General features: G+C 42.0%; 3 protein-coding genes, 1 long non-coding RNA gene and 2 other non-coding genes across 9 annotated transcripts; 5 read left to right on the top strand and 1 right to left on the bottom strand.

Annotated features, from left to right (window-relative positions):
- Positions 1–34,022: 34,022 nt before the first annotated feature.
- Ccr8 (C-C motif chemokine receptor 8) lies at positions 34,023–36,632 on the top strand. Its single transcript, XM_047532244.1, has 2 exons — positions 34,023–34,097; positions 35,264–36,632. Exons 1-2 carry the CDS (start codon positions 34,081–34,083, stop codon positions 36,342–36,344), a joined length of 1,098 nt encoding a protein of 365 aa, XP_047388200.1. The 5' UTR covers positions 34,023–34,080; the 3' UTR covers positions 36,345–36,632.
- Positions 36,633–45,797: 9,165 nt separating this feature from the next.
- Slc25a38 (solute carrier family 25 member 38) lies at positions 45,798–59,419 on the top strand. 4 transcript variants are annotated; one of them, XM_047532121.1, is made up of 8 exons: positions 45,798–46,192; positions 50,076–50,218; positions 52,300–52,421; positions 53,013–53,097; positions 55,500–55,679; positions 55,944–56,112; positions 57,672–57,838; positions 58,798–59,419. In XM_047532121.1, the coding sequence occupies exons 2-8, from the start codon at positions 50,129–50,131 to the stop codon at positions 58,918–58,920; spliced, it is 936 nt and encodes a 311-aa protein (XP_047388077.1). In that variant the 5' UTR covers positions 45,798–46,192; positions 50,076–50,128; the 3' UTR covers positions 58,921–59,419. The 4 variants fall into 4 exon arrangements, with proteins under 4 accessions (XP_047388077.1, XP_047388079.1, XP_047388080.1 ...); XM_047532123.1 differs by lacking the exon at positions 50,076–50,218; XM_047532122.1 differs by lacking the exons at positions 45,798–46,192; positions 50,076–50,218 and adding an exon at positions 50,294–50,766.
- On the bottom strand, positions 58,730–62,750 carry LOC124969259 (uncharacterized). Its single transcript, XR_007105945.1, has 4 exons — positions 62,536–62,750; positions 61,855–61,944; positions 59,139–59,308; positions 58,730–59,000 (listed from the first exon to the last, which is right to left on the bottom strand). It is a non-coding gene; the product is annotated as an uncharacterized LOC124969259 (long non-coding RNA).
- Positions 62,751–62,904: 154 nt separating this feature from the next.
- Rpsa (ribosomal protein SA) lies at positions 62,905–67,582 on the top strand. The gene is made up of 7 exons (XM_047531401.1): positions 62,905–62,952; positions 64,009–64,174; positions 65,046–65,164; positions 65,999–66,244; positions 66,814–66,942; positions 67,058–67,223; positions 67,419–67,582. Exons 2-7 carry the CDS (start codon positions 64,042–64,044, stop codon positions 67,511–67,513), a joined length of 888 nt encoding a protein of 295 aa, XP_047387357.1. The 5' UTR covers positions 62,905–62,952; positions 64,009–64,041; the 3' UTR covers positions 67,514–67,582.
- Positions 64,728–64,877, top strand: LOC124969651 (small nucleolar RNA SNORA62/SNORA6 family). The gene has a single exon (XR_007106019.1). It is a non-coding gene; the product is annotated as a small nucleolar RNA SNORA62/SNORA6 family (small nucleolar RNA).
- On the top strand, positions 66,305–66,453 carry LOC124969652 (small nucleolar RNA SNORA62/SNORA6 family). Its single transcript, XR_007106020.1, has one exon. It is a non-coding gene; the product is annotated as a small nucleolar RNA SNORA62/SNORA6 family (small nucleolar RNA).
- Positions 67,583–70,740: the final 3,158 nt, after the last annotated feature.

The raw sequence follows: 70,740 nt of genomic DNA, 5'->3' as shown, positions 1-70,740 counted from the left end.
AACCATCAAAGGTGAGGTGGTCAATGAATTGATTTTACATAATATGTGAGATTTTGGAGAGGTTCACTTTTTGCCTGTGAAAGTCCAGTTGCTCCAACACTACTTATTGAAAAGTTTATCTTTCCTAAATGGATCACCTTTGCATATATATATATATATTTTTTTGGTACTGGAGATCGAACCCAGGGGTGCTTAACCACTGAACCATGTCCCCAGCCCTTTTTAATATTTTATTTAGAGACAGGGTCTCGCTGAGTTGCTGAGACTGGCTTTGAACCCTTAATCCTGCTTCAGCCTCCCGAGCCACTGAGATTACAGGCATGTGCCACCACACTTGGGTCCTTTGCATCTTTTTAATAAGGCAACTGGACATATTTATCTAGCTCTGTCTTTCAGTTTTCCAGTCTATCTAGTCTAGATCTAGCATACTAGATCAATGTGCCTATTCCACTATTAATTAATTATTAATGTGCACTATTAATGGTGCATAATTTTGGTTACTATAAATCTACAGCAAGACATCAAATCAAATGAGTTGTTATTCCATTTTATTTAAAAATATTTTAGCTGCTCTATTTTTTCATCATTCCATATAAAGTTTAGAATAACAGAATTGTACAAACTTTATAAAAAGAATTGGAAAGTGTTCCTTCCTATATCCTGAAAGTGATATGGAGTTGGTATTGATTTTTAAAAAAAACATTTGGTAGAAGTCTCCAGTGAAACCATTAGGACCTGAGATTTCTTAAATGAGACTTTTTAAATTATAAATTTAATCTGCATAATAGTTGTAGGTCTATTTTATATTGGGTGAGTTATGGTAGTTTGTATCTTTTGAGGAACTCATTTATCTAAGTTGTCAAATTTTTGTTTGTAAAATGTTTTAGAGGATTGCTTTATTATCCTTTGATGGCTTCAGTGCATGTAGTGTTATCTTTGTGGTAATTTATCATCTCCCTTTTTTTGGTTAGCTTCAACTTCATTCATTTTTTCAAAGAACCAACTTTCCCCCTTGATAGTGTCTCTTGTCTTTGTTTTCAGTTTCACTGATTTCTGCTCTTATCATTGTTGTTTCCTTTCTCCTGCTTGCTTTCGATTTATTTTGCTATTCTCTTTCTGGGTTCTTACAATGGGAACTCACATGATTTACCTGAGACTTTCCCTCTTTTCTAATGTAAACATTGAGTTCTTTATCCTGTCAGCACTGCTTTAGTTGCATCTCACAAATTTTGGTAGTTTGTACTTTCATTCTTATTAAATTGAATATTTTTAAAAAATATTTTTTTTTAGATGTTGATAGATCTTTATTTTATTCATTTATTTGTATGTGGTGCTGAGAATGGAACCCAGTGCCTCACACATGCTAGGCAAACGCTCTACCACTGAGCTACAACCCCAGTCCCTAAATTGAATGTGCTCTTAACATTTTTTCCAGTAAGGGAGAAACAAATAAGCTTAATTCTGCCCTTCACAGTTCTTAATTTGAATTGAAGGAGGACCCAGTCATTGTTCTAACTCCATTTTTGTCTCTCTAACCTGTTCTCTCTCTGAGTCTTTCCCAGGTCATCTCCAATTGTAGGAACAGCGATTCCTACAGGCTCATACACTATGGTGGGAACTGAGGCTGCTTCCATAAGCAGGAGCGATTATATCAAGTTGGAAATGAAATTATCCCCCATGCCCTGAAGAGTTAACAGTTTTCTGGGCACCAGCAGGATCCCTCGGAACCAGATCTGAAATACTGATCCGCCAGACCAGTTTGACCAAGACTGTTTGATTACACATGCTTCTTTTCCCCTGCCCTAATTCTTTCCCTATATAATCCAGAAGCTCTTGCCAGTACCCAGAAGACAGGGTTTAGGGTGCTGGTTCCCTATTTCTTCCCATTGTGGCCACATTGGATAAATTCATTTCTTGCTTCACCACTATTTGTCTCTTTGCGCTCTCAAGGTGCTAGGTGGCTAAATCTGATCTTTTGAGACTCCCAGAGTCAGGACTTGGGATTAGGACTCTACTAACAGAATGGGACCCAGTCACAAAAGGTAGATTTGCAAAAGAAAAGCAAGTCACAGTTTAATAACACAGATATCTTACGTATGACACGGGTGATTCCCAAGGGAAAGAAGTAAATATCAAAGAAGTGGTTTTGAGTTTATGCTTAAAAACCATCTTCGACTGGAATTAAGAAAGGTGATTTGAGGCCAGAATTAGAGAGATAGTCAAGAAAACCATAGTAAATAAGCCTTAGGTTCATTATGAAGATTTAAATTGGTGCCTTCTCCATTGGTAAGAATCTTTAGTGATTTAGACTAATGTTGCTGTTTCTGATACAAAGGAGACACACTTACAAATGACTATTTCCTTTATAGATATGAAAGTCTCTTACAAAAGGGTAACTTCTACTCCTGTCTTCAAGAGCGTCTCCTGTGCCTACAGTTTTCCAAATAATCAGCTCAAAATAGTCCTGACGCTAAGGAGGCAGATTTGGGTTGAGATATTCTGGTATACAATTATATTTTGGATTAGCACGTCCCAAACCCCATCATTCCATTGAGACTTCCTTCTTGAGCCATGGATTATTGAGAAGTATGTTTTAAAATTTCTAAGTGCTTGGTGATTTTTCTATTTTCTTTCTGTGATTCATTTCTAGTTAGATTCCACTGTGATTAGAGAACAAACTCTATATGATCTAAATTCTTTTAAATTTGTTGAGGTTTGTTTTATGAGCTAGGGCATAGTCTCTCTTAGTAATTGATCTTTACACACTTAATAAGAATGCATATTCTCTTGTTGGTGGGTGGAGTGTGTTGTCAGTGTCAATCAGATCCTGCTAGTTGATGGTGTTGTTGAGTTCCTCTATGTCCCAATTTACTACTTTGTTGTTTTATCAATTTTTCAGGGAGGGATGCTCACGTTTCCAACTATAGATGTTAATGTGTCTATTTTTCTTTTAATTCTTTGAAGTTTTGCTTCACATATTTTACAATTCTGGTGACACACGCATTCATGATTGCTATATCTTCTTGGTATATTGAACTTTTATCATTATGTAATGTCCCCCTCTGTCTCTGCTGATCTGTGCTGAAGTCACCTATATTAGAGATGTGCACTGCTCCACGTAGCTCACATATATATTTTTATCCATCCTTTTTAATTTCCTTTTCAAGCTACTTAAATCATTATATCTGAAATTAGCTTCTTGTAAACAGCATATAGTTGGGTCATGTTTTCTAGTTTTTCAGTGGGTATGTTTAGAACATTTACTTCTAACTGATATGTGGAGGTTCAAGAGTCTGTTTTTATTAAAAAATTATTTCTGGTTTTGATTTATTTTGTTTCTTTTATGTTGTTTCTCTGTTTTCTTTTTCCTATCTTTCTATGGGTTACTTGAGCATTTTCAGGAATCTATTTTGACTTATCTGCAAAGTTTTTGAGTGTTTCTCTCTGAATAGCTTTTTAAATGTTTGTTCTAGGCAGTTCTTTATATATCTATAACCTCACTGCCAACTGGTGTCAACATTTTTACAGTTCAAGTGAAGTTTAGAAATTTTATCTCCCTTTACTCTCCCATATATAAAATAATTGCCTTAAGTCATTCCTTATTGAACGGTATTATAATCTTGCTTCAAACATCAAATAACTTAGAAAATGCAAGAGAAGTTAAATTAATTTACCCATACTTTTACTCTTTTTCTTCCTTCCTTTCTGCTGTCTCAAATGTCCTTTTTTATCATGCCCTTTAAAGAATTTCCTTTAGTCATTGTTTTAGGATAGGTTTACTGGTGACAAATTCTCCTAGTTTCGCCTCATCTAGAAATGTCTTAAGGGGCTGAGGGTGTATTTCAGTGGTAGAGAACACACTTACCATGCATGAAAGCCTGGGTTCAATACCCAGCACACGTGTGATGCACATATGTGCACACACACACACACACACACACACACAACGGTAAAAAGTGGGCAGGGGATACAGATCAGTTGGTAGAGTGCTTGCCTTGCATGCACAAGGCCCTGGGTTCAACCCCCAGCATCAAAAAAAAAAAAAAAAAAAAAAAAAAAAAGTAAAAAGGTTTTGAGTTTAATACTTGAAAAATGCTATGCTGCTTCTTTCTGGTCTTTGCTATTTCTGATGAGAAATCTGCTGTCATTTGAATTGTTTTTCCAATTCAAATAGGCCAAGCATCATTTCTCTCTTACTGCATTCAAGATTTTGTCTTTGTCTTTGGTTTTTAGAAATTTGACTCTGACGGCATCATTTGGTTTGAATTTCTCTTGGTTGTTTCCTGTTTGGAATTCTCTTGGCTTCTTGAATCTGTATGTTGGTAACTTTTGTCTATTTGAGAAGTCTTCAGTCATGATTCTTTAAATACCTTTCATCCCTCACTCTGACATCCGTATTCTTCCCTTTCCTTCGAAGACTTTGAAGACACAAATGTTAAATATTCTGTTATGGTCCTATAGGTGACAGAGCCTCTGCTTTTCTTCTGTTTTTCATTTCTGTTTTCTCTCTGTTGTTCATTTGAGCAGTTTCTTTTCTTCCGCCCTCAAGTTCACTCCTTATTTCCTGGATCTCAATTCTTCTGTTGATCTCATGCATTAGTTTTTAAATTTTTATTATTTTATTTTTCAGTTTTAAAAGTTCTATTTGGCTCTTCTCTATATCCTGTTTTTTTGATGAGACTTTATATTTTTTATTTGCTTCAAGTAATTGCTCATTGAAATATATTTATGATGGTTGCTTTAAAATCAGAAAATTCTAATGCACTGGTGTTAGGTTTTATTAATTGTCTTTTTAATCTAAATTGAAATTTTCCTGGTCCTTGTTAATGATGAGTGATTTTCCACGAAGCCTAGTATATTGTGTTATAAGAACTTGGATCCTATTTAAGTCTTTTGCTTCAGTGGCTTCCTCTGAGAGTGCTCCATCCAGGGATGGGGGCTGCCATCTTGTTACGGCTGGATTCGGGTAGGAGCCCAGGTTTCCCACTTTGCGCCATTGACATTGAAGGGGAAAGGGGCTCCTTGTTATTTCTAAGTCAGGGGTGGGAGTTCTGGCTCCCCTCCAGGCCTCCACTGATACCACCTGGCTTGGAGGGGCAAAAGTGCCTAATTACTGTCCCCCTTGTGGCCTCCTCTCATTACTGATAGACAGTGAAGGTTCTGACTGTCCACAGAGCCTTCTGATGCCACCCTGTGTGTGTATGTGGAGGGCCCGTGTCCAAAGAAGATCCGGTGCCTCATGTCTGTCCCACATGTTTGGAAGGCTAGGCCCTGCGTGTGATCTTTGTTAGCCATAATGTTTTCTATGATGATTGGCCAGAAGAGAGAGGTTATTTTCTAAGCCTTTTCAGTCTCGCTGCCCTGTGTTTTCTCTGGCCAACGATTGGAGATAGCGGGCTTTGCGGGGAAGAAGCTTTTTTTCATTTGCTTTTCTTAGAGTTTCTGGGTGTGGCTTCTTCTCCACTGCTCTGTCATTCCTAGGTTCCTGGGACCCACCCTGTCTGCTCTCTTCAGTCCACCTGTCCATTAGTTTTCCCTGTGGTTAGTGGGAGGCGGAGGGAAAGGTACAGTGGTTCCATCTGCCCGGGAATGGAAGTCTAAGTGCATTTATTATTTTAAAATATTTTTTAGTTGTAGATGAACCTTTATTTTATTTATTTATTTATATGTGGTGCTGAGGATCGAACCCAGAGTGTCGCTCATGCCAGGCAAGTGCTCTACTACTGAGCCACAACCCCAGCCCTAAATGCATTTATTTACTGAAAATTTTTTTAAAAAATTTCTTTGTTGTGATTAATTGTGTTAGGCCAGATGTTAGGGGCAGTTTTGGTTCCTCGATAACTCCCAGAAAAACGCTCCGCAGACACAGGTCCCACACGAGGAACTTTATTTTATGCGGACAATTCACATCCGCTCGGGGGAAAGGGAAGAAGGAAAAGAAGAAGATGGCGCAGGGTTTCTCCTCAGTTATCGGAATTTCGTGGGCTGGGAGGAACCAATCGCGGAGGAGAATTATTACAGACTGACTGATGGACCAATGACATATTAGAACGTAATGTGGGAGGCAGGAAGATTACGGCAACGTAAGCCGGAAATTCCTGTAACAGGAGAGGCGGGCGTATAACGCAGATTGACAGGTGGTTGGGAGGCCGGATTCCTTACAAATTGCACATGACAGTAGAATGCATTTATACATTTTGATGGCTCATACATAAATGGAGTGTCATCTCTCATTTTTCTGATTATACATATTGCAGGATCACATTGGTCATGCAGTCATACATGCACATGAGGTAGTAATGTCTGTTTCACTCCACTGTCATTCCTTCCCCCATACCCCTTCCCCTCCCTTCACTCCCCTCTACCGTTAAGCAGATCACTTTGCTTAACTCTTTTATAGTAATAGGGAAAATATTCTAAAGAAGAAGGATGGTCAACAAGCAGCAAGCGCTTTTCCTGTGCCTGACAGCCTGACGTGGGAATAAGCTCATTTTGCAGGTGAGGCACATGCTTATCTGGCCTCAAGTTCTCATAAATAGTAAATGACAGAACTGGGATTTAAACTCAGTTTGAGAGCATCCCCAACCACCATTTTTTTTTTTTTTTTGTACCAGAGATTGGACTCGGGGGCCCTTAACCACTGAGCCACATCCCCAGCCCTTTTTTATACTTTATTAGAGACAGGGTCTCACTGAGTTGCTTAGGGCCTCCCTGAGTTGCTGAGCTGACTTTGAACTCGAGATCCTCCTGCCTCAGCCTCCAGAGTCACTGGGATGACAGTCGTGTGCCACAATGTCCAACTCCAAACCATTATTCTTAATTCCCATTTGTTTTTACTGTCTCCCTTCAGTGGCTTATTTCTGGTGAAAACCTGTGTACTCTCAGCTTCACCCTCGACCCTCTGGATGTCACAGAGAAGTAGTGTAGGATACAAGATGGAGGGAACACACTGTAACCACCCTGCCTGATGACAAGTCCTGCCCACGGTAAGCCACGTGACTTTAGGCTTAGTTACTAAACCTCCTTCTTTCTCACTTAGAAAATGCAAATAATCCTGAGACTTGACTACGTTGCTATTTGTGGAGCACCTAGCGCCATGCCTGCTCCTGTAAGTACTAATGAAATCCTTGCTATTGAGCTTTCTGCACCATCACACAAGTGGTTCTTCCTGGAAATGTCCTTCCCCGATTCCAACACTATTCAAGATATTTTCCACATGCACCTTGTGGCTTCAAGTACCCCTGACCCACGGTCACTTTCCACTGGCGATTCTGCACTACTTTGATAATGTGAATGTGAGGCTAGGTATCTCACAGGTGCTCAGTAGTTGATTGCAGTTTTGAGCCATTAGGCAAGAGGATAATTGTCATAAGAGCCCTATGAGGTAAATCCATAATGAGTCCTATTTCACATATGAGGAATGTGAGGGAGAGGGAGGGTGAGTGACTTTCCTCAGGTCACATGGCTAAAAACAGGTACAGTTTTCAATCAGGCAGTCTGGGCTCAGTGTGTGTCCCCTGGATCTCTGCTGTATGTTGCCTCTAGGGGATGGACCTGAGAGTGGACCATGTTGGGTGATAGTGGGGTGGTGGACTGCTAAGGAATAAGTGACTGGGAAGAGTGAGGGGACCATCTCAGTAGCTCAAGGGAGGTACAGGTGGATTCTGGGTATATTCTGAAGGTAGAGGCAACAGAATGTGCTAATGAATTAGATCTGCAATAGGAGGGAATGAAAGGTATTGATACTGAAAGCTCTGTCCTTGTCCCCAGTGCCAACCCAATAATGAGGACGAAGTTTTTGAGAAAAAGGAAAAAGAAATCTTCTTGCTTTGCTAGCAAATAAGGAACACAGGGGGACTTTTGCCTCAGAGACTGACTTTAACTGCCAGCAGGAAACAGTGAGGTTTTTATTTGTTTTGTTTTTTTGGTGGTGCTGGGGATTGAACCCAGAGCCTTGTGCATGCGAGGCAAGCACTCTACCAACTGAGCTATATCCCCAGACCAATAGTGGGCTTTTAAAGTATATATATGGGCATGTTCCAACTGTTCCCTCTCAAGACTCATCATTTGTAGCCTTGAGAGATGGACATTTCTCAAAATCTCTAGTGTCAACCCCAAAGTCTAGATTCCTTCATGTCTTTGACCTGTGAATCAAAGCATGGATAACTCAGGTTAGGACAGGAAGAAGGTTAATCTTGCTTTCCCTGTGGTTAGGGAGGGGGAGACAGAGAAAAGAAAAGAATAAAAATATCAGTTTTAAAATAAGCTGCAGGGGCAGAGAAATAAGTGTTCTATTCAAGCATTCAAAGCATGAAGTGGACACCTCTGTTGCAGTATTATGGATGAATTATGGTTTTGGCCTGAGCAACTGGGGGGTGCAGATGTCACTTACAGAAAGGCAAATCGCAGGGGTGGACTAGATTTTCAGAATGTGAGTCATGAGTTTTATTTGGGATGCATTACAGTTTAGATAATTCAAATGGAACAGGCAGCTGCATGTGTAAGTCACGTTGAAGAGAGAAATAGGGGCTGGTCTAGAAGATAAAATTGTGGACATCACCCACTTGTTTGTGGTATTTTTGTTTTTGTTTTTTGGTACTGGAGATCAAACCTAGGGACACTTTACCACTGAGCTACATTCCCAGCCCTTTTTTATTTTTATTTTAAAATAGGATCTCCTTAAGTTGCTGAGACTGGCCTCGAATTTGGGATCCTCCTGCCTCGGCCTCCCTAGTTGCTGGTATTACAAGTGTGTACCACTGTGTCCTGCTGGTTTGTGGTATTAGAGCCATGGGGATGAAGGACTGTGGCCATTGAGGTCAACAGAGAGAGGAGAAGAGGTCTAAAAGCCAAGTCTCTCCACTGCAGACTAAAGTTGAATAAGGGATAGCAGTGTGTGCAACTGCTTCTTCTTCTTCTTCTTCTTCTTCTTCTTCTTCTTTTTAACTTTCATTGATTTATTTTTTCATCTTTTTTTGACAGTGATAAATATTTAAAAATTTTTTCATATATGTATATAGGGTACTAATGTCTGTCTCATTCTACCGTCCTTCCCATCCCAACTTGCTCCACCCCTCCCCTCACTTCCCTCTGTACAATCCAAAGTTCCTTCATTCTTCCCTACCCACCCTCAACTATGGATCAGTATCCACTTATCAGAGAAAATATTTGACCTTTGGTTTTTTGGGTTTGGCTTATTTCACTTAGCATGATATTCTCCAGTTCTATCCATTTACCTGCCAATGCCATAATTTTGGTTTTCTTTAAGGCTGAGTAATATTCCATTGTGTATTTGTACCACATTTTCTTTATCCATTTATCTGCTACTGCTTCTTTGATGGATTTGATCTTTACAGTGAAATCCAGTGTAAGGCCAGCAGCTGAGGATGAGGACCAAGGACTGACTGTGGAGTCCTTGTCTTGATGCCGAGGTCACTCAACTAGGGCATAGACTGAATCACCAGATGATGCAGATAAGTTGCACTAGGTTTGTTGTCAGAAGATGATGGGCAGGAAGGTTTTGTGCTGTAGCCATGAGCTGCTCTGTGGGTGCAGATGTGGACCAAGTGACAGGTGGGTTGAGAAGAGTTGAGGCTAGCTGGGGTGACTGTGGAGAAGAGAGAGGGGGCAGGAAGTGGGAGACTTCCCAGAAACAGTGTCTCCTTCCTGCTCTTCACGGACCTTCTTCTGCTTCATCAGTGGTTGAGTTTTCGTTAGTGCCTTCCCCAGTCTCTTTGCTCCATCTCTCTACCCTGCCCACCCATCCACCCCTCTGGGCCTCAAACTTCCTCCTCCCTTTCCACTTCTGCCTCCTCATCTGTCAGTTTCTCATCCTGCCCACCAGACAGCTCAGAAAAGCTGGGGCTAGCACTTCAAAAGGCACAGTCATAGAGGCATTCTGTTTGACGAGGATTTCTACACATGCCAAGGCCTGAGCTGATTTTCTTAGAACACAGGCATTGAAGTCTAAGGTCAAAGCATCGAGTCCTCCATCAATGACCATGCCCAAAGCCTTCCTATTTGTTAGGTCCGTTGTGAGAGGCGAAGGCAGTCTCTGAGACCTTCCTTCCACTGCCTTCTGCTGCAAGGACCTCACTGACCAGCAGAAGAGAGACACTGACCCAGGCAAAGAAAATCATAGAAGATGTGAGATGCACCTCCCCTCTCCACCCAGCTTCTTGGGATGGAGCTGGGGGATGGCCACCTGTTGAAATTGTACCTCTCTGGAATTATTTTGACTGGAATTATTTTAACTCAAAGTGTTACCAAAAGCTCTGTCCTCGTCCCCAATGCCAATAATGAGGACACAGTCTCAAGAAAAAGGAAAAAGAAGTTTTATTGCTTCACTAACAAAGAACAAACACAGGGGACTCCTGTCCCAGAGGCTGTGATTCTGTCCATTAGGGATAGCAGAGGGCTTTTAAAGAGGTGAGTCAAAGCTACAGTCCAGGGGTTGTAATTCATCTGTGGCTCTGGGAGGTAGCCATGCTTTTAGATCTTCTGGCGCCATCCCTAAAATCTGAATGACTTCATTCCTGTGGTGTGTATTTGCTCAAGGATAGATAAATAGAATGGGAAGAAGGGTAATCTTGTTTTCCCCAAGGTTAGGGAGGGGAGAGGGAGAAGAGGAGAGGGGAAATGTCAGTTTTAAAATAAGCCACAGTAAACAGCAAGGGTTATGTCCACAGTATGAAGTGGACCCCTGTTACAAAAGGTAGAGTCCTTTCCTGTACTGCCTGCATCCAATGGCTAGTCGGTACCTGGGTATGGAGGCCTGGTTTCCTTCCTCTACTTGGGACATTTTGGAAGGTTCACCCCAGTGCAGAGCTCCCTGGGGTGAGCTGAAGCTTTCATTGAGACTCTATCTCAATTCAACCTCTCTGTGTCCCCAGTCCTTGCTTCCTACCCTTGTTTTATAGGTGTTGACCTCAGAAACATTTTTTTTCAGTACTGGGGATTGAACCCAGGGGCACTCTAGCACTAAGCTACATCCCCAGTCCTTTTCTTTTTGATTTTGAACCAAAGTCTCACTCAATTGCCCAGGCTGGCCTCAAACTTGCAATCCTCCTCCCTCAGCATCTCGAGTAGCTGTTTACAGGTGTGCACCACTACCTGGGTCTGCGAAAGCACTCCGTAACAATCAACTGTCCACACTCTAATATCCATCTTGGACTCTGATTCCTGGAGAGTCCAGGTCACAACAGGTGTTGTCGGGGTCAGTCAGGAAAGCAGATTCTCAGATAGGATTTTAGTTCCTTGAGCAATTTGATTTCTTGGCATAGCACTAAACCCACACTAGTTCTCCAAAATAATCCTTTCACTGTGTTCTTCGTTTGCTACAAAATTATAATTGCACAGTATTGCCTTCTGGGTCTCAAGTTCAAATCCCTTATCAAATTTAAGTTGTTCCCACGCCTTCTTGTCTATTGCTCCAGTTTTCATTCCAACACTCTGCTTGGGGGGTAAGCATGAGGACCCACAGGTTGTGCCTGCTTCCTTCACGCAGGGATCTTGTATTCTGAGCTGGCAGACGGAAGTCAGAATTTGGAGTTACCAAAACAGTGGAAATTAGGGGCAGGAGTGTCAGAAAGGAAGGAGCTAGAAGGACAAGCACCACAAGTGCTTGCCTTGCATGCATGAGGCACTGGGTTCGATCCTCAGCACCATGTCAATAAATAAATAAATAAAGGTATTGTGTCCATCTACAACTAAAAATTTAAAGGAAAAAGATTATGTGAAAACTCTCCTTGCACTCTTGACCTACCTCTTAGAGTGGGATTATTTCTTTAACCTAGGGGAAGATCACATACTATATACTTCTTCACAGGAGGACCCAGAACAGGAAGATCTGTAGAGATATCAAGTAAATTAGTGGTTGCATAGGACCCAACAGGAAGAGGATGGGAGTATGGCTAAGAGATCCTGGATTTCAGTTTGAGGTGACGAAAATGTTCTAAAATGGACTGTGGTGAAGGGTGCCCCCATCTGTGACTATACTGCATGCATTGAATTGCCCACTTTAAAGAGTCAGCTGTCTGTGGATTACATCTCCATAGAACTGTGGTGGCGGCCCTCGCCTGTAATCCCAGGGGCTCCAGAGGTGGGAGCAGGAGGATCACAAGTTCAAGGCCAGTCTCGGCAGTTTAACGAGGCTCTAAGCAACTTGGTGAGACCCTGTCTCAAAATAAAAAATAAAAACGGCTGGGAATGTGGCCCAGTGGTTGAGCACCCCCGGATTCAATCCCTGGTACCAAATAATAATAATAATAACCACAACAACAATAACAAAATAAAATCTGAAGGAAGATAGGGGTGGCCCTAGGGTGGCAGGGGCTCCAAAGCCAGCAGGACTCCCCTGTCTGTTGGGTTTGCTCTTACTGCTCAGGAGCCTCAGCAGCCATGTACCTTATTTCCAGGGAAAAGTCAGTCTTTGGAGAGAGCAGAAGCCTAAATGCAAGATTTGCTAAACATCCAGTCTTGTGAATACTGGCCCCTACCTGCCTCCATGGAGACCAGATGAGGCTCAATAGTGATGAGAGACTGGAAGGGTCTTGATTGTGTTGCAAAGAAGCAAAGCCTGTGTCAAGGACCAGGATGTTCCAGAGCAGCCTCTGCTAGGCACGCCTGGGCCTGATCCCCTCTGGGGACCCTCTGAGGTGGGGGCAGGACTGGGGGAAGGCAAGCGAGGCACTCAGGGGCCACATTGAAGGAGTGCTTGCTCTCAGGCCCCATCCTGCTCTCACACCGTGTAACTGTGAGCACTTCGTTAAATTTGGATAAGAGCATTGCCTTATCGTCCTGGAGAGACTGTGTCATGCTCCTTTCCCAGTTCTCCCACCAAACAACAAGGAAGCTAGGCATTCAGACCCTGGCCCCTGGCCCCACTGATTGACGTGGCTCCTAGTACTGCTGGCCCTCAGGCAGAGGAGCAGTAACCCAGTATCAGTGAGCCCTGCAGGGAACTCAGAGGTGTGCTGAGGCCATAGGGACCTGGGCTTCAACAACATCTGCAATGGAGAGCGAGCGCTGATTTAGATAGAGTAGAGGGCCGGCTGTGGTGTGCCGTCTCCTCCCGGGTCCTCTGCCTGCTGCAATTGAGGAAAGCTTCAAAAGAGCCACTTAGACAACTTGGAATCTGGGGTTGGGGATGCTGGGAGTAGCAGCCTCTTCCTGCCCAAGAATCTCTCACAGTGTGGTGCCTCTGTGGCAGAGCAAAGGGGTGAGGCTACCTGGGAGAGGCTGGCCCTCAGAGAAATGGCTGGAAAGTGGGCACGAGCTTCTCTGTGGGCCAGAGGGGAGCCAGATTGTCCTGAAATCACATCCAAGGAGAGAGATACTGGAGGGGCTGGGTGGTCCCAGCAGGGGAGTTGAAGGGGAGAGAAGCTGGGAACTGAGGGGAGTCCTAAACAGCCAGCGTAGAAGACATCACAGAGGCCAGTGGTGGGTTTTGGAAGCACTGACAGAAGGGTTCCATGGGAAAGTCAGCCCTGGGCACTGCATCCCCACTGGGCACTGCTGCCGGATCCCTACACAAGCAGCCCCCTCAGGCCTCCCTGCTCCCTACCTCCCTCTGCCTCGTGTTCCAAACCTGGAAGAGCAAGAAGCAAGACAGTGAGTTGGGAGAAGAAATGGAAGAACAAAGGGGTCCCCACTGCTGTTTTCCCAGCCCTAGGAAGACTGGAGGAGGAAGAATTGCCAACATGGATAAGAGATCAAAATCGATATTACTTTATACTCTGTTTATGTATGATATATCAAAATGCATTCTATTGTCATGCATAACTAATTAGAACAAATAAAAAGTCATGATAGTACATAAGACTGGACTTTGAAAATGCCTTCCATAAAGACTATAAATAAAACAGCTGAGAGTGACTCAGAGCCGTACGGGGTCTGCCTGAGAAGTCAAGAATAATCAACTCAGTCCGCTATGCAGGCCTGAAGGGACAGTGGCAAGACAAAGTCACTTTCTACTAGAGCCCTTCTGACTTCATTCAATCAATAACCAGATGGTCTCCATTCTAGCTTTACCCAAATGTCCCAAAGTGGTACTCTTTAAATATTTTACATGTATTTCTGAAATTTGTTCAGAATTTAGAAGAGAGGAGGAGGTGTGATGAATTGGCACCCTCAAATCTGATAATGATGGGGTTCATCACCTGTGTGCTGATGCTATTTTCAAAGCAAAAGGAATTGTTGCAAGCTGAGCAGTTGCCCCGAGTGTACCTGCTGCACCCTCACCCACTCAGACAGGCCTGAGAGGTTGAGATACAATCAGAGCAGCCAAGACAGGAAGCTCTAAGACTCAGAATTTTTTTTTTTGATACGGGGGAATAAAACCAGGGGTGATCTTCCACTGAGCCACATCCCCAGCTCTTTTGAGTTGCCCAGCTGGTCTCAAATTTGTGATTTTCTGGCCTCAGCCTCCCAAGTGGTTGGGATTTACCAGCCTGCATCACTGCACCCAGTTAAGACCCAGAATATTACCAGCAAGGTTGAAATTGATATTTGACAAGGGCACAGCCGTGCTGCTGTCCTGACCATCTATGGCCAGCATCAACTAGTTATTAAGTATCTTGATCATCTCTGAGAAAAGCTAGATTCCATAAACATGTTGATATCTTGCTGGTGGGTAGCAAAGGATTTTCCTTTTAACTCAAGGGACTTCTGAAATGCAGAGTGTGATTCACCAGGTCTGGGGTCAGGATTAGGAATTTGTAATAAGCTCCAAGGTGATAACAATGCTCTGATCCATGGATGGTATTTACCATAGCAAAAATTCAGAAAAGAACAGTGGCTCTCAATCTTAGCTATACACTAGAATCATTTGGAGGTACTTGCAAAATACTCAGAGATTCAGATTTCATTGATCTGGATCAGGGACCTAACGCTGATATTTTTAAAAACTCCTCCATGATTCTATAAACTACTATGGTTGAGAAGCACTGATTTAAAATATATAAAAATCATAATTGTTATTGATAGCAAGATAAATGTGGTTAAGGAGTTACTACTTGCATGAACAAAGCAATCTAATTCTCTGTGCATGCGCTGAAAAAAAAAATGAGTGGCTTAGTACCACTTCCCATCTGCACCCCTGTACCACATGCCATGGTACCAGATGCCTACTGATAAGTATCCTTCACCCTTACCACCGTCCAGTTTCAGATACTGCTATACTAATGCAAAGGGTAGAGCTGGCCCTAGTGAATACATTTTGGTTACTTTGAACTGTCTCTGTAGAAGGAAGGGTTTGGGTGGAAATGGTATGCACAACAGACAGTTACATGCCTGTTACGGAGAGTATGTGTGAACAGACTCCCATGAATCCTCCCTGGATCCCCATAGGTTAAGTTATAGTTAAAGTTACAGTTATAGTTCTAGTTATAAAGTTTCTTCCTCTGATACAAGACAAAAAAAGCAATACTTGCAGACCAATCACTTTGAAAAGTTCTTTTTTAAAAAATATTTTTTAGTTGAAGATGGATACGATACCTTTATTTTATTTATTTATTTTTATGTGGTGCTGATCAAACCCAGTGCTCACACGTGCCAGGCAATTGCTCTACCTGAGCCACAACCCCAGCCCTGAAAAGACCTTTTTTTATTAGTGCATATGCATTATTCAGAGTGACGGGTTTCATTGTGACATATTCATACATACATGGAACATACTTTGATCATATCCACCTCTCTGCCCTTATTCCCCCTTCTACTTGAATAGTCTCCCTTTTACTTTAATGTTGTGGCTTTCCCACCCCCCTAGATCCCACATATGAAAGAGAAGGTCCAATATTTGTCTGAGTCTGGCTTGTTTCCTTTAATGTGTTACCTCAAGTTCCATTCATTTTCCTGCAAATGATGTGATTTCTTTCTTCCTTATGACTGAATAATATTCCATGATGTATATTTACAGCATATTCTTATCCACCCATCTGTGGATGGACACCTAGGCTGATTCCACATTTGGTTATAGTGAACCACGCCATCATTAACATGGACATGCAGATATCTCTACTGTACTCTGACTTTAATTCTTTTGATGAAAGATTCTTGAGTGTTTTTTAATATTAGTTCCCTAGGGGTTGATGTAACAAATTGCTACAATCTGGGTGACTTAAAACAATAGAAATTTATTCTCTCACAATTCTGGAGGCCAAAAGTTCAAAACCAAGACATCGGCAGGGTCATGTTCTCTCCAAAGGCTCTGGGGGACAATTTGTCCCTTTACTCTCTCTTAGCTTCTGGAGTTGTTGGTAATCCTTGACTTGGAGAAACATCACTCCAATCTCTTGCCTCCTCATCCCATGGTTTCTAGCTTGTATGCCTGCATCTCTGGGTCTCTTAAGGACATGAGTCATATTGAATGTAGAGCTTAACCTATTCTAGTATGACTAATTACATCTGCAAGGACCCTGCTTTCAAATAAAGCAGAAAGAAGATGTCAGGAAGAAGATGAATTTGGGGGAAGTACTCTTCTACCCAGAACTCTTTTTCTTTCCTAGAGATGGAAGGATTCCTAAAGCCACCATGGGTGCATGTTAGAAATACATTGCCCAACTACCTTGCAAAATGATCCTTAAATGGGAGGTCTCAAGCCCAGTCCGTTCCTTTCCAGTAGCTTCTCAGGCATCACAGTGTGATAGAAATGGAGCCTAGTGGAGCTAATGTCCCACCAAGTACCACTGAGCAGTATGACTTTGGTTAAGTTGCTTAGACTCTTTGGGGTTGCTTGACCTACGAAATGGGGTAATAGAGGAGGTAACCAAACATCAGTAGGACACTTTTTTTTGGATAATGTACCATCTAAGAACTGTTACAGTTGTTATTTGGTTATTAGAAGTATTATCCTCACGAGGCTGTGAGGGTACATTAGTTAACATATAGTTGTGCCTGATACATTTAGGTGGTGAACAAATATTGGTTCTTTTAACATGACTCCCCAACCTGGTACTGGCAATTTCTTATACTCCAGCCCACGTTACATCCTTTTCTACTTAATCAGAGTCACCCAGGTTATCTGCCCATGAAATGTGGGAGTTGGCTCTGCCAGGAACTTCCACCATGACTTGGGCAAGTCACTTAAACTCTTTCCATCTGGTGGCCCACTCTGCTGCCTACTTAAGCATGAGCAGAATCTAGCTGGGCATGGTGGTACATGCCTGTGATCCCAGCTGCCGAGGAGACTGAGGCAGGAAGATCACAAGTTCAAGATCAGTCTAGGTAACTTGGTGAGGCCCTGCCTCAAAATAAAATGTAAAGAATTATAATTTTAAAAGGCTGGGGGTATAGCTTAGTGGCACAGCACTTGCCTAGCATGTGGGAGGCCTTGGGTCCAATCTCCAGAACAGAGCAAAAAATAAAATAAAAAGAATGAGCAGAATCTGAGAGCCACCTGCCTGCCAAGGTGGAAAGTGAAGGTCCAGACCAGGAGGATGGGAAGGATCTCCATGCTGGCTGTGGAGCATCCCTGTTTTGAATTCCAGACCTAAGTGGCTCACCTGCTCCACCCCACCATCTGCCCCTGTGTGCCCCTGCCCCCAACTTTGCTGAACTGCATTCAAAACTCCATGTGGACCTGCCAAGGGTTAGTTGGTTTGCCTTTTTAAAAAATGTAAACATTTTATATTTAAAACTTTTTAAAGTTTAAATTTATGTTTAAAGAAAACAAACAGAAGAGCCCTGGGTTTGGACTCTCCCTCTCTCTGTGGTGTGCCTTTGTCTGCATGTGTGTGTTTCCTTGCTCTTTTGTAGGACTTCCTGTCTCTGCAGATTCTTCCCCACCTCATTAGCTCTGGAAGTCATCTTGCAAATCTGTCAGCTACCACAGAACATCCTTGTTTTGTCCTCTTCTCTTTCTCCTCCCAGGGACCTCTCTATTGATGGTTGGTGTATCCTCCTGATACAGGTGAGGTTTCTTGTGGCCTCAGCGGCCGAATTTTCTGAGTCTTTAGGTATCAAGCTGTGGAAATAGGGATCCTACTCTCAGTTTACTTGGTGAGACTCAGAACAACCCATCTCCACAATAATGATCTGTTACATTTTTTTAGGTGCAACAAATTTTCCCAAGCACATTGTTACTCAGATTTTCACTACTGTGACCCAGATACCTGATGTAAACAACTTGGAGAAGGAAAGGTTTATTTTGGCTCATGATTTCAGAGGTTCAGTCCATGGTCAGTTGGTTCCAAAGCAGAAGCATTGTGGCAGAAAGGCATGACAGAAGAAAGCTGACCAGCTCATGGCAGCTGAGAAGCAAAAAGAGAGGGAGAGGGAGAGGGAGAAGGGGAGGGGGAGGGGGAGGGGGAGGGGGAGGGGGAGGGAGAAAGGGACCAGGGAGAAGATGAAATCTTCCAGGGTATACCCTCAGTGACTTACTTCCTCCAACTAGGTATCACCTCCCAGTACTCCATTCAGTCTCAGTCCATTCTAGTAGTCTATTCAATTATCAATCCATTAAGTGGATTAATCCACTGAAGAGATCAGAGACCTCATAGTCCAACCATTGCCTGAAAGTTCCTCTCTGAACCTTGCTGCCTTGGGGAGCACGCTCTCAATTTAAGACTTTGAGGGACATTGCAGATCTAAACCATAACACACATTCACACACATTATTTCATTAAGTCACAACTTGCTCATGGAGGCTCTATCCCCATTTTACCTGAAGATCCCCAACAATACTGGTATCACCTGGGAGCTGGTAAGACGTGCAAAATCTTGAGCCCAGACCTGCTTACTTGGATCTGCAGCTTAACGACATGCTTAAGTTGCTTTGTGTGTGCATTAAAGTTTGAGAAACATGTAACTAAAAAACTAAAAATGGCTCAGTGACTTTCCCAGTGTTCTAGAGCAACACAATGACTCAGTCAAGATAATTATCGGAAGACAATGCTTCACACCTTGCCCCAAACACAAGCATGTCTTAAGGCCAGCTCCTAGGTCACCTCCACCTTTTCACCCTGAAGCCCCAGACAGAATCATGCACCCCTTCTCTTGCTGCAGAAGGCCCGGGTGTGTTCCTGTCACAGAATGCATTTAGCCTTGTAACAAAATGAAGAAATTCAAATTACCAACTGTCTTCATGGGGTTGTCACTGGATTTGTCAGGAAGAACTATGTCACTTGGGGTGGGCTTATGTGAGTGGTGGGGGGACAAAGGAAATAAACTGCTGTGCAAAAGGAGGAATTTGCGTTGATTCAGAGAATTTCTGTCTTTGCAAAGATGAAGAGAAAAGAATACAGGAGACTAGCAGAATTTTGCAGAAAGCAGTGCCAGTTCTAAGTTTTGGTGAAGCAAGTTGCTTTCTGTTTTGCTTTGGTATAAACTATGGAATGGGCTGTGTTTTGCACAAAGTAGAGACTTGGAGTGACACATTGAAGCTGGCAACTGACCTATACCATAGAGGCAAGAGGCCTCAGAAGATTCTGTGTCTGTATAGCTTCTGTAATTTGGGTCATGGTGTTATATAGTTTTTCTTGGAATCTCCAGGATTTATTCCAGTACTCCCAAAATGATTTTTGTAGGAAAGGAAGAAGGGAAGGAGGGAAGAAGAAAAGAAGTCCATTCAATTATTCTAGTTTAATCGTCTCTCTTTTCTGCTTCTGTTTTTTTGTTAAAAATTTTTATCATAAGCTATATTAAATTTCCCAACATGGAAGTATAAATGTACAGTTTGCAAATAACAATAAAATGAACAGTAGTATACCCACCATCCAAATGAAGAGGAAGAATATTGAAGTTACCTCCTAAGTCTTTCATATCACCCTTCTCAGCCATACCCACCTTCCCACTCAGAGGTAAGTTGACTAGACTGTTGTAGGAATGCTTCCTCTTCTTTTCCTTCTAATTTTATGTGTAAATCACTTTGTCTGTTTTGAACTTTATATAAACAGAGTGATAGTGGATGTCTTATGTTGCATCTTGTTTCATCAGATCAACATTGTCTTTGTGATATTCATGACATTGCTGAGTATAGTTGAGATACCTTCACCTTCTCTATTGTATATTCCATTGTACAAGGACATCCCAGTTGGTTTAACCATGACATTGCTGATGAATGTCAGAATTGTTGAGGAAACCTTGCTATTATCAACAGTGCTACTGTGACCAATCTCAAACATGTCTTCTGGTGCACTGGGTGAGTTTCCATTCATGGAATTGCTGAGTCACAAAGAATACCCACACTCAACTCCATTAAGTAAGCCCAGCTCTTCCAGAATGATTGAACTGCCTTAGACTTCCACCAGCATTCTAGAAGAGTTCCCATAGCTCTGAAATCCTCTCTGATGCTTGGTATTATTTGATGTAAATTTTTGAAAGTCTGGTGGGTGTGAAAGAATATCTTATTATGCCTTAATTTTAATTTCCTCAATAACTAATATGGTTAAGTGTCCTTTTTTATGTTTATTGGCTATGTGGACTTTCTTGTGAGGATTCCTTTTTTTGGCCTGTTTTAAAATAGACTTGGGACTGTTTCTTATAAATTTTAGAATGTCTTTGCATGTTTGAGATAAAAGTGCTGAAGTTGCAAATATCGTCTCTTGATTTTTTTACTTTTCTCTTTTCTTCTTTTTGATACCTTTCAATGAGAAGTTTTTAAGTTGAATGTTTTTGGATTACCAATGCTTTCCTTAAAGATTAGTGCTTTTGTGGCTTAAGAATCTCCCCTTACCTTAGGGTATAAGAAGTTCTCCTGTATTATCTTCTTTAATTTTCTTATGACATTTTCCTCTCATTATTGTATCTTAAATCCACGTGGATAGATTCTAGGAGCCTATTATGAATAGTGCTGCTAGGAATACTCTAGCCATGTCCTTTGTGAAATATACTCATTTGTTTTGGGCATAAACCTCAGAGGAGAATTGATAAGCCATAGGATATGCAGATGTTCTACATTAATAGATAATGCCAAACTGTTTTCTAAAGTTGTTGTACCAATTTCCACTCCTTCAAGCAGGCTTGGAGCATTTTGCTTGTTTTATATGCATGTTGAATTCAGTTTTCCTGCATCTCAGATGATCATGTGAGCAGCCATTTTCCCCATTAATCTTTTCATGTGGTGAATGAATTACAGATTTTTTTTTTTTTTTTTTTTTTTTTTTTAGTGAAAGCCAAAGTGGACCAAAAGAACCGAAGTACTGTAAAGGACAGTATTGAAATAATTGATGGTATTGTAAAATGAACTTATTTGGTTGTATTGTCATAGGAGAGTGGGGGAACGGAAACTCCAAACCTCCATTCTTAAGTTCTGATGAAAGAAAATTGAAAGTCAGACACTAAAAACCATGCAAGAGGGATGGAGTTGTGGCTCAGTGGTAGAGCACTTGCCTAGGGACGTGTGAGGTACTAGGTTTGCACCTCAGTACCACATAAAAATAAATGAATAGAATAAAGGTATTGTGTTCATCTACAACTAAAAAAAATTTAAAAACATGCAAGAGAACATTATTATAGGAGTAAAGTGAAAGTAAGGTAAAGGTAAAGTAGGGTTCAAGCAGAGAGCACTCTCTAGGGAGAGAGGGTCATCTCTGACCAGAGAATGACAGAGAAAACAATGATACTTCTAAATTTATTACCATTTCATGTTTGCCTTGAAAGCTGGGGACCACCTTCTACACTCTTTGCCAATATAGGGCCATGGAGTTTTTGACCCTAGTTGGTCCTTTTCAGAACTGTCATGGTGGCCATCCTATTTAGGGGGGCTTCACCTACAAGTCAGTCTCATGTTAATGTGGGTGCTGGGGTCATTGGTTGGTCAGAAGTTACCGTATTGCTCCTGTGCTACCAAAGAAACCTTCCTTCCAAGACACAGGGAGGCACAGATGACCATCACTCCCAGTTCTATTCTGACCTCAGTGAACCCTGTCAAGGGTTAGTCCCATTAATCCTTCTTTCCTGATGCATTTCCCCAATTAGCCCTCCTCCCCATTAGTTTTTTTTTTTTTTTTTGATTCTGTTTGCTTACTCTCAAGGCCTGTATGAATGTTTTTCCACAGTTTATCAACTATAAGTTATTTACTCATCTGCCTTGGCAATGACCTAAAGCAAACTTTGAGTGACTTGAAGTAAACCTGCCACCTTGACATGCATATCACTGTTCATGCTATCTACTACCTAACAGTGTTATTGTTTTGATTATTGTGTTGAATTGGTTCTTGATTTTGATAGTGATACCCTGGTTTCTTAAGAGAACATCCTGGTTTTTAGGGTACTCTTAGTCAAGTGTTTAGGAGTGGAGGAACATGATGCCTGTAATTTTTCTCTGATGACTCAGACAAAAAAGGCACTATGTATATGTCACATGTACAGAGAGAAAATGGTGAAGCAAATATGTTAAAATGTTAACATTCAGTGAATTCGGAAGAAGAATCTATCAGAGCACTTTGTATAGTCTTGTAATTTTTCTTTTATGGATATTATCCCAAATTGATTAGTACACAAAGAAGACTTGCATCTCTAGCAGATGGGACATCATAGAGGTAAAATAATAAGGGTCACCTTGGTGAGCAGGAATATAAAGTGTAAGTATTAACACATGCTTGGTTCCTGACCTCTTGAGAGGAAGCTGCTGATCTTAACAACCCCTTGAGGTGGAGATCATCACCCTTTATTTTAATTCCTGCCTGTATCCACCCATGTGTGGCAGAGACAGAATTACTGTATACATACCACCTTGATCTGATTATTTTTAATCCTAAAAATTTCTCTGGATTTCTGTGTGGTTTCAAAAATGGTAGTTTTCATTTTATTAGTCATTATTCCTTCTGGGACTCTTGTGATGAAAAGTGCCCTGATTTTTAAATTCCTTAAGGGTGAAATCATGTAATTCCATCCTTTTATCCCTCCTAATGATGATAGTAGTGCTACAAATAGCTACACTTAACAAGTGTCTGTAGCCATGGAGAGAGGATTTTAGTGAAAGTTAAATTCTGGTCCAATAAAGGACCATCAACATGCTAAGAGATCTAATCAGTTTTTCTTGCATACAATGTGGTATAAATATCTTCAAAATGCAACTCAGAATACAAACATCAGGCCATTTACCACATATTTCTCCATGTTCATGCCTTCAAAAAAATATTGTGGTTGTACCTTAGATGGTGTGCAGACAATTTTCCTGACCACTCTCAAGGAGGAAACAAACATGTGGTAGTATAAAAATCTGGGTTTTGCAACTTTTTTTGGCAGGGAGGGGTAATGTATGTGGGGAATTCAATGATATCAGTGGTAAGAACTTTTCCAATAAATTGGTTTTGCTGTTAATAACATGTGAGCCTGTATGGAACTCAGCCTCTGTCTACCACTTTTTGTTAAGCAAATGCTTTCTTACCTTGCAAATCATCGGTGGACTTAGAGCTGAAAAACAGTGTTACCTAAATAACAATCAGAGAGATTCTCCAAAGACTAATGGTCTTTATTCAGGACGAGCAATGGGAATGTACATGCCCTGGTAAACCCTTAGTATATCCAGAGAGAACTGTTGAAAGGCAAAAATGGCGAAGAATTACATAAGATGTTTTGAAACAATAATCCTTGGCCACGAGGGTTAATCATAAGGGTGGCAGAAGTCCACGTTTGAACAGTGACTAGGTGTCAGGTTGTGGTCGCCTTTGTGTAAGGTGTGGTTCCGGCAGGCAGTTTTTGTTTTGGTGACTAACTGTTAGGCAGTTGTGCCTGAGAAGACTTCCCTCATGAACTCCCAGCTTTATTTATTAGTTGATTTTTAGTTTTGACACAATCGACTCCATTTTGGTTCTGACAACTTTCATAGTAGAAACCCCGTAAACCTTTCCCCTAATATTATCCACAACTCTTCGTAATATTGTCAGATGACAATTTTTTAAATTCATTTTTATTGTAAACAAATGGGATATATCTTGTTTCTCTGTTTGTACATGAAGTAGGGGCATACCATTTATGTAATCATACATTTACCTAGGGTAATAGTTTTTGATTCATTCTGTTTTTTTTTTCCTCCCCCTAACCCCTCCCACCCCTCTTATCCCTCTATAGAGTCCCTCCTTCCTCCATTCTTGCCCCCCTCCCACCCCTATATGTGTCATCATCCGCTTAACAGTGAGATCATTCGTCCTTTGGTTTTTTGAGATTGGCTTATTTCACTTAGCATGATATTCTCCAACTGCATCCATTTGCCTGCAAATGCCATAAGTTTATTATTCTTTATGGCTGAGTAATATTCCATGGTATATATATATACACCACAGTTTCTTTATCCATTCATCAGTTGAGGGGTATCTAGGTTGGTTCCACAATCTGGCTATTGTGAAATGAGCAGCTATGAACATTGTTGTGGCTGTATCTCTGTAGTATGCTGATTTTAAATCCTTTGGGTATAGGCCGAGGAGTGGGATAGCTGGGTCAAATGGTGGTTCCATTCCAAGTTTTCTAAGGAATCTCCACATTGCTTTCCAGACTGGCTGCACTAATTTGCATCCCCACCAGCAATGTATGAGTGTACCTTTTTCCCCACATCCTCTCCAACACCTATTGTTGCTTGAATTCTTGACAAACGCCATTCTAATTGGGGTGAGATGGAATCTTAGGGTAGTTTTGATTTGCATTTCTCTTATTACTAAAGATGTTGAACATTTTTTCATATGTTTGTTGATTGCTTGTAGATCTTCTTCTGTGAAGTGTCTGTTCATATCCTTAGACCATTTGTTGATTGGGTTATTTGTATTCTTGGTGTAGAGTTTTTTGAGTTCTTTATATATTCTGGAAATTAGTGCTCTATCTGAAGTATGATTGGCAAAGATTTTCTCCCACTCTGTAGGCTCTCTCTTCACATTACTGGTAGTTTCCTTTGCTGAGAGAAAGCTATTTAGTTTGAATCTATCCTAGTTATTGATTCTTGCTTTTATTTCTTGTGCTATGGGAGTCCTATTAAGGAAGTCTGATCCTAAGCCAACAAGTTGAAGATTTGGAACTACTTTTTCTTCTACAAGATGCAGGGTCTCTGGTCTGATTTCAAGGTCCTTAATCCTTTGTGAGTTGATTTTTGTGCAGGGTGAGAAATAGGGGTTTAGTTTCATTCTGTTGCATATGGATTTCCACTTTTCCCAGCACCATTTGTTGAAGAGGCTATCTTTTCTCCATTGCATATTTTTGGCCCCTTTGTCTAGTATGAAAATTGTATTTATTTGGGTTTGTGTCCATGTCCTCTATTCTGTACCATTGATCTACCTATTTTGGTACCAATACCATGCCATTTTTGTTACTATTGCTTTGTAGTATAGTTGAAGGTCTGGTATTGTGATACCCCCTGCTTCACTCTTCCTGCTAAGAATTGCTTTAGCTATTCTAGGTTTCTTATTCTTCCAGATGAATTTCATGATTGCTTGCTCTATTTCTGTAAGGTACATCATTGGGATTTTAATTGGAATTGCATTGAATCTGTATAGCACTTTTGGTAGTATGGCCATTTTGACAATACTAATTCTGCCTATCCAAGAACATGGGAGATCTTTCCATCTTCAAAGGTTTTCTTTAATTTCTTTCTTTAGTGTTCTGTAGTTCTCATTGTAGAGTCTTTCACCTCTTTTGTTAGATTGATTCCCAAGTATTTTATTTTTTTCGAAGCTATTGTGAATGGGGTAGTTTTCCTAACTTCTCTTTCTGAAGATTCATCACTTATGTATAAAAATGCACTGGATTTATGAGCATTAATCTTATATCCTGCTACTTTACTGAATTCACTTATGAGTTCTAAAAGTTTTCTGGTGGAATTTTCTGGTTCCTCTAAATATATAATCATGTCATCAGCAAATAGGGATAGTTTGAGTTCTTCTTTTCCTGTTCATATCCCTTTAATTTCTTTGGTCTGTCTAATTGCTCTGGCTAGAGTTTCAAGGACAATGTTGAATAGAAGTGGTGAAAGAGGGCATCCCTGCCTTGTTCCAGTTTTTAGGGGGAATGTTTTCAGTTTTTCACCATTTAGAATGATGTTAGCCATGGGCTTAGCATAGATGGCCTTTACAATGTTAAGGAATATTCCCACTATCCCTATTTTTTCCAGTGTTTTGAGCATGAAGGGATGCTGTATTTTATCATGCTTTTTCTGCATCTAACGAAATAATCATGTGATTCTTGACTTTAAGTCTATTTATATAGTGAATTACATTTATTGATTTCCAGATGTTGAACCAACCTTGCATCCCTGGGATAAAACCCACTTGATCGTGGTGTACTATCTTTTAAATATATTTTTGTATGCGATTTGCTAAGATTTTGTTGAGAATTTTTGCATCAATGTTCATTAAGGATATTGGTCTGAAATTTTCTTTCCTTGATGTGTCTCTGTCTGGTTTAGGTATCAGGGTGATATTGGCTTCATAGAATGAGTTTGGGAGGGTTCCCTCCTCTTCTATTTTATGGAATACTTTGAGAAGTATTGGAATGAGCTCTTCTTTAAAGGTTTTGTAGAACTTGGCTGAGAACCCATCTGGTTCTGGACTTTTCTTTGTTGGTAGGCTTTTGATGACTTCTTCTATTTCATTACTTGAAATTGATCTATTTAAATTATGTATGTCCCCCTTGTTCAGTTTAGGTAATTCATATGTCTCTAGAAACCTGCTAATGTCTTCGAGATTTTCAATTTTGTTGGAGTATAGATTTTCAAAATAGCTTCTATTTATGTTTTGTATTTCAGTTGTGTCTGTTGTGATATTTCCTTGTTCATTTCAAATGTTAGTAATTTGAGTTTTCTCTCTTCTTCTCTTTGTTAGTGTGGCTATCAATTTTGTTTATTTTTTCAAAGAATCAACTATTTATTTTGTCAATTTTTTCAATTGTTTCTTTTGTTTCAATTTCGTTGATTTCAGCTCTGAGTTTAACTATTTCCTGTCTTCTACTACTTTTGGTGTTGCTCTGCTCTTCTTTTTCTAGGGCTTTGAGCCGTAGTGTTAGATCATTTATTTGTTGATTTTTTTCTTCTTTTATTGAATGTGCTCCATGAAATAAACTTTCCTCTAAGAACTGCTTTCATATTGTCCCAGAGATTTTGATATGTTGTTTCTTTGTTCTCATTTACCTCTAAGAATTTTTTAATTTCCTTCCTGATATCTTCTGTTATCCATTCATCAAATAATAGCATATTGTTTAATCTCCAGGTGTTGGAGTAGTTTCTGTTTTTAACTCTTTCATTATTTCTAACTTCAATCCATTATGATCTGATAGAATACAAAGTATTATCTCTGTCTTCTTGTATTTGCTAACATTAGCTTTGTGGCATAATATATGGTCTATTTTAGAGAAGGATCCATGTGCTGCTGAGAAGAAAGTGTATTTGCTCTTTGTTGGATGGTATATTCTATAAATGTCTGTTAAGTCTAAATTATTGATTGTGTTATTGAGATCTATGGTTTCTTTGTTCAATTTTTGTTTGGAGGATCTGTCCAGTGGTGAGAGAGGTGAGTTAAAATCACCTAGTATTATTGTGTTGTGGTCTATTTGATTTCTGGCATTGAGAAAAATTTGTTTGACGTATATGGATGAGCCACAGTTTGGGGCATAGATATTTATGATTGTTATGTCTTGCTGATTGATACTTCCCTTAAGCAGTATGAAATGTCCTTCTTTATCCCTTTTGACTAATTTTGGCTTGAAGTCCACATTATCTGATATGAGGATGACACGGCTTTTTTGCTGTGTCCATGTGCATGGTATGTTTTTCCCCATCCTTTCACTTTTAGTCTGTGGGTATCTCTTTCTATGAGATGAGCCTCTTGCAGGCAGCAAATTGTTGTATCTTTCTTTTTAATCCAATCTGAGAGTCTATGTCTTTTGATTGATGAGTTCAGGCCATTAACATTCAGGGTTATTATTGAGATATGATTTGTATTCCCGGTCATTTGGCTCTTTTTTTTTTTTTTGGACACAACTTGATTTCTTCTTTATTTGGCTATTCCTTTAGGGTAGTTCCTCCCTTTGCTGATTTACATCATTTTTTTCATCTCTTCCTCATGGAATATTTTGCTGAGAATGTTCTGTAATGCTGGCTTTCTTTTTGTAAATTCTTTTAGCTTTTGTTTATCATGGAAGGATTTTATTTTGTCGTCAAATCTGAAGGTAAGTTTTGCTGGGTATAAGATTCTTGGTTGGCATCCATTTTCTTTCAGAGCTTGAAAAATGTTGTTCTAGGCCCTTCTAGCTTTTAGGGTCTGGATTGGAAAATCTGCTGATATCCGTATTGGTTTCCCCCTGAATGTAATTTGATTTTTTTCTCTCGCGTCCTTTAAAATTCTGTTTTTATTTTGTATTTTAGGTATTTTCATTATAATGTGCCTTGGTGTGGGTCTATTGTAATTTTGTGTATTTGGAGTCCTATAAGCCTCTTGAACTTGATTTTTCATTTCATTCTTCAGATTTGGGAAATTTTCTGATGTTATTTCATTGAATAGATTGTTCATTCTTTTTGTTTGTTTCTCTAAGCGTTCCTCAATCCCGATAATTCTTAAATTTGGTCTTTCCTGATATCCCAGAGTTCTTGTAGATTCTGTTCATGATTTCTTACTGTCTTCTCTGTTTGTTCAATTTTGTTTTCAAGATTAAATATTTTGTCTTCGATATTTGAGGTTCTGTCTTCCAAGTGTTCTAGCCTATTGGTTATGCTTTCTATGGAGTTTTTAATTTGGTTTATTGTTTCCTTTGTTTCAAGGATTTCTGTTTGTTTGTTTTTTTTCAATATCTCTAACTCTTTATTGAAATGATCTTTTGCTTCCTGTATTTGCTCTTTTAACTGTCGATTGGTGCGATCATTCAGTGCCTGCATTTGCCCTTTCATCTCATCCTTCAATGCCTGCAATTTCTCTTTCATCTCCTCGTTTGCTTCCCTGATCGTTTTGATTATGTACATTTTGAACTCCCTTTCTGACATTTCTTCTGCCATGCTGTCATTGGATTTTATTACTATACCATCTAGGTTTGTTTGGGACATTTTCTTCCCTTGTTTTCTCATATTGTTCAGGTATCTACTCCTCTAATAGTGAAACTCTAGGATATTGCAGATTTCCTCTATTGACTAATATTGTCTCTGTAGATTTCCAATAACTCACCTCTTAGCCTTCAGTATCCTGAAGTCTTGGAGGAACTTGATAATGTAGTGCTCCACTAAGAAGCTGGCCTTCAAGGGGTGGTGGCCTTCAGGTGGGGTATATTCCCCGGTGGCTCTGAGTTGGTCCCGAGTCTCTCAATACCTCCTCTTCTTGGCTCCTGGGTCTTGTCAAAGGTCCTCTAATCTCCTGTTGGTGTCTCAGGAAGGAAGTTGTCCTTCCAATGATGATGGCCACGCCCTCAGGAGTAATTCAAAATGCCTGAACCAGCCTATAAAGAAGCCTCTGGCTAGCTCCATGATGGCAACAAACCTCGGGGTGGTGGTCGGGCGGGGTTGTTCAGTGGTGGCGTCTGTCTTTGGCCTGGTGTTGGGCAGGTGGCAGGTGGGTTGGGTGCCCGCCTGCTACCTCCACGATGCAAGCGGCCTGACTCGCCCGCCACCTCGCTCTGACCTAGGTGCAGGGGTCAGGTAGGGTCGCTCAGTTATGATGCCTGTCCTTGGCCTGCTGGGTGGGCAGGATAGCTGCCTGTCACCTACCTCCGCAATTTAGGCGGCCTGGCTCACCCGCCTGCTTGCTCCCCGACTCCAGATGAGAATTTTTAATGCAGAGCAATGAGCAAAGCACCCTGGGCTGTGCCACAGAAGACCCACATTTGGGCTCTGGCTCTATCTCTACCACCAAGTTACTATGGGATTTCGATAAGTCACTTTACCTTTCTGAACTTAAATATTCCCACTTGGAAAAAGAGTCAGAATATAGGAGGTTGAATAATGGCCCTCAAAGATATCAAGTCCTAATTGCTGGAGTTTATCCATATTATTTTATTTGAGAAAAGGGCCTTTGCAGGTGTAATTAAATCAATAATCTTGAGATGAAGAGATGATTGTGGATTATCTGCATGGATCCAAAATTCAATCACAAATGTCTTTATAAATCAGAGGCAGAGGGAAATTGGACACACACACCCTTAAGAGAAGGAAATGAAAAGACAGAGGTAGAGATTGAAGTGATGTGACCACCAGCCAAGATTGCTGGGGCAGTACCAATAACTGGAAGAGACAAGGATTTTCCCTTAGAGTTCCCAGGGAAAGGAAGTTCTGCTGGCTTATAGTCATCTGGTCTCCAGAATTGTGAGAGAATAAATTTCTGTTGGTTTAAGCCACTGAGTTTGTGGTCATTTGTTACAGCAGCCTCCGAATGTTTATGCGTGGTCAATTCACAATAGCCAAGCCATGGAACCAAACTAGGTGCCTAATAACAGATGAATGGATAAAGAAAATGTGGTATGTATACACGATGGAATATTACTCGACCATAAAGAAGAATTAAATTATGGCATTTGCTGGTAAATGAATGGAACTGGAGGCTCTCATGCTAAGTGAAATAAGCCAATCCCCCCAAAACACAAAGGCAGAATGTTCTCTTTGATATGTGGATGCTAACCCACGACAAGGGAGCACGACAAGAATAGCAGTTCATTTGGACTAGACAAAGGGGAATGAAAAGATGGGAGGGAGAACGAGTATAGGAAAGACAGTAGAATGAATCAGACGTATCTTTGCTATCCGCATATGTGAATGCACGACAATGTACAACCATAATAATGGGATCCTAATTGGAACAAGTTATACTTATTCTATGTATGTATAATATTTCAAAATATATTCTACTGTCATGTAAAAAATTAAAAAAAAAAATATATATATATAGACAAAAGAATGTTCATACGCAGAGTGAGGGAAGATGTGTGTTCAGTCCACCCACCCAACCCTCTGTGTAGTCCTTAACCCTGGGCTGTGTAGTCCTTCTCCACAGAGCTTCACCTGACTGCTACATCTTCATCTTGTCTCATTTTTCCTTCAACCATTTAAGTAATCTGAGTCCACCAAGCCCTGTGCCAGGTGTGGAGGAGCAGCAGATAGAAGGATCATAACTTACAAGAAAGATTTTTCTGGAGCACAACCGGGCCCCAGAATTGCCTCCTTTAAGTGGGTTCTTCTACACATGTCAAGTGCCTTAGTAAAACTCAGCCTTCACCAAGTGCCCAGCTCTGCTGAGTTCAGGAAATGTGGTGCATGGAAATCATCCCACTGCTGCTGGGCTCCCCACATCCTGCACTCAGACATCTTATACCTTCTGTCTTGGGGGCTGGGCTGTCAGTCTGGCCCCACCTGATACCTTCTGTCCTGGGGGCTGGGCTGTCAGTCTGGCCCCACCTGATACCTTCTGTCCTGGGGGCTGGGCTGTCAGTCTGGCCCCACCTGGAAGTGGGCTTGGGGGAATCTCCACCCCAGGCCCCCGGGCCTTGTTTAGCTGGGTGTGGGGAGGGAGGAGCAGCTGCCCCTGCTGATGAGGGAGGTGTCATCATTTCCACCATGGCGGCTTGGGTCAGCCACACCAGAGAACCCTGAGTTCACTGTCAGCTCACCATTGATCTTTGCTTATCACCTATAGCATTTTCATAAAAGGGCTAGGGTTTTCCCCAAACTTCGTCAGAACCCGGATGAGGTTGGTGGGGGGAGGTTAGCTGATACATGTTCAGTCACAGGCAGAGGTTTCTAAGAGATGAAGTTGTTAGGGTGTCGTCTGTAGGTGGGAACAGGCTATCTCCCTCCCTCCCATTTCCATAAAAATTTCCCTCACACATCCAGGAGAAAAGAAGCAGTAGAAGGAGAAATCACGATTCCTCTTTCCCTTCCCTTGCTGCCTCTCATCAGAGGAGGATAAACGTCCGTGCTTGGCAGGTTGGGAAGAGTTTATCCCTTTTCCTCCACTGGGGCCATGTGAACCACAGGGATGGGCCCACCTCTCCTGCCCTCCTGGGATAACCTGGGCCTTACAGCAATGGCCTTTGGGCCTGAGACCTGTGTGATAAGGTGGCTAAGTGGTTTTTATCTTTCGGATAGGTCCTTGCCCTCGATAACCTGGCCACACAACATCCCCTGTGCTGGTGAATCTCACCCCAGTGGGCTGATCCCAAAGAGCAGAAATAAACTATATATGTGTCAGCACAAGTTCTATCCCTAAAAAGCCCATTGCTGTCATTGTGTGGAAGAAGGCACAATGGATTAAGACAGGTGAGGCAACAGTTCTGGCCAAAATACAGAAAAAATGTGATATTTTTGCTTTGTTTTTCCTCTAACGTACGCTTCCGATGACTGTGCAGTTTCCATAGAACTAAGCAGTCTGCTCTTCTTTACGCTGTTAAACACCTTCCAAGTAGTTTCTATCAGAAATGATATGGTATTGTAGTTTTGTTAGAAGCCTTTCTCCCCTTCTGCATTTTGGATTATTATCTTAGGTTAGAGTTCCAGAAGTTGGCCGCAGGTCTCCCTGGACACATTCTTCTCAGACTCCCCAGTGCGCCTTTAGCTGCCTTCCAATGCTCCTTTGCAAGACGGCCACACTGCAGGGTGGCAGAGGCTCCTTGGTTGCCTCAGGTGTTTTCTTTTTATCTCCTGTGTTTGGAGGAGGGTCCAGCAGCCAATGTAACTCTTTTTTTTTTTTTTTTTTTTTTTTTGCTACTAGGAGTTGAACCCGGGGGCAGTTTACCACTGAGCTGCATCCCCAAGCTGTTTTTAATTTATATTTTGAGACAGGACCTTGCTGAGTTGCTAAGGTACCTGGCTTCCTCCTGCCTCAGCTTCTGGAGTCACTGGGACTATTGGTGTACACTACCGTGTGCCTGGACCATGTCCAACTGAGATGACCTGCCCTGCCAGCTGTGCAGACCCTTCGGCTATGAGACCCCCCAAGCCCTTGCCCTCATTCCCCTCTCTATAAAGCCTTAAAGTCATTGTCAATCTCTCAAAGACAGTTCTAAGAACATGGGTTCCCTTTTCTTTCTGGTGTAGCTACACTGATAAAAGCTCCTTTCCTCTTTTTTTTTTTTTTTTTTTTTGTACCAGGGATTGAACCCAGGAGTGCTTAACCACTGAGCCACACTCCCAGCACGTTTTTATATTTTTATTTAGAGACAGCGTCTCAATGAGTGGCTTAGGGCCTCGCTAAATTTCTGAGGCTGGCTTTGAATTTGCAATCCTCCTGCCTGGGCAAAAGGCTGGAGGGGCAAAGGGCTGGGCACCTCCAGAGTCAGGCCTCTGGCAACATTTTCAGTTATTTTTCGACTTCCATGAGTTCTGTCTTAACACCTCTTTTTTAGGCAAATTTTCTCCCAGATCATGATGTCCTGAGGGATGGTGATGACCTCTGTGTGCTCCTACTCCAGGTTTGTGGTGAAAAGCTAGATAGGGTCAATTTAAGAGTGTGGATAGGAGGAGCAGGCACATAGCTCACTGGTAGAGCACTTGCCTAGCTACCATGAAGCCCTGGGTTCCATCCTAGCTCTGAAAAAAAAAAAAAAAATTAGAAAAGGAAAGAACTACTGTTGCCTAAAGGCATGTCATTGACTCCACCCTTCAGACGGACATTATTTTTTTTTCCTCCCAAGCACTCCAGAAAGAAACTACATTTTCCATACAAACAACCTAAGCATAGATGACCAATGAGCTATGAACCCAGCTGCATTCCCAAATCGAAGAGCAGCGATGCTTACAATCTTCGTTGTTCCTACATTCTAGCTCCCCCAAACTTTGCAAGTCTAAAAGATTCCTAATCTGGCAAGACCTTTTCTATCAGTTTTTAATCAAAACAAGGCTGCATAGCAACCAATGACGAAACCTCAGTGATGCTTAAAAAGAATTAATAATTGTTACTACTAATAACAAGTGTGTCTTAATTGCTCATGCAACCCGGGTGGCCGGCAAGGCAGCCCCGGTTGATCTTTTTTTTTAATATCTATTTTCTGTTGCCAGGAGCACAACAGCATAGACTGGATAAGTTATAAAGGAGAGTCTTCCTCCTCATAAAAGCCCTTCAGCTCACTTGCACCCCATTGGCCAAAGAAAGTCACATAAATGACAGAGACAGAGGGTACTGCAAAGTCATATAGAAAAATGTGTAGACAGAGGAGGACTGAGAAGAAATAAGCACCACAGAAACCTCCAGAATGAAGACTCTATTAAGGTATGTGTTGATGGTCCTCCTTGGGAAAGGAAGGGATGAGTGGGCAGGGACACTTTTATGTCCTTAGGGAGAGACAGAGAGAAGGCTAGTATTTTAGAGATGAGTTTTGCATGTCTTCAGAGACCACAAACCACATGTGTTTTAGCGACTGCCTGTGGCTCTAGCTGAGAGGGGCAAGCCAGTAGCAAGCCATGCTATTTTCTCCACAGGATATAGGAGGGAATCAAATCTCATACATGAGTGAAAAGTAGATAAGAAAAGACACCTCCAATCTTTAAACATCTGAGGGGAATCAGTCTTAATATATAGAATATATTTTATTTTAATCATCACATTGGGCTCCTCCTATCATTAAGTATCTGGGGGGAATCGGTCTTAATATATAGAATATACTTTATTTTAATCATCACATGGGGGCTTAAGGTGTCTTCTATGCCTTTCAGTGGAGATGTGTATGCGCGTGTGTGTGTGCATATGTGTGTTTGTGTGTGTGTGTGTGTGTGTGTGTGTGTGTGTGTCTGTGTGCTGGGAATTGAATCCAGGGTTAGTGCATGCTAAGTATGCATTCTACTACTGAAATACATATTATTTTTTATACAACTGAATTGCAGTTTTCATTAGGTCTACTTCTAGTGAATCTAGTCATTTTCATTTTTAGTACAATCGGGGTCTTTTTTTTTTCCTACCTCATTTTAAACTTAGCTATTTCTGGTGCTTAGGAAAGCAATTAAAAGAAATGAACTGAACTTATGAATATCAGGTAGATGTATCTCTAACCACGTAAAATACAAAATGAGAAACATTCTGTCACTGATGTAAGTGAAAAGTGAACACAGAACAATATTACACATATGCATGAAAAGAACGGGGTGGGGGAGAAGGAAAGAGAGAGACAGAGGGAAAGAGAGAGAGAGGAGAGAAGAAAATAAAGAAGGAAAGCAAGAAAGAATTAGTGGAGAGGGAGGAAGAGGAAAGGGAGGGACTGGGCCTTTATCACCTTATTTAACTTTAATTACCTTCTAAAAGTACGATCTCCAAACATCGTCACTTTGGGGGAGAGGGCTTCAACATATGCATTTGAGAGTGGACACATATACCAAATTTGTTTAAATAAAAATAAGGAAGGAGTGACTTTTGCAGTACCCTCTATGTGTCTCTTTGGCCAGGTCCCCTGCCTTGATGGATTATACCCTTGAGCCCAACCTGACGTCAATGACCGACTACTACTACCCAGACACCTTCTCCAGCCCCTGTGATGGGGAACTTATCCAGAGAGACAGCAAGTTGCTTCTTGCCATCATTTACTGCCTCCTGTTTGTATTTGGCCTTCTGGGAAACAGCCTGGTCATCCTGGTCCTTGTGGTCTGCAAGAAGCTGAGGAGCATCACGGACATATACCTCCTGAACTTGGCCCTGTCTGACCTGCTCTTTGTCTTCTCCTTCCCCTTTCAGACCCACTATCAGCTGGACCAGTGGGTGTTTGGGACTTTCATGTGCAAGGTGTTCTCTGGTTTTTATTACCTTGGCTTCTTCAGCAGCATGTTCTTCATCACGCTCATGAGCATGGACAGGTACCTGGCTGTCGTCCATGCTGTGTATGCCATAAAGGTGAGGACGGTCAGAACAGGCACGGTCCTGAGCCTGGCAGTGTGGCTGATCACCGTGATAGCCACTGCCCCATTGCTAGTATTTTACCAGGTAGCCTCTGAAGACGGTGTTCTCCAGTGTTACTCATTTTACAGTCAACAGACATTGAAGTGGAAGATCTTCACCCACTTCGAAATAAACATCTTAGGCCTGTTGATCCCATTCACCATCCTCCTGTTCTGCTATGCCAGGATCCTGCACCAGCTGAAGACTTGCCAAAACCACAACAAGACCAAGGCCATCAAGTTGGTGCTTATCGTGGTGGTTGCGTCTTTACTCTTCTGGGTCCCCTTCAACGTGGTCCTCTTCCTCACATCCCTGCACGACATGCACGTCTTAGATGGATGTGTCATGAGCCAGAGGCTGATTTACGCCACCCATGTCACAGAAACCATTTCCTTCACTCACTGCTGTGTGAACCCTGTTATCTATGCATTTCTGGGTGAGAAGTTCAAGAAATACCTCTCGGAAATATTTCAGAAAAGCTGCAGCCACATCTTCCCCTCCCTGGGAAGACAGATGCCCAGGGAGGGGTGGGAAAAGCCATCATCTTCCCACCCTTCTGCCTCCCGCTCCTCCAGCATAGACTACATCTTGTAAGGGGGTGAGGGGGGTCTCACAGCGGCCTCTGCCTCCATTGCCGCTTCTCTTTAAAGAGATAAAATTGACTTCTCTGGGGGCTGTGAGGCCACATGTAGGGAAACTCTCAGGAACTTTGGTTTAAGATACAAGACATATTTTACATATTTAATCTATTCCTACTATTGCAAGTTAATCTCAACTTTCAAAAACATTGGTACTATTCTGGGAATATTCCATATGTTCCACTATTGAGCATAATGCTAATGGTAGGGTATTTTTAAAAAAACACATTCAACTTTGGATAGTGTAGAGGAAAAAGGGGTGGGAGGGGGTGGGAATGGAAAAACAGTAGAATGAAACAGACAGTATTACCCTATATATATGTATGATTACATGAATGGTGTGAATCTACATTGTGTACAACCATAGAAATGAAAAGTTGTACCCCATTTGTATACAATGAATCAAAATGTGTCTGTAAAAATAAAAAATATTTTAATTAAAAAAAAACACATTCTTAGTTAGTTGCAGTGGTGCACCCTGTAATCCTTAGGAGGCTGAGGCAGGAGGATCACAAGTCCGAGGCCAGCCTCAGCAACTTAGCAAGAACTTTTGTCTCAAGAAACAAAACAAAACAACCCCCTGCACAAAACCAAACCATAATCTTAATAGACTGAAGAACTTCTGTTCTTGCTTTTTTTTTTTTTTTTTTTTTTTTGTGGTGTGGGGGATTTGAACCCAGGGCCTTGTGCTTGCGAGGCAAACACTGTACCAACTGAGCTATATCCCCAGCCCCTGTTCTTGCTTTTTAATACCTTTATTATGCATAGATTTAAATGTTATCAAATTCCTTTTTCTTATCTATTGAAGTAACCATATAGTTTTCCATCGTTGCTAATTTGCTTTACTACACTGATTTTCTTATCTTAAATCAACTTATATTTCTCCTGAAAAATTAAATATGATCCTTTGGTCTTGGGATTCTTGTATCTGTGTTCATGAGAGATATTGTCCTATAATTTTCCTTTCTTTTCATGACCTGGTCAGATTTAGCCTCTTAAAATGTATTGGGAAGTACTCTCCTTTCCTCTAGTTTCTGAAATACTTTGTGTATAAATTTGATATAATTTCCTCCTTGAATGTTCAGTAGACATCATCAATGAACTTATCTGGGGTTCCTCTCCAGGAAAATTTCAAATTATGCACACAAGTTCTTTGACAGAGGTTCTGCAGTTTCCCTTCCCCTCCTCCACTTCTTTCTTATCACCAACCCTTTCCATTTTTAAATTTTGAAGGAGGGTCTCACCAAGGTTCCCAGGCTGGACGTGAACCTGTGATCCTCCTGACTCCGTCTCCCGAGTTGCTGAGATTACAGGCATGCCTGGCTAGCTCATTCAGATTTTCTATTTCTGCATGTCTCAGTTTTGAAAAGTTGTGATTTCATTTTATTTAACAAGTCTACTAGCATTAAATTGCTCATAATATCTTCTCATTGTCTTTTTAACACATTAGGAGCTAAGTAACATCCCTTTTCAGCCCTGATAGGGACTATTGGTGTTCTCTCTCTCTCTTTTCTAGATCAGTCTTTGGGGCTTATCAGTTGTACTAATCTTTTCAAAGAACCAGCTTTGGCTTTGTTGGTTTCCTGCCCTCACCTGTTCATTGATTTCTGCTCTTATCTTCATCTTTTCTGCTTTCTTTGAGCTTAATTTACTGTCTTACATTAGCTTCTTGAAATAAAATCTTCCATTGTTAATTGCCAACCTTTGTTCATATATTTAAATCTACAAGCTGGGCTTGGTTGGTGGTGCACACCTGTAATCCCAGTGACTTGGGAGGCTTGAGTTCAAAGCCAGCCTCAGCAACTTATCAAGGCCCTAAGCAACTCAGCAAGAACCTGTCTTTAAATAAAATTTAAAAAGAGCTGGGGATGTGGCTCAGTGGTAAAGCACCCCTGGGTTCAGTTCCCAGTACCAAAAAAAAAAAAAAAACACACACACACACAAGAAAAAAAACTACAAAATTCCCTTAAAGCACTGCCCTGGGTATATGGTGTACATTTTATTATAATAGATCTTTATTATTTTTTCAGTTTAAATTATTTTCTGTTTTCCATTGTGTTGTCCTGCTTAGAATCATGAATTACCTAGAAATTAATTTTAAATTTTGAAACATTTGAAGACTTTACATACATGTATATTTTCAGTTATTTGAAATTTGTTGAGAATTGTTTTATGATGCAGAATTTGGTTTGTTGTGATAAGTGTTCTATTACACTTAAAAAGAATGGCCATAAGGGGGAAAGAAAGGGGGTCTTGAACTGAAATTGATTTCTATGCATGTATGAGTTTGTTGGGATGAACCCAACTACTGTGTATAAATATAAAGCTCTGGAAAAAAAAAAAAAAAGAGAGAGAGAGAGAAAGAGAAAGAATGGCTGTATTCTGCAGTTGCTGCCCGTGGCTGGTTAATCAGATTGTTCAAGACTTCTACACTCTTGCTGACTTTTTCTTTTGCTTACTCAGTCAGTCACTAAGAGAAGTACGTTAAAATCTCTAACTGTGATTGTGGATTGTCTATTTTTTTTTTTTTCATTTTGATTTTTGCTTATTTTTTCAGTGTATATTTTAAAGCCATGTTATTAGGTACATACAAATATAGGATTGCTATGCCTTTTTATTGAATTGGTTCTTTTATTGTTATGCAATATCTCTTTTCTCCAGTTATACTTCTTGTCTTAAAGTCTACTATATTCAGCATAGAAACACTTGCTTTCTTTTTATAAGTGTGTGGGTTACTTAAGCCCAATTACTTTCCTGTGGCTAAAGGGCCTCTTTTGTAAGTATAATTTAGTTGAGTTTTTTTTTCCACAAGTAGAGAGGGTTGGATTACCACAGGAAATAAACAAAATCTAAAAATTGTTAGACCCAGAGGTATACACATGTAATCTCAGTTACTTGGTAGACTGAAGAAGGAGGATTGGAAAATTGAGGCCAACCTGGGTAACTTAGTGAGACTCTATCTGCTGGGTTCAACTCTCAGAACTGGAGAGAGAAAAGAAGAAGGAGAAGAAGGAAAAGAAGGAAAAGGAGGAGAAGGAGAAAGAAAAGAAGAAAGGGAGGAGGAGGAGGGAAGAGAGAAAAGAGAAAGAGAAAGAAAAGAAAAAAAATCTAAATATCATATTTAGGTAAATTATTCTAAGGAATCCCACTAGATCCCAGCCTTGTACAAAAGACAGACTCCCTGATACTTTTTTAAATCTTTTATTTTCTAGTTTAACAATGAAACTTCAATTACAAAGGATACATTCTGCAAGGTTAGTGACATACATGGGATGGTTTTGGTTAGTCATTTTCTGTTACTATAACAAAATACCTAAGATAATCAACTTTAAAAGAGGAAATGTTTATTTTGGTTTACAGTTTTGGAGGTTCCAGTTCACTGTCATTTGATTCTATTGTTCTTGGGCCTGTGGCAAGGCAGCATACCACAGCAGGAGCACATGGCAAAGGAAACTGCTCATCTCACGGCATCTGGGAGGCAAGAAGAGCAAGAAAGGGGAGGGGACTGGGGACATAATATCCCCTTCAAGACACATCCCCAGTGACCACTTCCTTTCACTAGGCCCAACCTCTTAAAAATTCCTCATACTGAGATAAGCACCAAGCTGAGATCAGGCCTTTAACCGATGGACTCTTGAGGGACAATTCAGATACACTTTGGAGTACAGTAGCATCATGAGCATAATTCCCAAGGTGGAAAGTTTCATTTAAAATTCTAGCCAGGAGCAGTGGCGCACACCTGTGATCTCAGTGACCTAGGAGGGTGGGACAGGAGGATTGCAAGTTGAGACCAGTTTGGGCAACTTAGTGAGACCCCATCTCAAAAAGTAAAATAAAATAAAATAAAAATAATAAAAGGCCTGGGGATGCAGTTTGGTGGTAAAAATCCTCTGGGGTTCAATCTCCAGCACTAAACTAAGCTAAACTCAACTAAATTAAACTAAACTAATTCTAACCGGAGGGAGAAATCCATTAGTTGTTACCTTATGATTTGGGGCTGTTGTAATGAGAGAGTGGCATTAAAAATTATTTGATCAGGGAGAAAGAGATGAGTATTGTTAACCCAAAGAGGCTGCCAATCTGGAATCTCAAGGGTAGACTATCTCCAAAGTCTGGGTTCTTCCTATCCTGCCTCCCACATGGGCCAGAAAATCCACTGTCCTCCTCACACAGGTTCCATGCTTCTCAGCCTGACCACCCTACTGCCAGCCTAGAACAGGCCATGCTGCAGGACCAGGATTAAGAGGACAGTGCCTTCACCCGCTGTAATCAGGATCTTTTGGACGCAGGACACTTGCTCCCTCTAGTGGTCTATTTGAGCTGAGCTCTGAATGGACAAAGAATGATAGGACGGAAAAGAATGAGAGGAACGGGGATATAGCATATAAAAAACAGGGGCAGCTGGAAAACTACTAATCTAGAAATTCTGCTTTGAGATTCTTGGAAAAATGCAGGTATTTTTGTATTTGGACGTTATATACTAGAGATTTCACTTAAGATTGCTAATGAAGGCCCATAAACGTGCTAATTCCCCTTAGATTTCATACTGTATAGACAGTCCTCATTTGAACAAGCCCCAAACCTGTGGGGGTTAGAGAGGGGATACGCTTGTTCACCTTAAAGAAAGAACTCACATCTGCTCATTCCTTGATCCGCTCAAATCAGTGCATTTCTCGGTTGCTTGATAGAAACAGCAGCACCCTGATTTCATGGGTAGCTTACTCCTCAGTGATCCTCAAACCACTGATCTCTTCCCCTTCCTGGAAGCATCTCTTTCCCTTAAAGGGATCCTGAGGGAAGGGGGCTTTCCTGAGGTCCTCATCTGGTCAGGTGCCTTCTGACCTGGAGATCTGGACCATCCTGAGGGTCAGGCACCATCCTGAGGTCCCTCTTACTGACCTGGACCTTTTCTCTAGTCCAAATGACAAAGATGCCCCTCTTTCTCAGGATCACCCAGATGGAGAGACCTGGCTTGGAGTACATCCTTTTCTCCAGTGACTTGGAGAAGAAGTACATGTGCTTGTTCCAGCCTGGGCTCCTGCTGGAGACGCTGCCTGGGTAAGGCCTGGTGGCCATCCAACCAGCAGCTCATATGAGCATTTACTTGGTCAAAGAGCAGAAAGTGGGCTGAGCAGGAAGCTGGAAGGGCCATGGCTGCCAAGTTCTTGCAAAGGAGACAGGCCTCATTCCACTAGCTCCCTTGGATAGGAAGCTCCTTCAGCCACTCAGCCAGGGTGTGGCCTGTACCTACGTGGGAATTCTTCCCCATTGATGTCTACCCTCCTAAACTGCAGAGGATTAAGCAGTGGACTTAGGAATGAGAAGGGGGAAATTATTCTCTTCCGTGGAGGCCACATGCCAAACCTTGTACCACCAAGAACTTGGGCTACATTAACTCCCCCAACCCAACTGGGGATCAAACCCAGGGCCTCCCTGCTCCCTCTGCTGGTCTTGGCTATGTTAATTTAATGGTAACAAGAACTTTTAGAAGAGAATGCTTTTTCTTGTTTTATAGATGAAGAAACAGATGTTCCAATTGGTTAGAAATGTAGGTTCGAGAGTCAGGCGTTTGCCTGTAGAGCTGATGCTGTTTTCCCCACATCATTATACTGAGAATAGTTCAGGAGGGAACACAGATCCATCAGAATATGAGGGTGAGGGTGGGGCGGGGCAGAGGGCTCGCCCTGTTTGAGCAGGTACAGCTCACTTTACACATCTTGGTCTTCTCTCTGCATTTGTTTTGTTCCGCTCCTCTACGCCACGCCACTGGGGCAGTACTGTGGCGCTGGCTGGCAGGGAGCCCTGGGCATCTCACTCCCCAGCACCAGGACCGTGGAGTGCAGGGCCTGCTTCTTCCCTTCTCCCCTCATGGGGCCCTGCAGGATTATCCATGGAGGTGCACCAGGGACCATGAAAGACACCATGTTTTTTATGACAGCCAATGCAGTCTTTACAGGAACAGTGACCATCACCTTCAAGAGGTCTGCTTCCTTGTCTGCGTTCAAGTTAGAAGTAGGTTGGTATCAGGTCATTCCACGTGTTATGGTGGGAAATATACGTTTGCACTACAATCCTGACAGCAAAGAGGAGCTTAATACTTCTGATTTTTACATGGACCAATCTGGACTTTTTCGATGTTTCTTCTTCACCCAAGGACATGAAGCTTGAAGATGACTTCACGTGTTCAAACATGAAAATATTCTACATAGAGCCAGATGTGGCGGCTCACACCTGTAATCCCAGTTACTCTGGAGGTCGAGGCAGGAGGATCATGAGATTTGAGGCCAACCTGGGCAATTTAGCAACTCTGTCTCAAAATAATGGGATTGAACCCAGGAGCGCTGAACCACTGAGTCACACCCCCAGCCCTTTTTTATATTTTATTTAGAGACAGAGTCTCACTGAGTTGCTAAGTGCCTCAATAACCTGCTGAGGCTGGCTTTGAAGTCTTGATCCTCCTGCCTCAGTCTTGCGAGTTGCTGGATTGCAGGCATGTGCCACTGCACTCAGCTGAAAATAATTTTTTTAAAAGACTGGAAATAAAGATTAGTGCTTACCTAGCACATGGGAGACCCTGTGTTTAAACCCCAGTACCACAATAAATAAATCAATGATATACATATAAATATTATATTATACATATTCTACATAGAATGATGATGAGCTGCATTTGTTTGCCTCCGGATGAGAGAAAGCTGACCAAGGTATTTATAAATATTTAACTCAGTTTACAAATAATTACTGAGCCCCTATATAATGACAATTACTTTTTATTTGATTATCTCTTTATGAAACGCTTCCATGTATATTGTTTTATTTGCTCTTTACAATAATTCTGGGATGTCAGGTCATATTATCTTCAAGTTGACAAATAAGGATTTGAGGACACTGACAAGACCAAATGCAGGAATCGCAGCCTGATTTCCAAGTACAACATTCCTCCGCCCCAGTGGGCTCTTGAGGAAGATCTTAATGGAGCCTCTACCCTCTGCCTCTGAAGGAGGAGGGCAGGAACAGGTGGTGCAGTCTTGAGGCAGAATTTCTGCTTTCTTGGGGAAGCCTCGGTTTTGTCATCAAGACTTGCAACTGATGGGCCTTTGCAGATTATGGAAGATAATCACCTTTATTTGAAGTCACCTGATGGTAGTTGTTAACAACATCTACAAAATACGTTGACAGCCACCATTATAGACGTGTTTAATTGAAAAACTGGGGTTTAATATCCTAGCCAAGTTGATATATAAAATTGACTGTCACACAGGGATGCTGTTTTATAAATAAATACAGCCATTCTGTCAAAAGTAAAACCTTCCCCCTGTGGGTAGAGCTACTTGATAGTAGGCAAACTACAAAGTAGGTTCTGTAAAGTGGGTTCTCTGTTGTGGGGTGCAACATAAGAACAGACTGATCACCACTGAGAAGTCCAAATTTGAGAGTCTTTATTAGGTGGCTGTCTGACTGTCTCATACAATGGCCTAAAAATGGCTGTTGGAAGAAAGCCCTGACCATAGGGTTGCAGGAATTTTTATACCATCGGTCAGTACATCAATCGTGTCTGTTGCTATGATTTAAAATGACAAACTAACATTATGAGATCTGAAATCATTAGCAGAGGGGGAAGTGGGTCAAAATGATCTTACTTAGGTACAAACTAAAGAATGGTTACTAACATCTAGATAATCACCATTGACATCACTGTTAACATGGTATATTGTTTAGGAAAAATAGGAAGCAAAAAGAACAATTTTTCATTATATAAGAATTGTCATTTTGTCATTTTTTATTGCCAAACACGTCATGCTAAGTAACTGATGATGGATACAGAGGCAGGAGAAGCTAAGTAACTGTTGATGAGTACAGAGGCGGGGTGATCCCATGGGAGAAGCATTTCCAACATAGCATGGAGTCTCAGAGCAAAATGGAGTCTATTTAGTCATTGTCCATATAGCCTGGCCTACAACATTTCCATGGAGCCAAATCTGTCAGCCTGTCACATTCTCATCCCTGTGGGCAATTCAGACCACTTAGGACCTTGGAGAATCATGACCAGAAAATATGTGCTTATGGGTAGTAAAAATGTTGCATAAAATTCCTGGTTGGGAAGACAAGAGTAAAATGAGAAAAGTCTGATTTTTCCAGAAGATGGGGAACTGGTGTGCTGAGATGTTGATAAAGTGATCTTTGATTTCCACATAATACAACACTGTCTGAGCTTGCTTTACAGCTCATCTTTCTTCTGTTCCTGATGACCTCTCAGCCCTTGGAGTAGAATTTGAGGACCCCACTCTGTAGGGACACAGGCCACCCCCATATTTACCCATCCCTCCCTTGGAGACCAGCTGCTCTCGCTTACTGCTCTCTTGTAGTTCGGTCACCTTGGGCTGGGTGATGAGACTAGAAGCAAAGGTCACTGGCACAGGAGGAAAGGTGTTTCTCTCCTGTGGAGCCCAAAGCAGCAACAGGACCACCCTATGCCGAGGCTTTTGGTAAGGCCACTAGAATTCCCTTTTCCTTCTGTTTGTACCCATCCTTAAAAGCCGGCACAGACAGTGGCTTCCCCCTCTGCTGAAGACAGGGTCCTTGGTGACTCTTAAGGCTTCTCTTTCAGCCTTAAGGATGGAGATCATCACAAGACATTTACAGACCTCTCTGAGAGCACTAAGCTTAGAGACTTCTATGAAAATGGGAGGTTATCAGTGGTCTCTCCCCTTTCTACCCCTACTGGCTTCCAAAGGGTAAAGGTGTGCTTATTGCTTTGGCATCAGAAGAGAGAACTTAGATGTTTCTGAAAGTAGTTCTGACTCCAAGTAGACAGAAAGACCTTGCGGGGCTGATTCACCAGTATTCTTTGCCATTCCAGCCATCTTCTTCCGAGTGAGCCGACCCAGCTGCAAGGACTACAAGCTCATTTCCCTTGCAGGCAGAGAAGCAGGAAACCAAAGACTGCTGGAATAGATTCTGTCGGTCCCATTCACTCCAGCTCCCATGAGTACTTTAGCTCTCTCCTCTGATGGCAGAAACTTCTCCAGGTATCAAACCTTAATGTGAATAAAATTTTAAGAAGAGTTCATATTTTCACATTTATAATTGTATAGAGGGTGTCTACAATCTCTGGAATGGGAAAGCATCACGTGACCTGAATCTAAGCCAGAAAGCAAATGACACGTTAGTTTTTTAAAAGGGAGGAGGATGGGGTGTAGTTCACTGTAAAGAGCGCCCCTGGGTTCATCTTACTTTCTCTCTCTCTTCCTCTCCCTCTCCCTCTCCTTCAACAAGCCCGGGCAGAGAACAACGGACCCGGTAGTTCTGGGCGCTTCCACCAGGTGGCACTAAAGACACGCTCACCAGGCGTGTGACCCAGCGACGCACCCGGAAGCGAAATCGTGCCCTTTCATCCGGTTCCCTTGGCTTTCTCTTCCCCGGTACTCATAGGACCCAGCCCCTCCAGCGCCGCGGACTTGGGCGGGGCGGGATGGGCGAGGTAGGCTGGAGAGCTGAGCCACCGAGCCTGCGGAGCTAATGAAGAACGGCTAGTAGCTTCCGCGCAAGGTCCCGGCGTGGACGTAACTGGGACGCACAGGCCGAACTGGCGCTGGGAGCTCAGAGCGCCTTCTTCCCGAGACCCCGACGCGTTGCTTGGCTACCGCGTCGTCTCATCTCCCTCCGCAGTCTTCAGGGCCGGGCCTCGGGGCCATCGAGGCACCCGGCCCGGAGCTCTCGCGGTTCTCCTCTCCAATGAATCAGAAGGTGCGCCCAGCGCTGCTGCCTCCCCAAGATGTCGGAGACACGGTAGAGACGCTTATGGTGAGGAGCCTGCGAGAAGGGAAGGAAGGGGTTCCCACTCGGGTGGATTCGAGGCTCTGGGGGGACCCTTTGCACACGCCAGGTGCGCTCAGGGTTGGGACGTGGCGGGAGTGATAAAACTGGGCTGTGGGATTCACGAAGGGCGGGGACGGGAGGAGCTGCCGCCCACACCCTGTGATGTGCTGGCCGAGCCCCGCCGCTGGGTTGACGTCTGGGGAGAGCGGCCGTATCGCCGCGACCCGGGCGACCTGCGGGGAGTGTGCCCGCGGGGACCCGGCACTGTGCGCGCCACCAGAAGTTGCTCCGAGGGCGGTTCCTGGAGTGATAGATGGGAGGGCAGCCGCGCGGAGCTTTGAACCGTAGCAAGGCCAGGGATCGCGCCTGAGCCTGGGGAGCCGTAGTAGCCGGAGCGAGCGGGCCCAGCAAGCCAGCCGGCCAACGCTTAGGCACCTGCCGGGCTCAGCCTCGAAACCACCTGTGGCAGGCGGGTTCGCGGGCGCCGCGACGCCACGCCCCTTGCAGTCCGTACTGGCTGCCGCGGGCGGGCCGCCCAGCCGCCATTGGTGGAGGCGGAGGCGTTGGTGGGGGCGAGGCCGACGGCCCCGAGGGTGATTGCTCCGAGTCCTCGCTGGTGATTGGTGGAGGCGGGGGCGCGGTTGCGCTGGGGGCGGGTCCTGAGTTAAGGATAGGAATATGGCTAGGAATTTTTCTTTTTAAAAAAATTTAAAGGCAGCCGCAGCAGCTACATGTTCATGGTTTTGAAAATCTGCTTGCCTTTTTCTGGCCCGCCAGCCTTCACCTCCAGATCTGAATTGGATTTAGAATAGTTTTTAGTAGAATAGGAATTATTTGTGGAATCAGTTTGCAAACTGTTATCAAACACCTTTGTGTTTGTGTTATTTTTTTATTTTCTCGCCTTACCCCTCTCACACCTAAAAAAATGAGTTATTCATCTTATTTCCCATGAGTAATTGAGCAGTGTTTAAAAATTAAATCTAGAAGGCTGGAGGTGCAGATCAGTGGTAGAGTACATATTTAGCAGGGCCACCACAAAGAAAGAAAGGAAAAGAAGAAAGAATTAAGTACGCTCACAAAGGATGTGCTATCTACCACTGAAAAAAATCTTAAGACCACTCAATTACCTGCTTTTTTGTTTTTATGTTACCTATTAAGAGTTAATCTATACTTCTGACATATATTTAGCATCTACTCTGTTCATAGACCTGAAAAATTATAAAATTAAAAATGTTATGGGGTCTGTCAGTTTACTCAACAAATATTGAGTCAATAATATTTCCAGTCACTGTGCTGTGAAAATAAAGACATTTCTATAATCAGGGGCCCAGAGGTGAAGGATTGCAACCTTAAAATCAATTAGATGCAATAACAGAGGGAGCCCTGGGAAGCAGCACCTAAGAGAATTGCTGGAGGGAGAAGGGCTGGAGAGAGCTAAGGGAGATTAACCTCTTGTGGAATGAGGCACCCAGGACCCTCTGAATCTTATCCTGGGGATGTGCGCTCAAGGGATAGGCATGTGCAGGTTTCCCAGTAGGTGGCAAGAGCAATTCATTTATCATTGTTGAACACCTACTGTGCCCAGTTCTTGAGAGCACCATGAAGAAGACAGACAGGAGTTGTCTTCTTGTCCTGGACTCTTAGTTATAAGGAGATGGGCATGGGTGCTGCTGCAGGAATCCTGGGGAGAGGGCACTGGACCCAGAAGCAGGGGAGTTAGGGAGCAATAAATGAGTTAGGGCAGAGAGACAATATCTCAGTTTTCTGGGGTGAGAGGAAGGAAGGCAGGCCTCCATTATGGCAGAGGAATTGCATTTGAGAGAGACAGTGAGAAAAACACAAAAATGGTAAAGAAGGAGCTGTGTGATTCAGGAAAGCCTTGCAGTCTGAAGTTTAGATTTTATCCTGAGAGGAATGTAGAGCAATTAAAGGGTGTTGACTTTAAAATTTTTTTTTTTAATTCAATGAGTACTAATGACATTGTTTCTTTCTTTTTCTTTCAGTACAAAGGATTGAGCCCAGGGGTGTTCTACCACTGAGCCACATTCCCGGCCCTTTTTATATTTTATTTAGAGACAGGGTATTGCTAAGGTGCCCAGGCTGGGACTGGAGACATGTGCCACAGGGACTGTAGGCATCTGCTACAGGGATACTTTGTAGTTTCTAACACATTTATCAGTACTTGTGTTTTCATCACATCTACTCTTTTTTTAAGTTGATAACTTAAAATTGTATAAAACATTAACTTTTTCATTGAAGGGTTTTGCACCTAGAAGCACTGTGGTCAGATTTGCAGTTTTAAAAGATGACTCTGGTTGCAGGGTAGAGTGTTAGCTAGCAGGTCAAAGAGATGAGGTGAAGAGTTGATGGCAGTCAAGAAGGCAAGAAATGATGGGTCCTGAGCCAAACGAGTAGATTTGAGAGCTGTTCAAGAGGTGAATGAGTAAGTGTGGAGCAGATAAGTCAGGGATTGTGCTTGGCATTTTGGCCAGGAAGCTAGGTAGATAAATGAGAGTGCATTCATTGGGATGGGGCATCCTGGAGGAGGAGCAAATTGGAGGTGAGGAGCGGGGATGGTTCATGGTTGGAAATGTCACCTGAGGTGCTTGTGGAACATCGGAGCAAGTGACTGTGTGGGTCCAAATCTCCAGAAGGAGGTTGTAAGTGAAGCCATGGGAATGGTTGAGGAGCATGGAAGCCTGGTTCCAGGGAAGAAAAGGAAGTCTTCATTTAAAAGAGAGGTCAGAATGTATCCCATTTGTATACAATAATAATAAAATATATATATATATATATATATATATATATATATAAATAAATAAATAAAAGAGAGGCCAGAGAAGTGGGAGGAAACCATGACCAGTGTTAATACCTGAAGCCAAAAAAAAAAAAAAAAAAAAAGAAGAGGATTTCAAGTCAGCATTGGTGTGCAACTGAGCAGCCTGAATATCCTAGATTTTCACTTTAGTGGAGATATAGCAAAAAGAGCATGAATTTTGAGTTTTGACCAATGGCTTCAATGCCTCTGACTTAGGACACATTCCCAGCTTTTGTGAACTTCCATTTGATCTGTAAAATAGATTTAAATTCCTAGCTCCTGGGGTTATGAGATTTTGAGGTGGTAGATGTAAATGCCTTACCCAGTGCTACTCTGAGAGTGACCTGGAGGGTAGCTTGGCACCCCTGAGACTGGAGACTGTCAAGGAAGCCAAAGAGATGGATCCATGGGAGTATGAGAGTAGTTAGCACCAAAATGGAATAACTTATGTCAAAACCAAACTAAATGGAACCAGCAGGGTCCTCGTGCATATTTGCCTGATAGCAAAAACTATCACAAGAGACTTTGCCAGACCTAACCATAATCTTGCAAGTAGCTTTGCTAAACACAACTTGTCAAGGTCAAATCCCTAGTAACAGCCAGTACTACCAGTTAGCCAATGTAGTTCCTACAATGAACTCTGTGACCTGTAATTCTTGTTTTTTAAAACACTTTACATGTTGAATTTCTGTCTGTTTTTAAAATATTCCCTTTGCAATAATCTCCTCTGATGGGCCTGTGATCCATCATAGCACACAGACCCCAGATTTGCAAATTCCCTACTCACTCCTGAATAAGCTATTTCCTTTTTCTTTTTATTTTTTTAAATGCAGTTTTGGGTATTGAACCTAGATCTTCACCCATGGTAGGGAAGCACTCTACCACTAAGCTAAAGCCCCAGCCCTTTGTATTTTATTTTTGTGATAGGGTCTCACTAAGTTGCCCAGGCTAGCCCTGAGATCCTCCTTCCTCAGCCTCCCAAGTATCTGGGATTACAGGTGTGCACTAACAAACTTCTTATTCTTTAAAGAGCCTTTCTCTGTTATTTAGGTTGACAAGGGGCAGACTGGGAAAACTAAGGGCCCAGCCAGCAGGACACAGTCATGAAGCTGCAGGCAGAACAAGCCTTACATGTCTTCTGGGTTTCCAGCCTGATGCCCGGAGTATCCCAGTGTGGATTGGAGGAGAGGCAGGTGTGTGTGGAGAACTGTTGACCGAGTTTCCATTTTGCATTTGTTGAGTTTGAGATTCTTGTGAGACTGAAGGAGGAGGTGTTGAGTTAGTGGAATCTGGGCCAGAGATGTGGGCGTTACTAGCATGTGTGTGAGGTTGCCCAAAGAGGGCTGCAGACAGAGGAGATAAGAGGAGCAGCACCATCTTAAAGGGCAGGCCAAGGAAAAGGAGACTTGGAAGGGGAGCCAGAAAAGAAGAGGGAGAAACCCAAACTGAGAGGACCTGTGTCAGATGCATCAGAAAGTCCAAGTAAGATAAAGACAGGGATAGGACAGGAAAGAGCATGCAGGTCCTTAGTGAGCCCTCAGAGTTACTTTAGTGGAGGATATTTAGCTGGATGGCAAACTGGGGGGCTGAGAAATGACTGACAAAGAGTGAGTGAAGATGATGTAACATCAGGCTGGAAAGATGACTTTGGAGCATGTTTCCAAGCAGAAGAGAGAAGCCAATGGAAGGCAGAGGCCCAGTGTGTGAAGCAGCAGCATTCCCGGATGCTGCAGAGTCTCAGGTGAGGCTGAGAAACACAGATCTTCTTGGAATATTGGTTAGCAGAAAAGCAGGGCATCTCTGGGCGAGAGGGAGTTGGGCTCATGTAGACCTGTCAAAATGTGCACCTTTGCCAGGTGAGGTGGTACAGCGTGTAATCCCAGCGGCTCGGGAGGCTAAGGCAGAAGGATTGCAAGTTCAAAGCCAACCTCAGCAACTTAGTGAGGCCCTAAGCAACTCAGTAAGACCCTGCCTCTAAATAAAATATAAGAAATGGACTGGGGATGTGGCTGAGTGGTTAAGTGCCCCTGGTTTAATCCCTGGTATCAAAAAAAAAAAAAAAAAAAAAAAAAAAAAGGAACACCTTTGTTTGATTTTATCTATTGTCTTATCAAAACACCTGCTGCCACTTCAGGGCTATTGGAACATGGTTGTAAACTCCAGTCTTTAATTTCTGAATTTATTTAGTCCTTCCCAATGGTCTGCTAAGTCACTGCAGTTATAACTTGTTCATGGTGGCACTTGGGATGATCTTTCTTTTGTGTTTATGTATATATATTTTGTGATGATCTGTCTTTTCTGTGAAACAAGTACTACTTACTAGACATTTCAGTTCCTAGGTGATTATGTGATATGTATAATGGCAAACTACATTTATCTTAATATTTTAGGGCTACAGTAATACAAGTGCTGCATAATGAGGGAGAAGGATTTTTTTTAGATGAAATTTGCCAAGTGTCTTCCTTGGAAAAGAAGTCTTTTTAAAAGTGCCTTTTCATTATCATTTGTGCTACTGGGTTCTGGGGGCCTGGAAAGAGGACACAGTGTTGTCACAGTCGTACCAGTGCTGGGAGCTGAGGCTCTGCAGTGTGCTTGAGGTAGATAGATTCTGTCTTCGAACTCCTCCGGATGGTGCCTATAGATAAGCCAGCATGTGTACAGTGCCAGGGCTGAAGGAGAGACAACAAACCCAGGAGTGGATACTGGTCTGTAGAGCCATCTGTGATCCCTGTAGGTCCCAGTGAGATGGGTGGATAGGAGAAAGGGAGAGTTTTAAATGAAGTTCATAGATTATACCAGAAGTGCAACTTCTCATACATCATAGCTAAGATTAAGGTTTCATTTATTTTTTACCTGATCTTATAAATATCTATAGGTTGTGCAGCCAAGGGAGCCTGGAAACCAAATAGAGTTAAAACCCTATACTCAGTTGAGTTTGCTTTTCCAAAGATAAAGAGATATCAGTACTTTTTTGAGTGGGACAAAGTATGGTAAGTTTGGTCAGTGGCATGGAAGTAGACATGTGCTCAGTCTTTTTGCTCAAGGAGCAAAATTATTAGCAACACTAAGCTAAGGGGAATAGCTCTTATAGGGCGCAATATCCTCAGCAAGGTTCCAGTATTATTAATTTCCATCTTATCTAATATATAAAGATGAGGCACCAGCAGGTGAGTTTTTGAAAGACCCTTCTAGAAGAAGTCACTGGTCCAGCTGTGGAGAAAGGTGTATGACTTGATAGGCGGAGCTGCTGACACAATGCTCTCTTATCCTGCAGTTACATCCAGTAATCAAGGCCTTCCTGTGTGGCTCCATCAGTGGGACCTGTTCTACCCTCCTTTTCCAGCCCCTGGATCTTCTTAAAACACGCCTGCAGACTCTCCAACCCTCAGACCATGGGTAGGGTCTGCTGCTCCACATTTCACTGAGGAACTGGGTTCAATTTCTCAGATACTGGATCATCTTTCCAGTTAATTCAACTTCCATTCTGTTGGATGCTCAAAGAGAAGCACAAGCTATGCCCAGCTTCTGTGTTTTGTGTATAATGTTTTCAGTGAATATATTTTTTTATATTTGATGTTTCTTGTTCATTAAGTGGGGTCCTTCCTGAGCATCTCTAGAGGATCTGCCTCAGTGACATTTGCATTTTATTGTGCTAGCTCATGATGTCATAAAGGTACTACTTGATAGTGGGTGGTTTTCTGGAAATAACATCGGTTGTGTCTCTTTTGTGCTTCTCTGTGGAGCTCAGCACCATGGGAAGTATATAAAGTGTATATAAAATGTTATTCCATTCCAGTGTGAACGGGCAGATAAACGTATTTGTCAAACCACAAAAACATGGGAAGTCAAGAGTAATTCTAAGATGCAGTGTAGGGATTCCTAAGTATTTTAGGGAAGAGTAAATACAAAGGAGTCTTTGGGTGGAGAATTTTTTTATGAGGAAGTGATCTATGTGACTTTTCCTGTCTCCATTTTGTCTGCCTTCAGGTCCAAGCGTGTTGGGATGTTGGCTGTATTCTTGAAGGTGGTTCGCACAGAGAGTCTTTTGGGCCTTTGGAAAGGGATGTCCCCTGTAAGCTCCCTTCTGGGTCTGGGTTCTCTTGCAGCACTTTTCTTTGATAACCAGTCATTTGCTCATGTACCTCTACAGCTCCTTAGGAAGCGGTGGGAGTACAGTGGGTCCCACCTTATCTGTGGTTTCACATTCTGTGGTTTCAGTTACCTGCAGTCAATCCCAGTTCAAAAATATTAAGTTTCAGGCATGATAAATTTTTAAATTGTGCACTGTTCTGAGTAGTTTTATGAAATCTCACAGTCCTTCACTATCCAGCCCTAGAGGTGAATCATCCCTTTGTCCAGCATATCCACACTTGTGTACATCACCACCTATTAGTCACTTAATAGCTGTGTCAGTAATCAGACTGTTGGGGAATTAGTGCTTATGTTTAAGTAACCATATTGTGCTTAATAATGGCCCCAAAGAGCAAGAGCAGTGAGGCTAGCAATTGGAATATGCCAAAGAGAAGCTGTAAAGTGCTTCCTTTAAGTGAAAAGTAAAAGTTCTTGAGTTAATAAGGAAAGAAAAAACAGTGTATACAGAGATTGCTAAGAGCTTTGGCAAAAGTGAATCTTTATGAAGTTGTAAAGAAGGAAAAAGAAATTCATTCTAGTTTTGCTATTGCACTTCAAACTGCAAAGTTACAGACCCAGTATGTGACAAGTTCTTAGTGTGGATTGAAAAGGCATTACATTTGTGGGTAATGAACAAAAAACAGGTTCTAATTGACAACAGTATGTTGCACCAGAAAGCGCTGAGCCTATAGGGAGACTTCAGCAAGGGGTCCCCTGCGATGAATGACAGGAAGCCATTTACTGCAAGTAAGGGATGGTTACATGGATTCAGAGATAAGTTTGGAATGAAAAATGTAGGACTTACTGGAGTGGCTGTATCTGCTGATGAAGTCACTGCCACATTTCTGGCAAAGTTGAAGAAGTTCAGTAAAGAGAAAGCAAGTCTTCAATTTGATGAAGCCAAACTTCCCTGTAAGATGCCCAACAGGATCTATATTCATAAAAGTGTAAAAGGCACCATGGCATAAATCACGGAAGGACATGCTTGATGAAGTGGAAGAACATATTGAATGAAGACCATGAAGAGGTGTTAACAAATGAGGAATTGGACACACTTATTGAGTCATGAACAAAGGGAGAAGAAAAGGAAGAAACTGAAGCAGAGCCAACAACATGGACATTATTAAAACTTGCTGAAGTGTTTTGAATTGCACATACATTAAAGGACAAAATTATGGGATATGATCCTTGGAGAGAATGCAGCATTAAAGTCACCCAACTCGTCACCAAAGGATGACAGTCTCTGGAGCAGTACTTGAATGAGTTAAAGAGATCATAACTCTCAGGTACAATGTTCTTCCAAAAGATTTTGGCAAAAAGTCCTTCAACTATCAAGGCTCCCCAACCATTGACATCACCTGCTCCTGACTTTCAGCCCTTGAGGTTGGTGGCTGTGTGATCCTCCTTGTGATCCTTCTGTTGTCATAAGGTTGGTCGTAGTGTCACTCACCTCACTTCATCCCACCAGGTAGGCACTGTCATCTGTTATCACAAGAAGAAGGGTGAGTACTGTATAAGCTATTTTGGGAGAGAGAGAGAGAAAGACCACAGTCACATAACTTTTTATTATAGTGTTATAATTATTGTATTTTTTATTAGTTATGGGCCTAATTTATGCATGAAGCTTTATCATAGTTATTATGCACAGTATAGGAAAAAACATACTGTATGTAGGGTTTGGTACTGTCCACTGTTTCAGTCATCCATTGGGGTCTTGGAACATATCCTCCACAGATAAGAGGGGACTACTGCACTTCCTGCCTATCTCTTGTACTGTCACTAGCTTGTGTTTGAGGGCTCAGCAGAAATATTGCATCTGTATACCTTGGGTGTGATTTGTTAGTGTGGCACAGTCTCTGCAACAGACTAGCTGACCCACTCCCTCTGCCTGTCAGTGGATTCTCACTCCTTACCACTTTATTGAAAGTGAAATACACTTGTATTTCTTTCCCCAAGGGCTTTTTCTGGCCCTAAGGACTCACTTTGCTAGAATTGCCATGGCATTAATGCCTACCCCAACCCACACAGACCTCAACCACTAAATAATGGGTTGATGTTTAAACTTCACCTCCCCCCTCAGATGGAGGACTAACTCGGAGGTGTGTTCTTCACTGATTCCCAGTATGCCCAAAGGGATTAAGTTGCCCACAACTGTACCTGCTTTTGTAGTACATCCTTTTTTTGGCTGCCTTCTCTCTTTTCTTCCCCCACTCCTTGTTGTTGTTCTCTCTGTACCTTCAATAAACTACCTGCATGTAAATCACCTTGCGGTCTTTTGGGAAAACCCAGCTAATGGTGTTGGGTCTTCGATTTCATCATTCCTCCCTCTGACCTTTTCTGCAGTCCATCGTGAGATGTGTCCCTGGAGTTGGAATCTACTTTGGCACCCTCTACTGTTTGAAGCAGTATTTCTTGCGAGGCCATCCCCCGACTGCCCTGGAGTCGATCATGCTGGGCATGGGCTCTCGCTCTGTTGCAGGGGTTTGCATGTCACCTATCACAGTGATCAAGACACGTTATGAGGTGAGTTTGACTGCTTTAGGACTTCAGGGTTGGTACACAGAGCCAATGGGTTGTTGGGTAGTGACCACTAGTGTCAACTCCTGACTTATAGTCTGACTTAGAGTTGGATGTGGTCAGAGAACTCATTGTGTAGGAAGGCCAAGCCATGTGTGAGCTAGAGCCCATAGTGCCTTGGTGACACTGCATAACCTGAAAAGTCAGCTGGGGTCACTACTCCAATGCAAGACCTCCATACCAGTCACTGGATCTGTGCTCCCTTTGTAGAGTGGGAAATATGGCTACGAGAGCATCTACGCAGCCCTGAGAAGCATCTACCGCAGTGAGGGACACCGAGGCCTGTTCAGCGGCCTGACAGCAACTCTCCTTCGTGATGCACCCTTTTCAGGAATTTACCTGCTGTTTTACAGCCAGACCAAAAGCCTAGTGCTCCATGGTAAGGGTAAAGGAAGGTGATGGAAAAGAGGTATCCCCGAGACATTGAGTTCTTCCTGTTTTATTTGTTATTCTTTTGTTGTTATGTTTGTTATTCTTACCAGTTTTCAGAACTGAGCCATACTAAGATTATGTCCAATTTTGGGCGAGGTGCTGGGATGCAACGGTGGGTATGACAGACTTGGCCACTGCCTTTGGAGTTTATATCCTCTTCGATCTAAGTGTACTGATGGTACTATAATTTGGCAGATGGGGGTAGACTGGGTGAGGATTAATGTGTTTTGCAGAGGTTCTGCAATAGTACATCCCAAACTTGATCGTAAAATTCCTGGGTCCCATCCAAGACCTCCTAGATGAGAAGCTTTTGGGTACGACCTGTGAGTCTGTATCTTTCTAGAAGCACTTAATGTAATTAAAGTTTGGGAAACACTGATGGGTTAGAAGTTTGAGAAAAAAATATTATTTTCACCCTTGCTGTGTTCCTAGTTAATGCTGTTTTGAGCCCGCCTTTTGGATAGAGGTAAAGCTGCCAAATCTCAGGGTTTCAGCTAGGCCCACCCACCAGTAAGCTTATGTTGGACTAGACGTGAGCAAAATCTGTGAGTGGTAAACATCCACCCAAACAGAGCAAGATGTTGCTAGAAACGCATTCTGTAGAATGAGCCTGCATTCAATAAAGAGTCTGTAGCTAATTAGGGAAACTGGAATGCCTGCCATCGGAACTGGTGATCAGCTGCAGTTGGAGTACTTTGGGAGATTAGCTATCCCAGGAGGGGTGACCCTGCAGGTCACAGCTTTATTTTTCAGCAGAAATTTAAAGCAATAAAGAAGCATAGAAGTGATTTTTTGTTTGTTTGTGCCAGGGATTGAACCCAGGACTTTGTGCATGCACTCCATCACTGAGCTGCATCTATGGTTCCTGAAAGTATATTTGTAATTCTCAACTCATCTTAAAATTTTTAAAAATTTAGTATTTAGAAATAATGTTAAACTTATGAAAAAGGCCACAAGAATAGTACAATGTATAAATCTTTAAAACAACTGACAGTAAGCTGCAAACATGACACCCCCTTACCCTTAAATATTTCAGTGTGTATTTCCTAAGAACAAGAACAGGCCCTCATGTAACCATCTATTTTATCAAATTCAGGAAGTTTAACACAGGTAAAATTTTTCAATCTGTAGTCCATATTCTGATTTCTGTCATTATTCCAGTAGTGTACTTTGAAGTAATTTTTATTTCCAAGATTATGGGCCAGTTGGTACACCTGAATTGGGGTTTATATAATATATTTCAGTGATTAGATTTAGTTACTCATTTCTACCAAGTGGACCAAAGATGTGATAACAGTTTTTATATCAGGAGGCACATAACAGTGTGTTTGACCCATTAGGGATAATTTTATCATTTAGATATTAGTTGTACCTTTAAAATTTTTAATTCTTAAACTTGAGTTCACATCTTTCTGACTTTTGGGAAGAATGAAGGGACAACTTGCATTGAGCTTTGTCTGATAAATATGAGATTTGTAACTCCATGTTACATTTGTTCTCTTTCAGACCATTTGGATGCAGCCTTTGTTCCTGTTATAAATTTCAGCTGTGGGATATTTGCTGGTATTCTGGCATCCCTGGTAACTCAACCTGCAGATGTTATCAAGACCCACATGCAGCTCTCCCCAGTGAAGTTTCAGTGGATAGGCCAAGCAGTAACTATCATTTTCAAAGTAAGACCATAGAATGAGTACAGTTTCTTGTAGTGGGTAATGATCTCTCTCTAGAGGAGTAGTTCTTGTCCTTCACTCATTTGAGAAGCTTCTAGAAATCTCCATTCCCAAGTTAAAATCTAGGTCCATAATATCAGCATTCTGGTGGGAGGGCAGTATCAGTACTATTTTTTTAAGGGATTGGGGCATAGCTCAGTGGTGGAGCATGTGCTTAGCATGCTCTGGGCTCAACTCCAGCACAGTGAGAAAAGAAGAATCAGAAATGTTTTGTTTAAAGGTCCCCAGTAATTCCAATGTGTTGCCAAGGTTGAGAACCACCAAAGCTATGTTTTTTTCAGGGAAGGGGCACTTACATTATAATCCCTTGTGCATCAACATGCAGAATGTTGAACTATAACCCAGACCTGTCAATCAGGACATCTGGGTGGTCTCAGAACTCTAAGAATGAAGGTCAAAATATAGTCAGAAAAGAGTCATACATAGTATGCCTCCACCTCCCCTGCCCCGACCCCCCCCCAAAAAAGATTTGTAGGTAATTCTCTTAGATAGAGCAGGCTTAAAGTTAAAGCCTAGCAACTATGCAAAATAATTTTTTTTTTCTAGTACTAGGGATTAAACCCAGAGTTGCTCCATACTGAGCTTTTAATTTTTCAGCCCTTTTCATTTTTCATTTTGGGACAAGGTCTTGCCAAGTTGTGGAGGCTAGCCTTGAATTTCCATCCTTCTGCCTCAGCCTCCTGAATTGCTGGAATTACAGGCATGCACCACCACACCTGGTCAAAAAAACATTCTTTAAAGTTCATTAGTTATCTTCTTGGACCCATTATTCATAGATATGGCATATAGTTTAGAAACTAAGACTCAAAAATAGGGTAAGGTAGAGACTCTCTGGTGCCAGATGGATAGTTAATTATATTGCCACTTTGTTTCTGGAGTTTTGACTTTTATTTTCATCATAGGACCATGGGTTGCGTGGCTTCTTTCAAGGCAGTGTCCCCCGGACCCTCCGCAGAACTCTGATGGCAGCTATGGCGTGGACAGTCTATGAAGAGATGATGGCCAAGATGGGCCTGAAGTCCTGACAAGAGAAGACCAGGAAAGGGTGGAATCTGTCGTCCTGCGTGGTTCCAGTCAAGCGCTGCTTCATCTCAGTATCTGGAGTCTGATGAAAAACCAGGAAGAAATGTCACTGCCTTCAGTCCCTGATTCAAGGAGAGACCTGACTGGGTACTTCAGATCTCCCAGAAGAGGAGTCATCAATACATACAGCACACTGGGAAGTTGGGACAGGTTCGCTTACCCTGCAAACTACTTGACAGGCATTTCCAGAGAGAGTCCTGCTAGGTGGCTCTACTTCAGTTACCTGCACACCACAGCTCCTTGGGCATGTGCTGGGGCAAGGAGTCATAATTCAGAGAAGCTGTACACCTCCTGCCATGTCTGAGGAGCTCTACCTGGGGAACACTGGATCTGAGAAGAGAGATCACTGTCACCAGGTGAAGACTATCTGAAGTGATGCCAGGTGGAAAAAGAAAAGATGTCATTTACTTGGTTCCTAATCAACTTCTCAGAGGCTCTGGAGAATGGGGACCATAACTTCCTAGTCTCTAAATGTCCAAAGAAAAATTTTTGGTGTTGGCACCTGCACTGTTTCAACTCTAAGATATTCTGACTTTTTTCCACAAGTAAAGTGTGGATTAATAAAGTAATATACTTTATCATTGAAAGCTGTTTGGAAAATTTAAATAATGTATTTATCATTCTGTTTAAAAATAACAAATTTGTTTTAGGGTAGCTGTCAACTTATTTAGGTCACAAAAACCTAATTGTTTTTTTAAAAATTACATATACAATTCATCTATTTCAAGTGTACAATACAGTGATTTTTAGTAACATTACTGATATAGCCATCACCATAAATCAGTTTTAGAACATTTTCATTCCCTTAAGATCTCTCATAACCATTCATAATTCTTCATTTCTAGCCCTAGTCCACCATTCATCTACTTTGTCTATAAATCTGCCTTTTCTGAGCACTTCATATAATAATACATAGTGAAGTCTGTTGTATTTAGCTTCTTTCCACTTAGCATATGTTTTTGAGGTTAATTCATGTCATGTTTGATTCTTTATTCTTTTTTATGGCCAAATAATATTCTATAGTATGCACGTACAGTTGACCTACAGCATATGTGGAGATTTTGTGCAGGCCCTCCCATGGATGCTCAACTTCCTTATATAGAATGGCATAATATTTGCATATAACCTACATAATCTTCCCTTATATTTTAAATCATCTCTAAATTACTCACCAAATATAATGTAAATGCCTTGCAAATAGTTGATACACTGCATTATAATGTATCAACTTGTAATGACAAGAAAAGAATCTATATATTTTTTGTTCATTTTATAATTTTTAATCAGAGGTTGGTTGAGTTCACACATATACAACCCTAGGACACAGCCAGCCAACTGGGTTTTATTTATCCATTCATGAATAGATGAATATTTGGATTAATTTCACTTTGAAGCTGTTGTAAATAATGCTGCCATGAATATTCACGTACAAGTGTTTGGATGTATTTTTTCATTTTTCTTGAGCATATACTTAAGGGTGGAATTGCTAGACTACATGATAACTGTTTAATACTTTGGGAAGTTTTCAAAAACTGTTTTCCAAACCACTTTACATTCCCAGCAGCAGTGTATAGGGGTTCATTTCTCTACATCACATTCAACACTTGCTATTGTCTGATAGCCCTTCTATTGGGGCTATCTAAGTATTTTCTTTCAAATTTAGGAGACAGCAATTGCTTTATCCAAGGAGCAGAAGGGAGTTGTGTGGTCTTGTGGTTAACCTGGGTTCTGATCCACGTAGCACAGGTAGAAAGACTGCATTTCATTTACTTAGACATATTGAATTGTGCCTAGTAAATAGGAATAGTTAATATTTCCTACCTCCTAGGGTGGTAGTGAGGGTTGAGTGGGTAAATGTTCCTAGAACATTGTATTAGTTTCATAGAGTGTATCAACAAATTAACCATAACTTGGATCACCATAACAACAGAAATTCTTTCAGTTGTGGAGACGAGAAGTCTGAAATCAGTGGCTCGGCAGAATCATGCTCTCTGAAGGTTCTCAAGAACCATTCCTTGTCTGTCTTTCCTGGCAATTTCTGGTAATCCTTGGCGTTCCTACGTTTACACATGTATCACTCTGATCCCCCACTCTTCACAATGTTTTTCTCCTCTGTGTATGTCTCTCCATGTCCAAATTTCTCTCTTAAGGACTCCAGTCACCCTAACTCAGGACCTCATTTTAACTTCATTAAACATAGACCCGATTTCCAAATAAGTTCACATCCACAAGTACTATAGAACTCCAACATGTCTTTGAGGGGCATGATTCATCCCATGACACACACAAGTTTACTTACTGATTTATAATTTTACAATAAGCTTATACTTTAGGTTTTAGATTAAAATGACCTATTTAAAATAATAATTTGGGTAGAACTATGGGAGAGCATAAAGCAGTTCCTAACTTCATAGTGGCACCCAAACCCCACCAGTGTGGTGATCTCCATGTTGAGCCCTTGTGCTGGATGTGCACTTAGGACTTGAAAGAAAGAAGACAGGTTAGACAAAGTTGCTATCTCCTGAACTTGGATATGGCAGGGTGTTCTGTGTTCTCAGGACCTCTTTAGTTTCCTGACCCATATCTTGAGGCCAGGGAACTGTAGGTGAGGCCCCTGGGGGAAGGGGGGAAGTGATGAGTCTCAAGTATGGTTTTCCCCATGTAGATTTGGCTGCCTTAAACCTGACTGGTGAATTTCAGTCACTGAAGCTCTTGGGTGGTGGTTTTTGTTTTTGTTTTTCGGACTTTTTTGGGGTGGGGGGCAAATAAAATTAAAAGAAATAGCTTAATTGTCTCCAAACATCGAAATAAGACTGAAATTTGATTCCAGTGGCAAGTGGCCCTAGAACACATTCCAAGCCCCAAGGATAACTCACCTTTTCTTCCTTCTCAGTTTCATGGGATTGAAGCTCAGAAATGAAGTGGCTATTGAGTTCCATCTGGCTTTGGAAACACTGCCCATTGCCCTGTATTGTTTTGTTTCAGTTTGAAAACAAGCTGTGTCCCTCATAGAAAAAAATTAAAATACTAGAAAATGGTGGGGGGGGGAGTCACCACCCTTTTCATAAGATGTGGTTCTTAGCTTGGCTTCACATTAGAATTATCTGGGAGTTATTTGTAAAATAAACGACAAATTTTTTTTTTTTTTTAAATCTGAGGTTGGGAATGATACATTTAAAAGCTCCCCAATGCTTCTAAGTGCAACTAGGGTTGAGATCTGCTGTATAATTAACAGTTTTGCTATTTCTTTATAGACATCTTTTAGTAACAGTACTTAAAGATCTTTTCATAATCGTCCTTATCCTATAAATTATTTTTATAGAACATAGCTTCATTATTTTTCAGTGGCTGCATGATGGAATTGTATTGGACGGAATAAATCTTTGTTAACCGCCTATAGGTGGATATTGCAAAATTTTTTTTTTCCTACCAAAGCTAACAAGCTCACGTGTACAGTCTTGTCCTTTCTATTTTCATTTTTTCGGGAAACCTTTCCTCAACTGAACATTTAAAACCTGAATTACATGCGGGTAAATATTTCCTCAGGTTTTGTTTACCTAACATTTAGGCTTGCTGTGTTGCACACACATTCCTACATTACAGTAAGACAGGTGCAGCTCAGGCAACGAAAGGGCCCAAGTTCACCCGCGCTCGGTAAGATGGTCACGCACGTCTCGGCCGTCTACCCCGCGTTCTGGACAGGAATAACCTGTAGTAATGGGAACTGGACGTCCGGGCACCACTGGTAAACCCGAAGATGGACCCAGCGCTTCTGAATAGCGCTTCTGCGCCTGCGCTGGGAGACCTCCTTCCGGAGCTGGAAAAGCCGTCCCGGCGTCGCGCCGCTCCGCCCCGCCCTCCTTCCGCTTGATTTTCTTTGCCATTGGCTGGTGATGGACTATATAAGGACGCCATTTCCGGCCGCCTGTCCTTTCCGCGCTACCCAGGGAGGGGTCCATACGGCGTTGTTCTTGGTGAGTTTCTTTTGCGGGTTCCTCGCGCCTCCCAGGGTCGCCAGAACCAGCTTCCTACGCAGAAGAAGGGCGCGAAAACTAGGATGAAGGCCAGTGGGGCCTGGGCCGCACTCTGGGCGCGCTCTGTCTGAGACCGGAGACCCACACGTGGCCAGGCTTCGGCCCGCCGGGTCCCGGAGCGTGCGGAGGTTGGTGCGGGCCGTAGCGTGAGTGGACTGGACCCTGAAAGAGCGCAGTGGTTCCTTGCTGTTTCCTTTCGCGCCCCAACGCGGCAGTGACTCGAGACCCAGGCGGCGATCTACGCCAGCTACTTAGTTGGTCGGGTTTTCTGTTCGCGCCTTGCAGTCAGGACTTGAAGTTGTTAGCAAGGTTTTCAGAAACCAGTGACGACCTGAGGAAGTAAATTCCGAAACCCTGGGTTACAGTCTTTTGCTTAAACTTGGCTTATCCTTAAACATGGCGCCTGCAGGGCTGGGGATATAACTCAGCTGGTAGAGTGCTTGCCTCATAAGCCCAAGGCCGTGGGTTCGATCCCCAGCACCGCAAAAACAAAGAAAAAAATGGCGGCTGCATGATTTTTTTTAATTCTTGTGTACTTTGAGGATAGTTTAGTTAACTGTCTTATTAAGTTGTATTTCCTTGGTATTTTGAGATCCACTGAAAGTTTCTCTACAAGAGTTGATGTCCGGGGTGTGGTGGCTCACGCCTGTGATCACCACGGGAATTGCAAGTTTAAGATTACCCTCAGTAATTTAGTGAGGTTCTGCATGTCAATAAAAAAGATAGGGGATGTAACTCAGTGGTAAGCGCTTCTGGGTTCAGTCACTGTGTCAAAAAAAAAAATGTTATTTAATTTGCTGCAACTCTTAATGTGACGTACGTCCGTTAGTGTTCTCTCGTCTTGAGCCTTCACTACCTTGTAAGCTCAGTACCTGACATTGTAGAAGGTGAAGTCTGGTTGCATTTAAACTTGAAGTTGGCTTACCACAGAGTAGTTAGAATGCAACTCTCTAACACTTAACTCGAACTAGACTAATAGGTTGTTCACTCTTTCAGATTCCCGTCGTAACTTAAAGGGAAACTGTCACAATGTCCGGAGCCCTTGATGTCCTGCAAATGAAGGAAGAGGATGTCCTCAAATTCCTTGCAGCAGGAACCCACTTAGGTGGCACCAACCTTGATTTCCAGATGGAACAGTATATCTACAAAAGGAAAAGTGATGGTCAGTTACTGCTTTAATTTTTTGTTATTTTAGCTGTAAGTATAAGTTTTGACTCTGCCTTCTCATGGGTAGTACTAAGGGTTTTGGTGGTGGTTGGGAGAAAAGATTTCTGATCTCTAGGGAGAATATGATAATTGTTAGGTTTGGGGACTTGAAAAGATGTGAAATGTTAAGATGAGTACCTTATTTCCTATAGTGCTTTCTACTTACAGGTACTGACAAAAGTTTATTGAACTGAATTCTAAGAGGAAAGTAGGGCAAGGGGTGGGACTAAGCAACTTGGCCTAGAAGTATAGAGGAGGAAAGATAGGTTGTGATAACCATGTGGAAGGCACTAAGTTGACAAAGGCACTTAAAGTTTGAGGTGGAGACACTGAAGATTTAAGCCTGGGAGTGGAGTGCTACAAAGGAGTTGTAGAATGAATATGGCATCAATGCTGATAAAAAAGGAAGAGTGGTTAGAGGGCCAGGAAGTGGTAAGAACTTAGAGGAGCCCAGGGGTCCTGATGGAGGGTTTCTACAAGAGAAGAGAAAGGAAAAGATGGACATTGCTTGTGCACACTATTAAAGCTCAGGGTGAAGGCCAGTCTTGGCCAGTGAACTTCTGAGTGTCGGAAGTGTGCTACATCAATGGCAGGATTTTCGCTAACACCAGTAGAGTTTATCTCTATGACTGGAGTTGATAGTACTCACTGCCACATAGACTTAGATTTATTAAAGAATGTCCCATTTGCACAGCAGGTCAAGTAATTTTTTTAAATTCCATCTGGGGGGGTATAGCTCTGGTGAAGTGCACACTTAGTGTACTCCAGGCTGTAGATTTAATCCCTATTACAAAAAAAGCCCAACAAAAAATAATGTTCTCATCTAGGCATATACATCATAAATCTGAAGAGAACCTGGGAGAAGCTTCTGCTGGCAGCTCGTGCCATTGTTGCCATCGAAAACCCTGCCGATGTCAGTGTCATATCCTCTAGGAATACTGGCCAGGTATGTGGAACAGTGCTTTGTTTTTACAGAAATAAGACACATTTGGGTTATTTAGAAAATTAGGTGATAATGTCATCTGGAAGATGTTTCATAAAACAATTTTGTTTCTGTTGAGAAAATGATTATTTCTCAAAGTTCTTTATATGCACTCCAAATTTTGACAGATTTGCAAATTACATAAATTATAATTTCCCATTTCAATATTGATATTACGGTAGTTTCTAATGTTTTAATTATTGCTAAGTGCTTATTGCTTGTTTCAGCAAAAATTTATTAAGCACATCTATGCTGGTTCTGTAGTTCTAACTATTTTGGATACAGCAGAAAGTGATTAAATCTTCCTATTTGAAGAGATGCAGAAAATAGTCTCTGGAGGGGGAAAAGAAAGGGAGGGTAAGATCTCAGAAATGTTTATTAGATGCCAAACTATTCTGTGTTAGGTGTAGGCATTTCTCATAGCCAACCCTGTGAAGAACTTAAAGGCACATGAATACCTTACCCAAGTCACTGACAATGTGACCTACTTGGTATTTGAAACCAGGCAGTATAGTTCTGTAGCCCCCAGAACTGGTGGAGGAAGTGAGCTTGAATGGGAAAAGCATTTCAGGCAGGACAGGTAAGGAAGGGCATGAAAATACTTTTCATTTAACCCAGAATTACTGGATGCTTTTAAGTAAGGGTGATGCTCTAGTTCATTTTTAAGGAAAGGCTATTTTGAAGTTTCCAACTAGATGGGCTGATTCATGTGACTGTAGAACTGACTGGTGGCATGTGGTATTACTCTGAAACCATTCCTAGAGTACTTAATGCTAACTGTTCCTTTAAATCTTAAAGCGGGCTGTGCTGAAGTTTGCTGCTGCCACTGGAGCCACTCCTATTGCTGGCCGCTTCACTCCTGGAACCTTCACTAACCAGATCCAGGCAGCCTTCCGGGAGCCACGTCTTCTTGTGGTTACTGATCCCAGGGCTGACCACCAGCCTCTTACAGAAGCATCTTATGTCAATCTGCCTACCATTGCTCTGTGTAACACAGACTCTCCTCTGCGCTATGTGGACATTGCCATTCCATGCAACAATAAGGTAACAATTTCGTGATCTAGAGTTTCTAGATGAATACTATAGGAAAGAATTGGATGTTCCTGTGCACATTGTTAGAGCTTGGAGTTGAGGCCTTTAACTGGCTGATGAACTCTCAAGTGTAGGTAGTGTGCTACATGAGGGGCAAGTTTTTCGCTAACACTCCATTCTGACCTGGTGAGTGGAGTTTGATAGTAATCCTTGCTACAAGTGTAATGTTAATGTATAACTGTTTTGAGAGATGATATTTGAGAAGTAGCCTGTTTTCTCCTGCCTTTCTCTGTATTCCTGCTTTAAGAGTCTAAACAGGAAATTGCATGTGCTTCACATTGATCCACTCACTAACTGGTCTCAGAACCCTGGTTTTACATTACAGTTTTCCAAGGAGGAGTTTTTTGATTGTGTCATGAAAGTTGAGAACCCTTTGTTAACATAATCTTTGTAGCACTATTAAACTAAGACATAAAACTACTTTTGGGATCTAAGTGGTATGGGCCAGGTAAAGGGAACAGGGAATTGCTTGCCATTTGGGGGTGAAGAGATATTAATTTAATAACCTAACATACTTGCAGGGAGCTCATTCTGTGGGTCTGATGTGGTGGATGCTGGCCCGAGAAGTTCTGCGCATGCGTGGCACCATTTCCCGTGAACACCCGTGGGAGGTCATGCCTGATCTCTACTTCTACAGAGATCCTGAAGAGGTAAACTTCTTCCACAAAAGGCTTGTTACATAAGCAAATAGGGCACATTGGCGTGTGCTTCTTGGGAACTAAATTTGTCAGTTCTTCTAAACTTTATTATGTATATTACAACCAGATTGAAAAGGAAGAGCAGGCTGCTGCTGAAAAAGCTGTGACCAAGGAGGAATTTCAGGGTGAATGGACTGCTCCAGCTCCTGAGTTCACTGCTACTCAACCTGAGGTTGCAGACTGGTCTGAAGGTGTGCAGGTGCCCTCTGTGCCTATCCAGCAGTTCCCTACTGGTATGTATCAACAGAACTTTTAAATTTTAATCTAGCAGTTGAATTCTAAGTGTTTTGGGAATATGTTGGCCTTAGTCTTTGGTATATTATGTGAAAAGAAAGCCATGTGTATCTGAAATAAGGTTTTTAGGCGGGATGGAGACAGTAGTACTTTGGGGACAGAGCTAATGGCTTTTTTTGTTATTTACTTAACAGAAGACTGGAGTGCCCAGCCGGCCACTGAAGACTGGTCTGCAGCTCCCACTGCTCAGGCTACTGAGTGGGTAGGAACAACAACGGAGTGGTCTTGAGCTGTTCTGCAGAAACTTATTAAGCAAAATGGAAATAAGGTTACGGAAAATAAACACCAGTTTCTTAAAGTTTTGTCTATTTCAATTTAATTCCAGATTGAAATGCCTGGGATTCTCTTGATACAAGCTTTACTTCTAAAAGGCCACTGGTTAAGGAACACTGCCTTTTGCTGGGAGTTTTCCTGAGTTCTGAGAATGGACTTCCATTATCATTTGCATTAGTAAATGTTTGAGAGCCAAGAGAGTAAATTGGTTTTCATTGGCTGCCTTGCTGTTTACCAGTTATGCAGCCTGTGCACTAGTGACTTGTGGCATCTGCAGACCTTTCCTGTGTTGGGCAAATTGGGGTATATTCTTACTGCTGGAATCCCAGAAGGGGCCATGACTTCCCAACATTGAGACACATTGTCTTTTACCTCATCAGTTTGCTTACAGACTGCGGTGGGGATATTTGTATTATGCTATTGCTTATGCATTTTTATATTCATACCTGGTCCTTTTGGGGAATTTATTATAGTACATGTTCATGTGACCACATTCCCAGGACCCCTTATGATGTGGAGGCAGTGAGAGAACTGGGCTTCTTTGTGTGAGCATCAAGTAGCATTAAGCTGTCTCTACATAGCAAATCAATCTGCTGTATGCCTGACTAGGGGTGTTAAGTATGAAGGGCACTCAAACTTGATTCATGGAACTATAAATAACATTACCAGTCAAAGAATCAGGATGATGGTAAGCAGGGACAGGTATAGAAGTCTGCAGGAAGGGTCTTCTGGAGGGAGTGCCAAGAGCTCTGACCAGTGAGGGATATGAAGCTCATTATCAGCAAATTATGGTTGGAGGTGGCTGACCAGTGAGCAAGCAAATTAGGAAAACCCCAGTGTTTCCTACAGATGGAAAACACCCTATCACAGATGAGACCCCATGTGGCAAGTGCTGATACAGTTCCAACCTCCTCTCTAGCCCTATGTCACAGCCACCTAGTGTCCTGCTGGAGACCTTGCATTCCTCTTGCCCTTTGCCTCTGACTCACAAATAGCAACTTTTTATCCCTAAAGTCTTAAAATGGGGACAATCATGTTTGGCATGATTGAAGGAAATGAGATCTAGGTGGAGTTACTCAGAGATGCACTTAACTATTCAGCTGAGTTTAGTTTCCCCTGCGCCTCAGTCTCCCCCTTTATCACCAGCTGCCTATGCCTACTGCCTACCCATGGCAAAGTGACTGGGACTAGGCTCAATTCACTCTTCTAGGATCAAGCAACTGCCCCATAGCTGCAGAGCCAGTGCCTTCAAACGAAACAGTTAAACAGCCATTTTCCCCCACTTGTACCAGGAATTGGGGCTCTACCACTGAACTATATTCCTGGCTTGCTTTAAATTTTGAGACTGTCACTAAGTTGCCAGGTTTATTTCAAACTTTGGAGCCTGCCTCATCCTCCCAAGTTGCTGGATTCACAGGAGTGAGCCACCACATCGCGCTAGACTTGTTCTCATGCTGGACAACTCAAATTTGACTTGTCTGGTGGTGCTCACCTGATGGTGGGGCAACCGACCAAGAACTGCTGAAGGAGTGTGGGTATTCTCAGCAACTTAGGACTGCCAACTTCCTTCTTTGGTATAACAACCTTGAGTCTTTCCAGGGACTGCTGTGGACTCCTAAGCATGAGGCCATTGCCAAGGTCTGGCATACTACACTTCATTTGGAAAACCAGCATGCTGTGAATATGATACCCCTTAAGATTTCATTTCTTAAGATTCATGAAAAGATTTCATTTTGCTTCCATCACAGCTCACTGCTGTTGATACACTTGGGGGTTTTGTCTTCTACGCCCAGAGCTCTGTAGTTTCCGTTTCTTCCCTTCCCTTGCTTTCCTCATTTCCTTAGGGATTCTGCCTTTTCTAAGGACTGTGGGCAATAAATAGATTTTCCTAATACATCCCAGATATGAGGGCATCCTCATTAAAATTTGCCTACTACAGAACCTGGCACTTGGGCTCTAGGTGAGTACTTTGAGTAAACAAGCGATTAAGTCTGAGCCTTCAATAAAGAGTTAAAGAGGTAAGTTTTTGAGGCTCCCAACCAGATTCAAAGTACCCACTCTTGCACATAACTCAAAGGCACATGACATGTTTGACAGGGAGCCATGTCCCCTCCTCTAAAGCCATAGACTCAACATGGTGCTTTGAGAATACAGTGCACTCCCTAATGTCAGTCTGGGTGTACTGCTGGTGAGTGGTGGGTGAGCCATGCATGGCCCAGCACCAAGGATACCAGGTGACCTGTGCAGGAACATTGATGTATCACCTCCATGTACTGGTCAAACTGTATGTTTATGAGAAAAAAAAATAACTTTAATCAATTTAGTTTTAGGAGAAGTTTGTTACTGAAGAATAAATAATAGGAAATTCCTATTGTCACTTTAATCATAGCATGAACTTTATTAGGCAATGCAATTGGACAAGAGTAACTAATTATATATACCACAACCAACTAGCTTATCCTCTTAGAATTTACAATAAGCATTCTCCATGGTATGGATTTTTTTACTATTGTATATTTTACCTATGTAGTAAGACAACAAGAAGCTATAAGATTTTATATTTTTGCTATTTTAATACTTTATAAAATTTCTACTATTATAAACATGGCTATCACAATCATCCTTGTGGCTAGCTGAATCACAAGGCAAACATTTTAAGTCATTTGTAGAAAACAGAATTTTTCTGAGTGTTTTTTTCGTTTGTTTTTTGTGATCCTGGGAACCCAGGGATGCTCTATCACTGAGCTACCTCCCCAGATCTCTTTATTTTTTATTTGGAGACAGGGTCATACTAAGTTGCTTAGGGTCTAACTAAGTTGCCCAGGCTGGCCTCAAAATTTTGATCTTCCTGCCTCAGCCTCCTGAGTAATTGGGATTACAGGCATACACCACCATGCCTGCCTCTGAACTGCATTTTTAGTAGCAAAAAAATAGTTTTTAATTTATCAATACTCATAATAATTATGAGTGCTTGCTAATCTGGTCAGTGAAAAATAGAATTTCTGTATTGTTTATTTGCATTTCAATTTGGTAAAGAGCAATTGCTGACCTGTTTAGATTTGCATATTCAGGAAGAGTCTGTAAGACTTGAGTTGTCAGAAAACATTTCCTGATATAGGGGGCACTAAGGTCCCTTCTGCAAGCAATAATCTATACATAATTACAATAAGCCACAGCCTGCCA

Source organism: Sciurus carolinensis, chromosome 17, assembly GCF_902686445.1.
Source record: "Sciurus carolinensis chromosome 17, mSciCar1.2, whole genome shotgun sequence".
NCBI lineage: Eukaryota > Metazoa > Chordata > Mammalia > Rodentia > Sciuridae > Sciurus > Sciurus carolinensis.
This window is presented reverse-complemented; position numbering and strand designations above follow the sequence as displayed.

Bases quoted from the DNA above. Each gene is read 5' to 3' on its own strand.
- Rpsa (XM_047531401.1), top strand. From the start codon at position 64,042: ATGTCCGGAGCCCTTGATGTCCTGCAAATGAAGGAAGAGGATGTCCTC. The intron at 64,175-65,045 runs GTCAGTTACTGC...GTTCTCATCTAG, and splicing joins CTACAAAAGGAAAAGTGATG to GCATATACATCATAAATCTG. The intron at 65,165-65,998 runs GTATGTGGAACA...TAAATCTTAAAG, and splicing joins CCTCTAGGAATACTGGCCAG to CGGGCTGTGCTGAAGTTTGC.
- Slc25a38 (XM_047532121.1), top strand. From the start codon at position 50,129: ATGAAGCTGCAGGCAGAACAAGCCTTACATGTCTTCTGGGTTTCCAGC. The intron at 53,098-55,499 runs GTAAGCTCCCTT...CCTTTTCTGCAG, and splicing joins TTTGGAAAGGGATGTCCCCT to TCCATCGTGAGATGTGTCCC. The intron at 57,839-58,797 runs GTAAGACCATAG...TTTTCATCATAG, and splicing joins CAGTAACTATCATTTTCAAA to GACCATGGGTTGCGTGGCTT.